At 46.5% G+C, this 71,788-nt stretch overlaps 2 long non-coding RNA genes across 2 annotated transcripts; one reads left to right on the top strand and one right to left on the bottom strand.

Moving 5' to 3' along the window:
* Nucleotides 1–29,532: 29,532 nt before the first annotated feature.
* Nucleotides 29,533–35,012, bottom strand: LOC143662497 (uncharacterized). Its single transcript, XR_013165351.1, has 3 exons — nucleotides 34,892–35,012; nucleotides 33,239–33,331; nucleotides 29,533–32,345 (listed from the first exon to the last, which is right to left on the bottom strand). It is a non-coding gene; the product is annotated as an uncharacterized LOC143662497 (long non-coding RNA).
* A 28-nt stretch (nucleotides 35,013–35,040) lies between these two features.
* LOC143662498 (uncharacterized) lies at nucleotides 35,041–60,410 on the top strand. Its single transcript, XR_013165352.1, has 4 exons — nucleotides 35,041–35,205; nucleotides 36,873–37,060; nucleotides 38,954–39,081; nucleotides 60,222–60,410. It is a non-coding gene; the product is annotated as an uncharacterized LOC143662498 (long non-coding RNA).
* The last annotated feature ends 11,378 nt before the right edge of the window (nucleotides 60,411–71,788 follow it).

Raw genomic sequence — 71,788 nt, 5'->3', positions numbered from 1 at the left:
GCTGGTCGCCCAAAGGCCTTGCTTTGTTTGCTTGGTTTTGATTTTTAAATACAGAGACTTCGGAAAGATGGCAGAATAGGAAAGGCAGAACTCACTCCCCCATAAAACCACCAGCGAACAGGCAGAAAATGGCCAAATCGCAGTTCCAGAGCCCCGGCAACTAGAAGGGCCTCTGTAGCACGTAAGCATGACCTGGACGGAAAAGCAGAGAAACCAGGACTGAGAAAGTGGGGTGAGTCCATCGCAACCATGTCTAAGGTCCACCACCACACAATGGATTAAAAATATATATGATCCATCTATATGCTGTTTACAAGAAACTCACTTTAGACCCAAAGATACAAATAGTTTTGACTGAATTGATGGAAAAATATATTCCATGCAATTATTAACCAAAGTAAAAAAACAACAGAAGTAGCTATACCAGTATCAGATAGAACAGATGTTAAATGCAAAGATGCTATGAGAGACAAGGAAGGACACTATGTATTAACAAATGGATAATCTATTAAGAATAACAATCATAAATGTCTATGCACCCAATCAAGGTACTACAAAGTACATGAGGCAAATACTGGCAAAACTGAAGGGAGCAATAGATGTTTTTATATTAATAATGGGAGATTTCAACACACCATTCTCTTTAATAGATAGAACAATTAGAAAGAGGATCAACAAAGAAATAATGAACCTAAACAATATGATAAATGAGTTAGACATAATAGGCATATATAGATCATTGTACCTGAAAACACCAATATATATATTCTTCTTGAGTGCTTATGGAACATTTTCCAGAATAGATCATATGCTGGTGCACAAAACAGGTTTTAATAATTTAAAAAAGATTGAAATTATTCAAAGCACATTCTCCAATTGCAATAGAATGAAGTTAGAAATCAATAACCACCAAAGAACCAGAACGTTCCAAAATATATGGAGGTTAAACAACTCACCCTTAAACAATAAGTGGGTCAAAGAAGAAATTGCAAGAGAAATCAGTAAGTATCTGGAAATGAATGAAAACAATACAATATATCACAACTTACAGGATGCAGCAAAGGCAGTGATGAGAGGGAAATTTATAGCTGTAAGACTTATATTACAAAGGAAGAAAGAGCTAAAATCAAAGGCCTAACTGACCAACTGAAGAAACTAGAGAAACAGTAGAGAAAGAGCAGCAAATGAACCCTAAAGTAAGTAGAAGAAAGGGAAATAACTAATATTAAAGTGGAAATAAATGAATTGGAGAACAAAAAAAGACAAAAACAAAAACAGAGAATCAATGAAACCAAAAGTTATTTCTTTGAAAAGATTAACAACATTAACAATCTTTTAGCTAGATTGACAAAGTGAAAAAGAAAGAGATGCAAATAAATAAAATCAGAAATGAAAGGGAGATCCATACCATGGACCCAAAAGGAAATTTAAAAAAAGTTCATGAGAGCTATGAACCACTGTATGCCAATGTTTTGGTTTGCTAAAGCTACCAGAATAAAATATACCAGGAATGGACTGGTTTTTTTTTTTCTAATTCAATTGTTTTTAGATATATTCACACAGCATAGAAACCATCCAAAGTTTATAATCACCAGTTCACAGTATCATCACATAGATGTGTATACAGCCCCATGATCAAATTAGAACATTGTCATTACTCCAGAAAAGAAATAAAAATAAAAAAGAAAACCCTAATCCTCCCATATGCCATACCCCCCCATATTATTGACCCATAGTATGGTTGTGGTTCATTTGTTACTGTTGATCAAAGATCATTAAAATATTACTGTTAACTACAGTCCATAAGTAATGGCATTTTGTTGTTGTTGTTATTGTCTTAAACAATAGGAATTTATTAGCTTACAGTTTTGAGGTCAGGAAAATCTCCACATCGAGGCATCACCAAAGCAGTGCTTTCTTCTGAAGGCTGGCTGCCGGTGATCCCTGGCTCCTCTGCCACGTGCCAGGGCACATGGTGGCATCTGCTGGTCTCTCCCTTCTCTGCTGGGTTTCATTGATTTAAGCTTCTTGTCTCCATGGCTTTCTTTCTCTCTCTGTACTCTTTCTGTTTATAAAGGGCCCCAGTAACTGGGTTAGGGCCCATGGGTCACACCTTAACCGAAGCAGCCTCACCAAAAGGTCCAACTTCCAATTGGCTAATACACACAGGAATGGATTAAATTTAAGAACATGTTTTTCCGGAACACATACAGCTTCAACATCACAGCATAAAATAGAAACTCTAAGATTTGTTGAATGAACGAATGAATGAATAAATGAATTACCAGGAGGAGGGACAGATTTGGAAGGGTTAGATGATGAATCCAGTAAGACTTGCTGGGTTTGGGTGCATGCAAGACACAGAGTTTGAAATGTTTTGGAGGCATTTGAATATGTGGGTGTGGGACTTAGGAAGATTTGGGCTTCGGCCACTGACTGTCTGGCATCACTTCACGCTCGGATAGACCCTGAGCCCTTGAGGCTAGGATTATACAGAGTCATCTTTTGCCCTCATCTCCAATCACAGTTCTTAGAGGGGAACTTGAAAAATGGTTTAAATAAGCTCCATGAACTCAGAGGCTGCTTCTTTTTTTCTTATTCACTACCGTGTCCTTAGTGCCTGATACAGTGCTCAATATTCTTTCTCTTTTACTAGAGAAATTGTGGGTTTACAGAAAAATTATGCATAAAATACAGGATTCCCAAATACTGCCATTATTATTAACACCTTGCACTGGTGTGGTACATCTGTTACCACACCAATTGGTGAAATTTTTATCACTGTACTATTAACTACATCCCACAATTTAACGAAGTCTCACTGTATAGTGCAGTTTCATGGATTTAAAAAATTTTTTTTATCCTATTACCATATTGTGGTAGTTAGGTTCAGGTGTCAAGTTGGCCAGGTGAATATGCCCAGTGCTATGGCTATGGACAGGAGCCAATGGCATGTGAACCTCATCTGTTGCTCATTACATCTGCAGTCGGCTAGGAGGCATGTCTGCTACAATGGGTGATGGTTGATTTAATTGGCTGGTGCTTGAATGAGAGACTCAACGTAGCACAGCCCAAGCAGCTCAGCATCCCTCATCTCAGCAGTCGCAGCTCAGCCCAGGCCTTTGGAGATGCAGAAAGGAATCACCCCAGGGAAAGTTGTTGGAACCCAGAGGCCTGGAGAGAAGGCCAGCAGAGATCACCCTCAGCCTTCCCACATAAGAAAGAACCTCAGTTGAAAGTGAGCTGCCTTTCCTGTAAAGAATTATACGTTAACTAAATAAATCCCCTTTTATTAAAAGCCAATCTGTCTATGGTGTGTTGCATTCGGGCAGCTAGCAAACTAGAACACATATATACAATATAACATTTCTCCTTTTAACCACATTCAGATATATTTTTTCATGCTGTTATTATGTTCACCATGTCATGCCACCATTACCTTCATTCATTATTGAAACATCTCCATCATTCCAAATAAGAGCTCTGTATATTTTTTAAAGAAAATAAAAATAAAGGTAAGAACACCCAAAACATCCCATTGTATATAAATAAACAATAAAACATATTGTTTATGTGTATTTTGTCTTTTTCTTTCTTACTCATCTAAAAGTAGAAGGATAAAAGGAAAGTCATTCACAGGGTTTTCATAAACATATAGCCATACCTTAAAAGCTCTGTAGTTGTTCAATCATCTTCAAGTTAAGTTAAGAGAGTGTGCTACCGAAAACATAAATTTTGCACCAAATAAACATCTCTTCCTTTGGTCTCCTACAGAAGATGAAGTTTTAAAATACTGTCAATTTCATCCTTTACCTTTTAGTCTAATTTACCTTGGTCCTACCCAGATCAGCTTCATTCATATTCCTAATTGAGGTCTAATTACTTTTTCAGCTTTCTTAACAGGTGCTGTATGGGGTAACGCTGACTTTCATAGCTGCAGGACTCTAGCTCAGAGTCTCAGATGTCAAACAAATCCTTGATGTTCTAGGGAATGACCAGGTTATACACAAAGAGCTCAGCATTTCAGAATTTAGTCATCACAGTTACAACTCTGGAAGAGATGTAACTGGGTGAGAGCTTATAACCTAGGAAACTTTACAATAGGCCCCAACCTAATAATCTATGCTCTTGAATTTGATTCTCGGAGTTTGCAAATGTCAGTTAGTCCATATTAGTGTGGCGTTATAATAGTTGTATTTTTGTTTCTGGCTTATTTCACTCAACATACTATCCTCAAGTTTCATGCCTCATACCTTCATTCCTTCTTTCAGCAGTTCAGTAGTCCATTGTATCTATACACCAAAGTTTCCGCTTCCATTCTCAGTCGTTGTACCCTTAGGCCATCGTAAACACCAGTGTGCAAATGTCTGTTTCTTTCCGCACTCTCAGTTCCTCCAGGTACATACCTAACTGCAGGTTGCAGGGTCCTATCGCAACCCCACCCCTAGCCTTCTATGGAGTCACAACAGTGCCCTCCAGAGGGAATGAACTTCTCTACTTTCTACCTTCAGTGACTGGGAACATCTCTCCCTTTCCACATTTTCTCCAGCACTTGTATTTCTCTCTTCATTTTTAAACAGTTCTAGTCACACATCATACAATCTAACCTAAGTAAAAAATCAGTGGTTCCCGGTATAATCACAAAGCTCTGTCCTTACCACCACAACCTATATGAGGACAATTCCATTTCTTCCACAAATAAGCCCGTACCCCTCCCTCATATCCCCCCCTTATTGGCATTTAGCTTTGGCATATTGCCTTTGCCACATTCAATGGAAGCATATTACAATGTTACTGTTAACTATAGATACTAGTTTGCATTGATTGTATCTCCCATCCATCCCCCCTATATCCCATTTTCAACACCTTGCAATGCTGACATTAATTTGTTCTCCCTCATGCAAAACCATTCTTACATCTGTACAGTTAACCACCGTAACTGCTCTCATTCTAGGCACCACTAATTTGTACAGTCCCTGTGTCTCTCCTCTGTCTTTCCTGCTGGTGTCACAGATGCCCCCAGCCCTCTTTCGTCAGCCACACTCATACTCAAACTCATTCAGTGTACTTACAACACTGTGCTACATCAGATGATATTGTGCTGTCCATTTCTAAATATTTACAATCAGTCCTGTTGAACTTTCTGTACTCCTTCAGCATCAAATGCCCAATCTCTAGCCTCTTTCTCTCTTGTGTTAACCTGTGTTCTCAACTTTAACTCCCAAAGTTTACTCATTAATGTCAGTTCATATTAGTGAGCCCATAAGTATTTGTGCTTTTGTTTCTGGCTAATTTCACCCAGCATAATGTCCTCAAGATTTATCCATGTGTGTTATGTGCTTCATGACTTCATAATGTCTTACAGCTGCGTAATATATCAACATATGTATATACCACAGTTTATGTAGCCACTCATCCATTGATGGACCTTTGGGCTACCTCAGGGTGACTTTCCTGCCTTCTCTGGATTTATCTGTGCTCAGAGCTTATATTCAGCTGTCTAAATTTGTTACTTAAAATCACAATTATAGCTTTGTTAATCTACCTTCTCTTGCACATAATAGAGTCTGCTTCTTTTTCCCCACCAGGAAGTGTCTTTAGCAGCCTGCCTTGCCATTGAAGGAGGGCCGTCAGCCCCTGAGGTTTGGGACTTGACTCAGTTCTGTGGTGTGATCTCAGCCCTTCTACCCTCCAGACTGGTGTACGATGTATGTCTGGTCTCAGATATGCCCCAAACAATTGTTTCACACAGTTCCTGGATATATACTAGCTGAGCTAGAGGGAGGACTAACCAATTTCCACACCTCCCTACGCTACCATCTTGTTCCCTCTAGGTTGGCTTTTTCAAATGGGATTTATTAGAATACAAATTTACAGTTCTAAGGCCATGAAAATGTCTGAATTAAGTCATGAAGGAGGAGATGCCTTCTTTGAGGAAAGGCTGCTGGCATACAGGGTTCCTCTGTCTCATGGGAAGGCACGTGGCACCGTCTGCTGGTCCTTCTATCCTGGGCTCTGGTTTCAAAATAGCTCTCTCAGTTTCTGTGGGTCCTTCTTGCTTCTCCTGGGGCATTTACTTTCTCTGAGCTCGCTCCAAAATGTCTCTGCCTTTATCTCCTCAAAAAGGACTGTGGCAAGGGGATTAAGACCCACCTTGAATGGGCTGCATCACATCTCCATGGAAACAACCTAAGCAAGAAGTCCTCCCACAATAGATCTGCACCCCCAGTTATGGATTAAAAGAACATAGGCTTTTCTGGGGTACACAACAGAGTCAAACCAGCACACCAACAAACTAGACAACTTAGATAAAACGGACAATTTCTTAGAAGCACACGAACATCCTACACTGACTTGAGAAGAAATATAAGACCTCAACAAACCAATCTCAAGTAAAGAGATTCAGTCATCAAAACCTTCCTACAAAGAAATGCCCAGGGCCAGATGGCTTCCCAGGGGAATTATATCAAACATTCCAAGAAGAACTAACACCATTTCTGCTTAAACTCTTCCAAAAAATTGAGAAGGGAATACTACCTAACTCATTCTATGAAGCTAATATCACTCTAATACCAAAGCCTAATAAATATACTAAAGAAAGGAAAACTCAAGCCAATCTCCCTAATGAATATAGATGCTAATATTCTCAACAAAATACTTGCAAATCAAATCCAATGGCACATCAAAAGAATTATACATCATGACAAAGTGGGGTTTATTCCAGGCATTCAAGGATGGTTCAACAGAAGAAAATCAATGAATGTAATACCCCATACTAATGAATTGAAAGGGAAAAATCACATGAACATCTCTACTGATGCTGAAAAGGCATTTGATAAGATTCAACATCCTTTCTTGAAAAAAATACTTCAAAAGGTAGGAACTGAAGGAAATTTCCGCAACATGATAAAGGGAATATTTGAATAACCCATAGCCAACATTGTACTCAATGGAGAGAAACTGAAAGCCTTCCTTCTGATATCTGGAAAGTGACAAGGATACCCACTGTCACCACTGTTATTCAACATTGTGCTGGAGATTCTAGAGAGAGAAATTAACAAAAAAAAAAAAAAAGAGAAATAACAGTCATCCAAATAACAGTCATCCAAGTGAGAAAGGAAATAGTAAAACTCTCATTATTTATAGACAACATGATTATATATTTGGAAAATTCTGAGAAATATTCAAGAAAGCTACTTGAGCTAATAAACAAATTCATCAAAGTGATTGGATATAAGATCAATGTGCAAAAATCAGAAGTGTTTCTATACACTAAGAATGAGGTGATCAATGAGGCAATTTAGAAAAAAATTCCATACACAAGAGCAACTAAAAGAATGAAGTAACTAGGAATAAACTTAACCAAGGATGTAAAGGAACCATATTCAAAACATCGAAAACCACAAAACATTGTTCAATGAAATGAGAGAAGATGTAAATAAGTGGAAAGACATTCCCTATTCACGGATAGAAGGGCTAAATGTTGTTAAGATGTCAATTCTACCCAACTTGATCTATAGATTCAAGGTAGTACCAATCAAAATTCCAACAACCTACTTTGCAGAATTGGAAAAGTTAGTTATCGGATTTATTTGGAAGCAAAAGGGGTCACAATAGACAAAAGTATCCTGAAAAAGAAGAATGAAGTGGGAAGCCTTATACTTCCTGACTTTAAAGCTTAAAAAGCCAAAGTGGTGAAAACAGCATGGTACTGGCACAAAGACAAATACATTGATCAATGGAATTGAATTGAGAGTTAGTTGTAGAATAAATTTCAGAGCTTGGTATGGTTTACAATTCCACAATTTTAGGCTTTTCCTTCTAGCTGCTCCAAAACATTGGAGACTAAAATAAATATCAATATAAGATTCAGTAATCATACTCATTTGTTAAACCCTACCTTTACTTTGTAACTCTACCATTACCTTTGGTCTTTCTATCCCACTATTTAGGGGTATTTGGGTTATACCCACTCTTTCTCATGTAGGAAGGGGCTGTTGATAATATGGGGTAGGGAGATGGAACTAGCTGATGTTCTGGAGAGGTTTCAGGACTTATCTGGCCTAGGATCCATCTGGAGGTTGTAGGTTTCTGAAAAATTACCCTAGTGCATGGAATGTTTATAGACTCTTATATATTGCCCTAGGTGTTCTTTAGAGTTTGGGCCTTGTTTTAAATCCAGGAAGTAGTTGAACAGAAGTGAGGACACCAGACTCAACAGGAGTTCTGCACCCTGCCCACACACTGCTGGGTTGGAAGAGGTGGGAAGCCCAAGGCTGGGAGGGTTGGCTGTCCATGCTGGACATGTGAGATGAAGGTGGATAAAGGGGCTGGCGAACCACACGGAAGGAAATAGCCACAGGCAGTGGGAAATGTGGAATGGGTGTTCAGGAAAGGGATTAGTCAGTCAGCCAGTCAACTAATACTTATTGGGCACCGACCAGGATCAAGATGCTGTCCCAGATCCTGGGGCTAGGGACCATAAGTCCCTAGCCACCTATGTTCTTAAGAGGGGACAAAAAACAGCCAAGTCAACACATTCATCACTTAGCGATCAGAGAGAAACAAGTTAGGGTGAGACGACAGGGAGAAGTGAGTGGGGCAGACTCAGGTCAGGCGGAGGGGGAGTTCCATCTGAGGGGGTGGCATTTGAGCAGGGACCCGAGGAGGGGCACATGTCCCGGTGCAGGCCACATGTATTCCTAAGGAGGGCAGGCAGGCGGGGGGCTGGGGTCTGGTTGCAGGAGGGGAAGTGTCAGGACACAGGGTCAGAGGGCAGAGGTGAGGTCAGCAGGCCTCGAAGGCCACTCTAGGGCTTTGGGCACTATTCTAAGCCAGTGGGGAGCCCGTGGGCAAAGGTTGAAGAGTTCAGCACCTGGACACAATAGCAGCACCCCAGGTGCCAAGGACGTGGCCATGCCAAGGTGGCAGACAGTGGAGAAGACAAGAGGAGGCAGAGGGCCAAGCTGGGGCCTGGCACAGGGCAGGACAGTAGCGGGGTCTGTCCCGGCAAGGCGGCTGCCCTCCCTTGGACCCTCCTGCCAGCCGGACCACAGAAGTAAGCTCTGAACATAAACTCAGTGTTCCCGTCCTACTTAAAGAAATAGTTATAAAATATTCCGTCACATTCTGGAAATAGCGGGGATATCTGTCCAATCTTGTGAGCTTACTAAAAACCAATGAACGGCGCACTTTAAAATGGTGAATTGCATGGTATGTGAATCACGCCTCAATAAAAAAAAAAAAAATGGAAAGTAATCCATCGAAAATGTGTAAAACAATTCAGAAATGTACATTTAAAAATTAAAATCTCTTGATTCCCTTCACTGGCCTACACATTTCTCCTTCCCACTTCCCAAGTAAATTTTCTGAGACTATAAAAGCACATCAGTACATATCTTCTCCTTTTTTACAAAAACAGGGTCACATAGAAGTGGTGCCCGGCAGTGGGCTTTTCCGCAGCCGTCCGACTTGCTGACACACACAAGTCCCCCCGGTTCGCAGACACAGGGCACTGCTCTCCCTGAACATTTCACAGCCCCCAACGGTGGCCACCAGAGCCTGCGCTGAAAACGCTCACACGTGTGTCTCAAGCTTCGCAAGGATGGCCGTAGGATGGATCCTAGGAGCAAAATCGGCCGAAGGACACAAAAGACATCCGTGCTTTAAATTTTCATAGAAATTATCAAATTGCTTCCCCCAAACTTTCCTAACTTACCCGCCTCCCCCAGCCATGCATGGTCATGCACTACCCCACACATTAATGCGTTTAAATCTCTGTCCTCTCAAAGACATGGCAAGGAGCTCTCGATGGGGGCCAGAGGGTAGAGAGGGCACGGGGAGGTGAGCCGGCAGCCCGTCACCCCCGCGCGGGGGCAGCTCCTACTGAGAGAAGGAAGAAGGAAGTCGGGGGGCAGCCACTCATTTAGGTGGCACGGGAGCCACCTCCCACCTTCCCGCAGCCTCCTCTGACCCTGCTGTAACCCCGAATCTACTTTCTGTCTCTATGAAGTTGCCTATTCTGGATATTTCGAATAAGTGGAGTCATACAATATTTGTCCTTTTATGTTTCACTTCTTACACTTAGCATAATGTTTTCAAGGTTCATGCATGTTGTCACACGTATCAAAATGTTATTCTCTTTTATGGAATAATATCTGGTTGTGTGGATGTGCCACATTGTGTGGTCCACTCTTCTGTTGATGGACATGGGTTATTTCTGACTTTTTGTTCTCGGACAAAGGCTGTGCATTCTTTTGCCTGACATGCTCAATAACCAATTCCTGAGACATGGGGTTTCAAAGACAGAAAGTGTTTATTCCTAGGCGTGTAGTAGGAGAGCAGATGGCCTAGTGGCCCAAATCTGTCCCTGCAAACTGCAGTGACTCTGATACTTTTATTAGAGGAGAGATGGCGAGTTGAGGATAATGAATGCAGTGCCCCAGATGTGATTGGAGGTGATCTGATTATTGGGCGCATGCAGACTGATCACACACTTAGTCACAGAGCGCGTGCAAGAAAATGGCGGAATGAGATAGAGACGCTTGTAGGTTAAAGTCTGAGCTACCGCGCATGCCAGGTGGGCCCACTTTGGTTAGATCCAGTCTCGATCATCAAGATAACTTTGGCCTTGGGGTGGGCTAGCTCTGGGCTAACCCAAGATCTTTTGTTAATAAACATTAGGAGCTGTCTTTAGTTATTACAAGACTCTAAAAGTTGAAAAACTGGATAACTGGGTACAAATGAAGGTGAGTCACGAGGTTTTTACAATCACGGGGACAGAAGATAAGGGCTAGACAATCATGATCAGAGATCAAGGCCGCTAGATTAAGATATAGAAATTTCAGGAATGCCCTTCTGTCTACTCTAATGCACTCAAAAGCAAAAAGGAATAGATGATGATTCAGTCATCAAAATCTTCCCTTAAATTCTGATTTCGCGGTTGCATTTTGGCTGTCGGGAATAATGTGTGATGGACTTTGGTGCCCAAGTATCTGTTTGAATCTCTGTTTTCAGTTCTTTCCAGTATATGCCTTCAAGCGGGATTTCTGGGTCAGGTAGTAATTCTATGTTTAACTTTTTGAGGACCTGCCGATTTCCCACAGTGGCAGTACCATTTGGCCTGCCCTAGCAATGCATGAGGGTTGCAATGCATGAGGGTTCCGATGCAGAGAAGATTGTCCTTGCTGTTTAAAGGCATGGAGGGGTGAGCTCAGCAGAAGAAAGGGTTGAGTGGGGAGAAATAAAAATGTGATCTACAGGGGCTGGGCGATGGAGTGAGGGGATGAGAAGGGAGCTGGCCGTTAGGGCAGGGCTTCCATCGCCGACAGCGTCTGCCTCCTGCTGCCCAGGCACCTAGGGAGGATTTGGTGTGAGTCAGGCCCCCGGAGCGAAGGGTCCATGCGGCAGCGGCGAGCACCTGACTGCCCTTCGCATTGAGCACGGGGACCCGGTCCACACACCTTCGTGGCACCGCCTGAAGGCGAGCATCACCCTAAAGCTGGAGCAGAGAGGACTGCAGGGGCCTTGGGGGTTGGGGATGTGGACTCCCAGAGCTCAGGGCTGCACCCCCACACCAGCGGGGCCCCAACAACACGTGCTGAATGAATGATTTCTGAATGAAGTGGCTCAGAATTCGTGGTTGCCATGGTAAAAGCAGAGGAAAGTCGAGAAGCAGTGCTTTCGCAGGCTGCGTGCAGGCATTCCGGCGACCGGAGGCAGGATGAGGGCTGCAGGAGGTGATGGGCACCACGGAGAGGGGTTTATGTCTGGAGGTCCTCGTGGGGAAGGGTCAGGGGATTCACCCGGGGTAGGGTGCACTGTGGCGTGAGGGCGAGGACAAGGGTTAATGCCCCGTGGAGAAGAAGGTGCCTCGACGTCACTAAGCCCAGGTCTGGGACAAGATCTACGTTTCTAAGTCAAAAGCAAAGACATTTTATTTCCCTCCTGAAGGTCTTCGAGTCCCTTGCTCGCTCACAACAGTTGGGGCTTTGTGCTTCAACCTGAAATAAAACTTTTATCTTAAAAAAAGAAAATGTATCCAACGAGTGTGTCATAACCCCGGAAGGCAGCCCTTCCCCGGCTCGCGGGGGTGAGGAAGTCATGGTCACTGGGACACAGAGGGGAATGTCCGCGACCATGTTTCTTAGTCTTTGTTCCCTTCCGGATTTGTTATAAGTTAAGAAGACACACAGGAAGTTTAATTCCAACACTTTGCCTTGATTTCTGTCCCACCTAATCCTTCCAATGTGTAGAAAGATCTGACCACGCGGCCAGAGAAAGCAAAACCCGGACCAAGCACCCAAGTGTGTAGCGACAGAGTGACAGGGAACCGCAAGCTTGTCACGACGCAACACAATGGCCAGTGTGGCACGAGGTGTGCCCTGTGCGGCCGGACGTGGGTCAGCCTGACTCACACCGCTGAGCTGGGTGTCCTCGGGCACAGCCAGGAAAAGGCTCGCTCGGCTTTCCCTGGGCCTCTGAGGTGGGGGGTGGGGAGTGGGGGGTGGGGGGGTGGAGTGGGGGGTTCCTGCTGCAGAGCATTCTCTGAGTGGGTGAGTCTTCAGGCTGCCGGGACCCTCTCAGCTCGCTCCGCAGGTCTGTCCAAGTTCTCTGGACTCGCCTTGTCGGACCCAGGCAGCAGCCCATGGATATTCATGCAAACATGGCAGGGAGGGTTTAAAGCCACTCTGTTTCTGCGCATAGCGGTGGAAGAGATATTCCTCTTGCATGACGCTAAATAGGAAGAATGAACTTTCATGCATTGCTGGTGGGATGGAAAAACTGTAGCCACTGTGGAAAATAGTTTGGCGATTCCTCAGAAAGTTAAATATAGAATTACCACATGACACACCAATCCCTTTCTTAGATTTATAAGCGAAGAATTGAAGGCAGGGACTTAAGCAGATTTTTGCACACCAGTGGTCACAGCAGTGTTATTCACAACTGCCAAAAGATGGGAGCAACCCAAGCAGCCAACAAAAGATGTATGGATCAACAAAATGTGAAGCATCCATCCAATGGAATATTACTCAGCCATAAAAGGGAATAAAGTTCTGATACGTGCCCACAACTGGGCCTTGAAGACATTATGTGGAATGAAAGAAGGCAGAGACAAAAGGACAGGAAGTGCATGATTCCACTTACACCGAAATATCTAGACTCGGCAAATCCACAGAGACAGAAAGCAGATAAGGGGGTGCCCAAATGGGGAGTTCCTTCTTAACCGGGACAGAGTCTCTGTCTGGAATGATGAAAAGGTCCTGGTAATGGATGATGGTGATGGTAGCACATTTTAAAGATAATTAATGCCACCGAATTACACACTGAAAAATGGCTAAAATGGCAAATTTTATGTTTTACCTGTTACCACAATAAACAGAAAATGGCACGATAGCTCTACAAATGTTTTTAATACTTGAAACTTGAGTGTGGCCTGTGCTAGAAGAAATATGGCGTTTTCTGAACTAAAACCGCAACCACCTCCGCGTTCTGCCCCGCGCCGCGTCCCTCCCCGGCTTTCCCGGCCTCACTGGTGATGGGGGGCTTGAGAGGAAGCGCTGTTAAAGGAAGAAGGGCCCGCATTAGGGCTCGGGGCCTCGGGCTGCGCTCCCCAGAACCGCAGAGGCCTCAGGCTCGGAAAGGACCTGCCCTGCCCGGCGCGCGACGGCGAGGTCTGCACCACCCCCGGGGACCGCGCCGGTTGGGAGAGAAGCCGGCTTGGGGCGGAAGATGGAAACCTTCTTAGCCCAGCTGACGCTCCCCACACCTTCCTGGGGCAGGAGACAGCGTCCGAAGCCGCGGCCTCTGCCCCGCGTGGGGGCTTCGGTTTGGGCAGGTGGGCGGCTGCGTGGGGGCCTGCCGAATTGCACGGTTGTTCCCCACCGCCACCGCCGCAGCTCCTTGGCCGGGACTTCGGAGGGCTCCCCGCGGCTGCCCTGCGCCCCCCAACACCAGGCAGCGGGCTCCTGCCCTTTGTCCGGGCCTTCGGTTCCGGGGCGCGCCTTCAGCCTTGTTTATCCACTTCGGGGAGCTCTCCTGGGCCTCCGTGGGGACGCCCGGACCCGGGCCGGGCAGCGCTGCTCGGACTGAACGAGGCGCGTCGAGGGGAGCGCATTTACCTGCCCGGGCAGGGGCTCTGGCAGCTGAGAGGCGGGGCTCGGTCTGCAGACCCGGAGAAACTACGTCCGAGGACCTCGACTTCCTCCTACCATTTTTCAGCAGGGAGAGAAAGCATGCGGCTGCGCCCACAAAAGCTTTAGAAAATGGACGCATTTAACTGTTCCAGAAGATACTATTCAAACTGCAAGCTCTTGGCAACCTGAAGGCCTTTTCGATCTATATGCAAAAAGCTTTGCTCGAGATTAAACGCAGGTGTAGAAACACGAGGTCTCAGTGCATCCTCACATTTGCAAACTGGTGCAAACGGGGGACGCGGCCCCTCCCCGCCTTTGCGCAAACACGGGCTTGCCCTGGGCGCCGCGACTGAGATCCTGGGAACTCTGTTGTCGCGCTGGCCAAGTGAAGTCCGGACACACAGAGCGGATGTTTCCAGTCGGCGTGTGTCAGGGAAAGCGACTCCCTCTCGGCTCGGGTCGTCTCCGGAAGGGGGCTTCGGGCCCAGGCCCTCTGCCGCCTGGCGGTCGCAAGAAGGGGCGTCTGGCTCCCCGCCATCTCCTCTCTGCAGCCCCTGGGAGGGGTGGAGACGCAGCTCATTGGAGGTGCTTAATAATTAAATACCCCGCGCTCAGCGGTTCTGCGGAAGGGAGTGTCTGCAGTGCACTGGGCTTGCTCGGGGCGATCAATGATGGACTCATTTTAAATATACACACACATAAGCGAAGTCATATTGGCCAGCCCGAATCCACTGGCTCAACACAACGTCCGCAGAAGCAATTTGCTTCTGAACTCAAAGCAGGAGATTTTAAAATAATTGCTGGCTGCTCTTGGGTAGCTAGCAAATAAATATCTTCAGGTACAAGACAATAATCCTTTGAAATATAGATTTCCCTATTTGAAAGAGAAATGCAGCCAGGTACCACTTCTGTGTGGGCAAGGCACATTATTTCTCTTTTCCAATTTGAAATTTCTGTGCCTTTCCTTTAAACTGTTGGATGGTAAACACCTGATTCCCTGGTGATTGGAATTGGTGGAGAATTCCCACCTCCACCCTGCTGCTTGGGGAACAAAAGAGTAACCTCTGCTTACAAATAAGGTCTTCGTTTAATGATTTAATTATATGATAAGTTAAAAACATTAATACGAAGACCTGACCCTGCCTAGGATTTGATGTGTATGTGTTTCTCTTGCCCAGGTTCCATTTCTGAGTTTGTTCCCCAAAGGCTTAAAAAAAAAAAAAAGTTTCCCTCTGAAGAACGGGTCCTCTGGGTTTGAAACAAGCGAATGATGCAATCTGATGTCAAATTAGTGGGTGGCAGAAAAGAGCCTGTCCCATGATATAGTCGTTTTCTATTCATACAATAGCCTTTATTCTTTAATAAAAATATTCTGACTAAAGGCTATGAGTATTCCATTTCATTCTCCTGCTCCCTAAGATTGAAACAGTCTCCCGGGAATTTCAAAGCTTAGTAAACTTTTCAGCCGAAGATTTCAGAAGAAAATGCTGTGAATCCCTGAAATGAAAGTGAGTTAGATTCATTACAAATGAATCATGTTTGATGCAAGTAAAATGCGCTAATTCATTAATCCTATAAATAAATATTTATCAAAAGTCTGTTTTGTATAAGGGGTGCTGCATTCTAAAAGGCCAAGATTCCTCAGATGAATTTGCCTTGAGACAACCACGTGTCAAATACGGTATATTTAAAATGCACTCGGACAGTTCCTACGTGATCATTGTACCACTAGGCACCGGATCCAAGAATTGTAAGGGGTTTCTGTCTCTGACTCCAATAGCTTGTTTACTCTGAATTGTAATAGTGAACCCAGAGCTATGAAAAATGAGTTAGTGGTTGTGAACAGATGATATGGTGTCTTGTTTGCTTGGAAAGAATGATGGAAATGTGCTTGTCCCTTTTCACTTCTAGTGCTTGCAGTTTCCCAATAATCAAGGTCGCCAGTTCATTAAGGAAAGTTCTCTCCCCTCCCCCCTCTGTGCCCTCATTCCTTTAATGTAAACAGCTGCTAATAGCTCCTATTTCTCTTTGTTCGAACAAACAATAGCCTCTGTCACTAAGAAGAAAATTAGCATCAGGTGAAGCTCATTTTAGGGTGCGTAAAGCTTTCTCTCTCTTTTTTGTTTTCCAGGATAAAGTGCAACCTAATCTCAAGAAGGGGAATTCACATTTAAAAGTCTGGAAAACAACTGAATGAAGGTCTGTCTTGATGCATTGACACACTTGTGATTGAATTTTAAATATTTTTCTTTTTTTTTTAAAGAAAGACAGAGAAGGAAGGAAGGATAGAAGGAAGGAAGGGAAACATCTTTAAACATTTTTCTTATTTTATTATATTTTGTTTGTTTGTTTGTTTGTTACATGGGCTGGGGCCGGGAATCGAACCGGGGTCCTCCGGCATGGCAGGCAAGCACTCTTGCCCGCTGAGCCACCGCGGCCCGCCCTAAATATTTTTCTTTGCTTCCCTTTTGCTTCCTAACTAAAGTAGTCGGAGCTTGGGGAAAGAGGGTGATCCAAGGTCTTCAGAGTCAGAAAATCCCCCCTGGCTTTAAGGCCTGACCTGCCTGCTTTGTTAATCTCTGGCAGGTTTAGCATTGCTGGAGCTGTTTGCTCGGAAAATTAGTGGATTGAATTCACCGCTGTCTAAGCAGCGCTTCGAAATGAAAGATGAACCAACATATGCTCTGGGCACTTACCTCCTTGACCATAAATACTTAAAAAGCACCGTCTGATTTGAAATTTCCATCACCAGCAGATGTAACGTGGCTTTTGTGGACATTCTATATTATTCTATGAAAAAAACTCAATTCAGAGCTAGATCTCAAGGAATAATCTGGTAAACCTGTAAAACTGTTGCACTTTAATGCAGTTTACTTTTTAACAGTTACTATTACCAAAGTTCCTGGTAAAGAGATGAATGCACTAACCCTTTGCGATTGGTGTTTCCAGGGGCTGAAAAATCATTACACTTTAATACACTGTTCCCAGCACTGTGATGTAACTTTTCTTGTTGCTTGTGGTGCAAGTTGGCTTTTCTTATTTTCTATTCTAATCCACTGTTCTAGTAATAAGTTGCTAGTTTACAGTTCTAAGGGCAAGAAAATATCCCAATTAAAACAAGTCTAATTATCAGAGAGATGTCCAACCTAAGGTATCCAGGGAAAGATACCTTGATTCAGGAAGGTCAATGAGGTTCAGTTTCTCTCAAGTGAGAAGGTATATGGTGAACCCAGTCATGGTTTCTCTCTCATCTGGAAAGGCATGTGGCGAACATGGCATCATCTGCTAGCTTTCTCTCCTGGCTTCCTATTTCATGAAATTCCTCAGGAGGCGTTTTCTTTCTTCATCTCCAAAGGTTGCTGGCTGATGGACTCTCTGCTTTGTGGTACTGCAGCATTCTCGGTCTTCTCTGAATCTCTCTCATTCTCCAAAATGTTTCCTCTTTTATAGGACTTCAGAAACTAATCAAGACCCACCCAAATGGGTGGAGACATGCCTCTACCTAATCCAGTTTAACAATCACTCTTGATTAAATCACATCTCCAGGGAGATGATCTAATTACAGTGTCAAACATACAATATTGAATAGGGATTAGAAGAAACGGCTGCCTTTACAAAATGGGATTAGGATTAAAACATGGCTTTTCTAGGGTCCATAGATCCTTTCAAACCAGCACATACAGCAAGAAAAATATTAGTAGTGACAACTTTGCCTCAAATTAGCCTTTAATATTTGGAGTTTTATAGATAACCAATTATCCTTCATTTCTTAAAGGCTCAGAAATTGAGGCTGGGTTAGAGAGAATTCTTTTATTTCTTTTAATGGAAACTTTGGCCAAGTGAGAAGTGGACTGGCAAACCGTATAAATGCTGTGGATCCACTTTGAGGGCAGAGCGGCCCTGAATGAAAAGGAGGCCGGGTGGGAGGGAAGGAGCGCGTCCCTGGCTCAGGGACTTGGTATCTCAGGATCATCCTTTGAACAGAACGGAGCTGGGGCTGAGCACTTATGCTGAGGCTGGTTTAGCATGTATTTAGTTTGGGCTGCACCTTTTTGTGGCCATTCTCATTTACAGGGCCTGGATGTGCGATCCCAAGACATTCCCCATGAGGCTTCCAGAAGCTGCAGGCGGCACCAGGCAGGGACCACCCATCCCTGCGGATAAAATGCATTAACTTTGTTGGGGAGGTGGAAAGAGACAAAGAACACTAAATGGAGTAAGGGACTTGGAGAGGTTCAGGGGGATCAACCCCTCTGGGCGTGGTGGGGACGTCTGCAAAGGGACAGGACTGTTGGTTCCCATTAGCCTCTGGGACCAAGGTGGGCCTTGGAGATGGGGCCTTGCAGCATCCGAGGCCCGGTAATAATGAAAAGGAAACAACTGGGGAAGGAGAACTGGGAGAAACAGTTTTCTTTTTCAGCGGGCCATGGTGTCGCTGCCCACGAGGTTTTGCCACTGAGCAGTGACTTGAGCCACCTTGTGTGGGCTTGGCACAGCACTGTGTCCAGCTGGGGGCTTCGCCTAAAGGACGGAGGCGTGTAGAGCTGCGGCCTCTGCCCAAGACCGCAGGCATGATGCCGGGTAGGCAGGAGAGCAGTTCTCTTGCTGGAACTTCCATCCAAGTCAGTGGTTCTCAACGGGTATTCCCTGGGCAGGCACCATCAGCATCACCTGGGTGCTTCTTGGAAATGCACATTCTTGGACCTCGCCCCACGCTTATTGAATCCAAAATTCTGTGGGTGGAGCCCAGCAATCTAGGCTTCAACAATCCCTCCAGGTAATTCTGGTGCATGTTAAAGTTTAAAAAAATCATCCCCAGAGGGAGTGATTAAATTGGTCTGCAGTGCAGACTGGGCATTGGGATTTTAAAAGTCTCCCAGGTAACTGATAAGCAGCCAAGGTTCACGAGCCTTGTTCTAGAGCAGCACATCCAGCACAACTTTCTGAGAGAGGTCCTGTCACTGTGCTCGCCAATGTGGTACTGGCCAGTTCAACTGATGAATTCAATTTATTTTTAATTTTTAAAAATTGTTATCAGAGAAGTTGTAGGTTTAAAGAAAAATCGTGCAGAAAATACAGAGAACCCATATACCTCTCCCCTCACACTCTCAGTTTTTCCTATTATTAAGACTGCATTAGTGTGTAACTTTCTTACGATTAATAAAGCAGGATTATTATAATTATATTATTAACTATAGTTCATTGTTTACATTAGAGTTCATTTTTTTGTGGTACAGTCCTATGTTTTTAAAATTTATATCCTAGTAGCATATATGTAAACTGTAGTTTCCCCTTTTAACTACATTGAAATATACAGTTCAGTTGTGTTATCACATTTATAATGCTGTGCTGCCATCACCACCATCCATTACTAAAACTCTTCCATCACCCCAAATAAAAACTCTCTACAACTAAGCATTAATTTCCCACTCCCTACCTCCACCCCAGACCGATAACTGCATTCTAGTTTCTGAACCTATAAATTTTGTTTAAGTTACTTCTGTCATTGAGAGCATAAAACATTAACCCTTTTGTATCTGGCTTATTTCACTCAGTACAATGTTGTCAGGGTTCATCCCCATGGTCATAAGTATCAGAACATTCCTTTTTATGCCTGAATAGTAGTCCACTGTATTATATACCACATTTGTTTATCCATTCGTCTGTTGATGGGCACTTGGATTGCTTCCATTTTTTGGCATTTGTGAATAATGCCACTATGAACATCAGTGTGCAAACATCTGTTTGAGCTCCTGCTTTCAGATTTTTGGGGTATATACCCAGAAAAAGTGGGCTTGCAAGGTCATATAGTAATTCTATACTTACATTTCTGAGGAAGTGCCAAACTGTTTTCCATAATAGCTCCAGCATTTAACATTCCCACTAACAATGAAGGAATGCTCCTATTTCTCTACATCCTCTCCAACATTTTTTATTTTCTGTTTATTTAGTAGTAGATAGTCTAGTGGGTGTCAAATGCTACCTCATTGTGGTTTTGATTTTCATTTCCCTAATGACTAATGATATTGAGCATCTTTTCATGTGTTTATTGGCAATTGATATATCTGTTTGGGAGAAATGTCTATTCAAGTATTGGGCTTTTTTTGCATGGCCAGGTGCTGGGAATGGAACCCAGGTCTCTAGCATGGCAGGTGAGAACTTTGCCATGTGCTACCATCACCTGCCCTGGGCCATTTTTTAATTGGGTTGTTTGTCTTTTTGTTGTGGAGTTGTAGCTGTACAAATTCTGGATAGTAAACCCTTAAATATGTGGTTTCCAAATATTTTTCCCATTCTGTTAATTTGTTTTGATTTTCATAGATGATGTCCTTGATGCACAAAAGTTTTGAATTTTGATCAAGTCCCATTGATCTATTTTTTCTTTTGTTATTCATGCTTTTGGTATAAAGTCTAAGAAAGCATCGCTGAACCCAGGTCCTGAAGATGTTTCCCACATGTTTTTTTCTATGAATTTTCTACTTTTGGTTCTTATATTTAGGTCTTAGATCCATTTTGAGTTAATTTTTGTATTTGGTGAGAGGTTTCTTTCTTTCACATATGGATGTCCAGTATTCCCAGCACCATTTGTTGAAGAGGCTGTGCCTTCCCATTAGGTGGACTTGGCACCCTTGTGAAAGAATCAATTGGCTGTAGATGTGAGGGTTTATTTCTGAACTTGAGTCTGCCCTTGTGCCGGTACATGTTGTTTTGACCACTGTAACTTTGCAATAAGTTTTAAAATTGTGAAGTGTGAAGCCTCCAACTTTGTTCTTTTTCAAGATGCATTTGCCTATTCAGGGCCTCTTACTATTCAGTATGAATCTGATGTTTGGCGTCACCATTTCTGCAAAGAAGGCTGTTGGAATTTTGATGGGGATTGCGTTGAATCTATAAATCACTTTGGTTAGTATTGACATCTTAACAATTTTTAGTTTTCCAATTCATGAACATGGCCTGTCCTTCTATTTCTTGAGGTCTTCTTTAATATTTTTAGTTTGGTTTTGTCCTTTTTCATGTATAAGTCCTTTAAGTCCATGGTTAAATTTATTTGTAGATGTTTATTCTTTTAGTTGCTTTGTAAAGGGAATTTTTTTCTGATTTCCTCTTTAGATTGTTCATTGTTATGTACAGAAACACTAATGCTTTTTGCATGTTGATCTTGTACTCTGCTACTTTGCTGAATTTGTTTATTATCTCTAGGAGCTTTATTATAGATTTTCAGGATTTTCTATATCTAGGATCATTTCATCTGCAAATAGAGTAAGTTTTGCTTCTTCCTCTCTGATTTGGATGCCGTTTATTCCTTTTTCTTGCCTAATTGCTATGAATGGAACTTGCAGCACAATGTTGAATAACAAAGGTGACAGTGGGCATCCCTGTCTCGTTCATGATCCTAGAGGGAAAGCTTTCAGTCTCTTACCACTGAGTGTGATGTTAGCAGTGGGTTTTTCATATATGCTCTTTATCATGATGAGAAACTTTCCTTTTATTCCTAGTTTTCCAAGTGTTTTTATCAAGAAGTGGTGCCAGGTTTTTTTTTAATGCTTTTTCTGCATCAGTTGAGATTATTATTTTCCTCCTTTGTTCTATTAATATGGTTATTGCATTAACTGATTTTCTTATGTTGAACCACCCTCACATACCTATGAAAAATCCCACATGAATATAATTTGTAATTCTTTTAAGGTGTTATTGGATTTTGTTGCTAGTATTTCCTTCAGGATTCTTGCATCCATAGTCATAAAGATTATTAGTCTGTAATTTTCTTATCTTCATCTGGCTTTGGTATGGGGGTGATGTTGGCCTCATAGAATGGGTTAGGAAGTGTTTCTTCATTTCAGTTTGCTGGAAGGTTCTGAGCAGGATTGGTGTTAATTCTTGGAATGTTTTATAAAATTCACCTGTGAAGCCATCTGAGCCTAGGCTTTTCTTTGTTCAGAGGTTTTAATTACTAATTCAATCTCTTTACCTCTGATAGTCTATTGATATCTTCTATTTCTTCTTGAGGCAGTATAGGGAGTTTGTGTGTTTTTAGGAATTTGTCCATTTCACATAGGTTATCTAATTTGTTGGCATACAGTTTTTTATAGTATCCTCTTATCATACCTTTTATTTCAGTGAATCGGTAGTAATGAGCCCATTTGTAATCAGCCAAGAGGAGTGTCTTCTGCAATGAGTGATGCTTAATCTAATCATTGGAAGCATTTTAAGGAGGATTCAGAAGAGACAGGCTCTATTCCTGCTTTGGCTGGTGAGCCGCTCCTGTGGAGTTCGTCCAGACCCTCCATCAGCATCGTTGGCTTCACAGCCTGCCCTGTGGATTTTGTGCTCTGCGTTCCCATGGTTATGTGAGACACTTTCATAAATTTTATATTTATGAATATTTCCTGTTGATTCTTTTTCTCTAGAGAACCCTAACTAATACGCATCCTGTCTCTGTTTTTCTTTGCCAATCTATCTAAAGGTTTGTTAATTTTATTGATCCTATCAAAGAAATAACTTTTGGTTTTGTTGATTCTTTTTATTATTTTTTTTATTCTCTATTTCACTTATCTCTACCATATCCTTGCTATTTCTTTCCTTCTGCTCACTTAGGGTTTCATTCCCTCTTCCTTTTCTAGATCCTTCAGTTGTGAGCTTCGGTCTCTGTTCTGAGATATTTCTCCTTTTTTAAGATAAGCATTTGGAGCTATAAATTTCTCTGTCAGCACTGCCTTTATTGTGTCCTATTAGTTTTGATATATTGTTTTTATATTTTCATTTGCCTGAAGATATTTCCTAAATGCCCTGTGATTTCTTCTTTGAACCAGTTGTTAGGCTGTGCTGTTTGATATCTTCATCTTTTTAAATTTTCCAGTTTTCTCTCTGTTATTGATTTCTAATTTTATTCCATTGTTGTTGGAGAAAAGATATTATGTGGTTTCAAGATTTTTTAATTTATTGAGACTTGTTTTGTGACCTAACACATAATCTATCCTGGACAGTGATCCAAGTGCTCTCTATATGTCTGCTAAGTTTAGCTGGTTTAGGAACTAAATTTAAAATTTTATTTAATTATAGTTCATTTAAATTTATACAGCCACGTGTGACTATTGGCTACCATATTGGGTAGTACAACTCTAAAGCCATAGAGGAGTTCAGTATCTTCCCATTACTTGAAATGAAGATGAAAGGCCTCATGGCATTAAATATTTAAGGAGATGAAAAAGAGAACTCCAGCATCTTCGGGGGTTATTTTTAAATGCACATCTGGATATAGATAGTGCATGTGGCATGCTAGATGGCAGACAGGCCTCCTAATTTCTTCCCGTGAGAGTTCAGCTCCACAATTGTACCTGTCATAGCAGAAAAGCTCTGAAGGAGCATGTGGCCCAGCCGTCCTTGAAGGTCAGTGCACGTGAGACTCACAGGGGAAGTGATTCTAAAACCAGATTCCTGGATTTTGCCCCAGACTTTCATGTTCGTCGTTCCCATCAGGGCCCTGGAAATGGCATTTTTTGTCAAGCGCTCAGCTGATTCTGAAGCAAAAATTTCGAGGAGCATGCTGTAAGAAATCACTGAACTAGTCTCATTGTGTCATTTTACAAATTCAGAAACTAAAAGTGATTCAGAGTCCATTTGTCCATCTGGAAATAGGCATTACCACACTTGTGTGGAATGAACCTTGATTTTGGAAACATCTTTATTATTCTTTCATGAATTCAGCAAACTTTACCAATTGTACTACTTGCCGGGCATGGGGAGGAAATGGCTCAGCAGCTCCAGTGCCTGCCTCTACCTGATGAGGCCCAGACACTTCATGTGCTTTATGTCAGTGTTCACAGCTGCCGAAGGGGCCGTTCTCCACAGGGACCTGGGGGAAAGCCCCATCACCGAGGACTTATTGTCCTTTCCGTGCTCCATAAACGCGAAGTGTCCTTTTGAGCCAGTGTCTGTGCTGGTAACTGTTTGTGCTCTGTCTCTGTGTGTCCCCATCACCGACCACTGCTGCTTTTAAAACTTGAAATTTACTTAGGGCCTCCAGTGCTTCAGGCAGTTCACGCACTTTCTACATAAGGGGACTGTGACACTCATTGTTCAAACTGGGACACTCTGGGAGTACAGAGAGACAACAGTAAAAGTATATCTGTCTGGGGAGCCTGGGATGAACCCTCTCCCTAGAGAGATGTCCCAGCTGCCAGGGCAGTTAGGAAGATGCAGCCACATTCCAGGTGTGTGTAAACCCAAAGGCCAGTCTCTCCTCCACCTGTAGTAGGGAGGGTGTGGGCACTGGAGCTGCTGCCCTGAACTGAAGCCCCAGCCCTGGCTTTTACTTGGTGTATGAACTCTGGTGACTTCCTTACATGTACGTAGTTACTTTGCACATTTTACAAGGAGAATGATGATCGTTTCACTTACCCCGTAGGTTGTGATGTTTAAAAAGAAAATTCCTCTAAAATTTCACATTGCTGTTATTCGCTTTGACTTCATTGCACGTTTATTTTACCTGGAAACTGCTGATAAAAAGTTGGAGAAAACATAGTTTTTAGGAGTGAAATTGAGACATTCACCTTCCAACTCCTGCATCTCTGAACATGACCTCGTTTGGAAATAGGGTCTTTGAAGATGTTATGTGTTGAGACGAGGCCCCCATCCAATATGACTAGTGTCCTTATAGGAGGAGGACATTTGGATACAGAGACACAGACACTGGAGAGAGGCTGCAGGAAGAAAAGAGGCAGAGATTGTAGAGAAGTGTCCACAAGCCAAAGAGCACCGGGATTGTAGACCAACACCAGGAGGAAGAGAGGCAAAGGAGGGGCCTCCCCTGCAGGTTTTGCAGGCAGCACAGCCCTGCTGACACCTTGGCTTCAGGTTTCTGGCTTCCAGAACTGCTGAGAATACATTTCTCTTGTTTTAAACCACCCAGTTTGTGGAACTTTGTAACTGCAATTCTAAGGAACTAAAGCAATAGTCTTGTACAATCCAGTGATCACATTCCTATGTATTTACCCAAATGAGTTGCAAATTTATGTCTGTACAAAATCCTGCACATGAAAGCTTATAGAACTTTATTCATGATTGCCCAAAATTAGAACCAACCAAATTGTCCTTCATTACATGAATGGATAAACAAACTGTGGTACATCCATACCATGGAGTATTATACAGCAGTGAAAAGGAAAAAGCTATCAAGCCACAAAAATACATGGAGGAAACTTAAATGCATATTGCGAAGTGAAAGAAGCAGCTCTGAAGAGGCCACTTACTGTGGATTCCAATTACATGACATTCTGGAAAGGATAAAACTATAGAGATGGTAAAAACATCAGTGCTGCCAGGGGTGCTGGGGAGGTGGGAGGGGTGAAGGGGTGGAGCCTGGGGGATTTTCAGGGCAGTGAAACTTTTCTGGATGATCAGCTGATAACGCAATGGTTTATACTTGACATTGCACATTTGTCAGAATCCAGAGGACACGGAGTGAACATTAATGGAAATCATGGATTTTAGTTAATGTGCTGGATTGAAACTCTTATGTACTGAGAAAAGCCATGTTCTTTTAATCCTGATCCAATCTTGTAGGGCAGGCCTGTTGTTTGGGTGGGGCCTTTTGATTATGTTCCTTGCATGGAGAAGTGACCCATCTCATTGTAGGTGGGACCTTTGATTAGACGCAGATGTGGCCCCACGCCTTCAAGGTGGGCTCTTAATCCTTTTACTAGAGCCCTGTATGAAGAGAATAAAAGGCAGAAAATGCTCAGAGGCAACACAGAGAGCAGATGGGCACAGATGCTTGGAGATGCTGGGAGAGCTGTTTGAAACTAGAAGCCAGGAGAGCAGACACCACCATGTGCCTTACCATGCGATAGAGAAATCCCAGACTCCATCGGCCTTTCTTGAATGAAAGCAGTCCTCTCGTTGGTCCCTTAATTTGGAAGTTTTCATGCCTTAGAACTGTGAATTTGTAACCTAATAAATCCTCTTTGTAAAAGCCAATTGGTTTCTGGTATATTGCATTCTGGCAGCATTAGAAAATCAAACCAGTTACTAACAATATATCAATGTTGATTCATCAGTTGTAACAAAAGCATCACACCAAGGCAAGGTGTTCCTTTAAGGAAACTAGTGCAGGGAGGAGAGAGAGGAAGGACACTGAAACTCTGTACTGTATGCTCAGCTTTCCTGTAAACCTAAACTGCTCTAAATATAAAATCTATTAATTTTTTAAAATGTTGGATAAAGCATAATCCTTACTTCCAAGGAATTTATAGTCTTTGAAAGGAATAGACAATTTAGTGAATATTGTAATGATCATATGGTGAAAATCTGCCATTTAATGCTGACCCACCTCCCACTACCAACAGGGAGAGAGAGCCCCCAGTCCCCTGCCCCGTCTGCGCCCAGGCAGGGAGGGCTGGACATGGTTCCTGGCCTCGGCCAAGTGGACACACCCACCAGGACTGTGAACCTGGAGAAAGTGAGGCCGCAACAAAGGAACGGTTAGAACACATTCTGCAGATGCTGCAGTGACAGCTGTCCTGCTGGGGTCTGGGGCAGGTCAGGCGCCTTTCTCTTGCCCTTCCAGGACAGCACTGGCTCCTTCCAACATGCCCGTCTAGTCCTCCAGCCTGCTGTGAGCCCCAGTTATCCTTTTAGCTCATCCATTTCCTTTTTTAATATTGCCGGACCATTTTCATTGCTTGCATTTGACAAGGACAATTGTACAAATATTGCAACAAATGCAGCGAGTTTGCAATTTAGAATTCTATAACCTACCTAGAGCAGAGGGCAGTGAAAGGCCAGTTAATGACCCCAGGTGGAAAGCTGGCAGCTCTTAGCACCCAGTGGTAAAACTACTAATTAGATTAACACTTATGTGAAATGTGAGCAAAAATGGTGAAGTAAGAGTTCCTGAAAATTATCCCAACCATAAAAACAGTAAGAAACCTGGCAAAAATGTTGGAATCACTTTTTTCCAGAACTCTGGAAATTAACCAAAAACCTGCATCAATTTAAGGAGTATTTACTCAAGAAAAACATCTCAGTCTCGGTAAGAACGTCAACCTTTGTGGTGTATTAATTTTTCCTTGTCACATTCCCTCCACCCCCATCACCATGGTAGCCTTGAAATCTAACAGTTTGCATTTGAGGTGAAAACCAACAGCCTAGAAGTCTCTGTAAAGGACAGAATGGCGTTGGCATTTCTCCAAAGCCCCGTTCCCAGAGAACTGACATCATTTGAGCTCTCTGGTGATTCCCTGAAAGACCCTCTTGCAAGACTACCTGTATTTGACCTGACTTGGCACTCATCCAGTGCAAAAAACCTTTTCCCTGGAGGTATTTATTGAAAATAATATTAAGCAATTGTTTAATTTTGCAGGTGCCTGAAGTAGCAGCTAATAGTTTTATTGTGAAAACAATAAACCAAAAATCTTAAAAGGGAAGCTGGTTACTGAGATGTCTATTTGACAAAATCCAACATCCTTTTATGATAATATATGCGACAAACTAGAAATGGAAGTTCAGAAACTTCCTCAACCTGCAGAAGTCACTCTGTGAAAAACCCTCAGTTAACATCCTACTTGGTGGGGAAACATGGAAAGCTTTCTCCTAAGACCAGTAAAGACAAGAATGTCCAAAACCTACTATGGTCTACAGTAATAAAAAGTGTAGTTCTAGCATAAGGATAGAAAAATAGACCAAGGGCATAGAAATGAGAGTTCAGAAATACACCCACACATCTATGGTCAATTGATTTTCAACAGGGGGTGCCATAGTCAACTCAATGAGGAAAGAATAATTTCTTCCAACAAATAGTACTGAAAAAAAAAAAAAAGCAAAAGAATGTAATTGGACCCCTAACCCACACCATGTGCAAGAAATAACTCAAAATGTATCCAAGACCTAAATACAAGGGCTAAAACCATAAAACTCTTAGAATAAACATAAAGTAAGATATTCAGGGCCTTATATCAGGCAATGGATTCTTAAATATGGCACCAAAATCACAATCAAGAAAATAAAATAGATAAATTATATTTCCTCAAAAGTAAAAACTTTTGTGCATTAAAGGACATATCAAGAAAGTGAAAAACTACAGAATGATAGATGATATTTGGAAACTATGTATCTGATAATGGCTTTATAACCAGCATATATAAAGAATCCTCACATGTTTTCTGTTAGAAATGGAAAATGATTAGCCATTTTGGAAAAGTTTGGAAGTTCCTCAAAAAATTAAACATAGAGTTCCCATATGACTCAGCTAATCCAATACTACAGAACTGAAGAAAACACGTCCACCTGAAGACTTATAAATGAGTGTTTATGGTACCATTCCCATAAGTAGAAACAATCCATATCTCTAGCAACTCATGAAAAGATAAACACATTGTGGTATTTCCATATGGTGGAATCTCATTCCGCCTGACAAACGGATGAAATACTAAAACATGTTACAACATGGATAAACCTTGAAGACGCTGTGCTAAGATCAAGAAGCCAGACACAAAGGCCACATGTTATATGATTCTGTTTATGTGAAATGTCCAGAATGGACAGAGCCATAGTGTTAGAAAGTGGTTTAGTGGTTGCTGGGAGCTTGGAGAAAGGAGTCAGAAAATAACTGCTAGTGGGTTTCTTTTCGGGGTGATAAAAACGTTATGGCATTTATAATGGTGATGGTTGCACAACACTGTGAATATACTGAAATCCGCTGCACTGTATTCTTTAAAACAGTGAATTTGATGGTTATGAATGGTCTCTGAATAGAAAAGAATTACCGCTTGTGGTTTCCTACAGTCAGTAGAACTTTGAGACAAGATCCTTGGAACCCTCCGTGGCTGCTTCCTTAGAACTGTGAGGAGGACGTCAGGTATTCAAGGATGGAGGTAAGCTGGCTGCTCCCAAAGGCACTGGGCACTTTGAAAAATGATCACGAGCATCTCAGGGTGTGGTGTGAAACAGGAACTTCTAGGACTGTGCCAGAAGATTCCTTTTTGTCTTTAAGATTCCTGGGTAAAGACATCTACAGTCCAAATACTAAGATCAATCTTAATGATTGACAAACTGCAGCCCTGGTTTACTTTGCAGCCTCACTGAATCTCTAATACGAACCTAAAGACATTGATCAGGAAAGAGTGAGGATTGGGCAGTGGGATCCCCACCCCAGCCCACCGCCAGGTCCCTCTCTTGACAGTATCACTCCTTTCTTGCCTAAGGGATATTCTCCTCCTAACTCCCACACTACCTTTCAAGAGTTCCTAGATCGGGCAGGCCACGGTGGCTCAGCAGGTAAGAGTGCTTGCTTGCCATGCCCGAGGACCCAGGTTCGATTCCCGGTGCCTGCCCATATAAATAAATAAATAAATAAATAAAAGAGCTCCTAGATCTATAACCCAAATCTGAGTTCAGCATACTTCAGAGAGTCAAGATGGTCAATTTCAGAAGGAAATAACCTTTCACATCAAAAGAATTACAGGAAGTAATTAATGCATGGAAGCAAATATGCAAGGGACACATATGCACTGTGATACCTGTACAGTGCCTGGTCTCCCCATTCCTGGCTCCCAGAAGCAGCTGGTCTGAGCAGCTGGTGGACGGCCTGTGGGAGGGGCAGGCAGGTACTGTACCGGAAAGGTGGTAGGGCTGGCCTGCCTGGTGTGGCAGCATCTGGGAAGCCACAGGCCTGGCACCGAAGGCGTGGGCGTGGAGCGGCTTTTCTCACAATTAGACCCAACAAGCCAGTAGCAGTCAGGTTCACCCTGAGAAGCAGAACCAGGAGGAGGTTTTATATAGACAGAGGCATTCGTTTCCAGCTTACATGAGTCCGGAATCCATCAGGCTGGAGGTCGAGGTGGGCTGGAGGGTGTCTTCTCACTCACAGGGGAAACTCAGTCAGCTTTTAAGGTCGCCCATTCCCCCTCCCCCCAGCTTACCCAGGGCCACCATCCTGTCCTGTGGTTCATCCAGGAGGGGCTTGGGTGGCATCTGCGGATGCCTGCTCTGCAGCCCCTGGGCGGGTGGTGGGCAGGTCTCTGGGGATGGTGGCCCAGCCAGGCGGACTCACCCAGAGACCATCACAGAGCCAGCCATAGCTTATTTACTTTTAAAATTGGGTTTTTCTTTCCATTCCTGAAGCCCTGCACGCTGATGTGTAGAGATTAGTCCCTGGCCACATCAGTGGTTCCCTGACCTGGAAACAAAGGTTTCCAGCTGGCCATCTCAGGTTTCTAATGTCACTGAGTGAAACGGTGAGGAAGGAAGAGATGCTGTTGGTTGGGGCAATTGACAAGGGAGATGGAATCATGGACCGAGTGAGGATGGGTGGGGGTAGGGCGGACCTGGGAGTCTCTACTGTGTCTCCCTGAACGACCAAGTCCAGGGGTACCCTCTGATGAAAGACTAACATGATTCAAAAGCTCACAGGGCCAAAAGCTCACAGACCCACCCCCCAAAGAGTGAACATGTAGGGTGCCCTAGTGTGTAAGAACCTCAGACCACTTGGGGTACTGGCGGGAGGCAAAGCAGCATGGAGAAGAACCATGGTGAGCCGCTCTGGCTCACCAGCAGCTGCAGAAACCAAGGCTGTCACTTCTACAGATATTTCCTTCCGTGCTGTGCTTTATACATATTTATGAGTTAATTAACTTTGCTTTCCATCCCACTCTCTTCTCTCGCCCATTATTATATTTAGGGTGCCTTGGTAGTTACCTATAATTTAGTTCACGGGTTTCAGGATGGTGAGACCACAGCCCAGATGGAGCCAGAGGGCGGGGGCGCTTCCCAGCGGGCATGGTGGCACTAGTGTTGAGGCTTTGGATCAGGAGGACGTGTTGTGATTGAAAGAGTGGCGGTGCATTAAACAGAATCCATTTGTTGTGTCATTGTTGGAAATGATGTAAGAGGAGAAAGTGTGTGTTTTGATCTAGAGAGGGCAAAGGAACAGTTGTTAGTGGACATTCGTCATTTCATTGCATTTTGCCAGAATCCCCAACATGTGCTGTGCCCGTGGGACACCATGCTCAGCCGTCTACCACCAACACAGCAATGCAAGTCAAGCTTCCTTCTCCCTGCAGCGTGGTGGCCTGAGCTTGAGCATGGACTGATGCCCACCCACTGGGCACTCCCACTCAGGCCCTGAATGAATCATTGATGGCAAATCCCTAGGGTCCATTCAAGAAACGGAATCCTGGGCAGACTTCCGTGCAGAGACAGCTGTGCTGATCCCTGCTCCTTCCCCTTCCCATCCCAGACCTTCCAGAAGTACTTGAGGTCCCAGTGGCCTTCTGTGACCCTCCCCTGTCCCACATCAGACCAAGAATTTCTTTTACTGAAGTTAGCCAGAGGTAGATCTCTGGCTTACAATGAGAAAACTGACTAGTACAACCACATGCGCTAGAGGCTGTGGGCTTCCTAAGGCAGGAAGCAGCAGCTCTCTGGGACAAATGTTGAGTTGGTCAGAGGAGGCTGCCTGGTCAAGGAGCACGTGCTCTCTGGAAATGATCTGGCTGCTCTCACTTCCTAGTAAACAACGAGAAGGTTTGTGTTGGCCCATTTTACGGGAGGGCAAAGAGTTAGAGGAAGGGTTTTGGTCTGCCAGGGCTGCTGGGACAAGTCCACTCGTACTTGTTGGCTTTCACGGAGGAGTTTACGGTCTCACAGTTCTGGAGGCTGGAAGTTCGACATCCATCTACCACAAGGCCATGCCTTCTGCTGGAGGCGTAGCGCTCTGGTGCTGGTGGGCGGCAGTCCTCGGGGTTCCTCAGCTTCCTTCTCTGCCTTCTTTTCATGCAATGTGTCTTCTTGGTCTCCTCCTGTGGCTTTCTCTGACTTTAGGTTTCTACTAACTCACTGAGTCCAAAGGTCCTTTGCTTATATATGGATGTATGGACTAAGGCTCACCCTGATTCAACTTGGCCTCTTCTAAGTAGGCTTGAAGATCCTCTGCACGAGCGAGTGTGCGCCTTACCCAGTAACAACACCTCTGGGTGTCCTGTTTGCACAGGGTTCACACCACAGGAATGCAAACTGTGACTTCAACATGGCTTCAGGGGGCATGATTCAGTTCCCAATGGGGAGATGAAGGCGTTTTCCAGCATGTTCTGTATGAAGACATCCTAACGCAAGGCCCCTTTCGGTAATGATCTGGGAAGGCTATACCGTCTTGTTTGCTTCCATCTGCACAGATGAGTTTCTGCTGCCTCAGATCATCTTCTTACCCTTCAGAAGCTGTGGGGTGGTAATAGATTGACAATTAATGGAGTTTATATACATTTATGCTTTATATAAATATATAGATTAATTAACACTAATAGAGTTTTTACTAGAAGAATTGAAAGAGTGTGATAAAAAGAGCACATTCAAAGGAAAAAAACAAAAGCCTCTCTATCCAGTGAATTTTGCTAGAATTAGATCAATGTCTGTTTTGCATACAAATCTCAATATTTGTTACTGAATCTAATACAGGAATTTTACCTGTTCACCAGGATATCTAAACATATTGTTCCACAATGGAGAAGGGGTTTATATTGTAAGTAGTTTAGGTTAGAGATTACAGATTTAGACTAAAATAGCAGTCTCTAGCCTCTCAAATCAGGGCTGTTTGCATTACAAAGGGACTTCAGACTGCACCCAGCATCTGCTCTCCACAGCCGAGTGCCAGTGGGGAGTAGAAATGAGAGGTGGCCTGATTTGGGGGGCTGGCCACTCACCTGCTCATCGGGGCCTCACTCTAAGGTGCTGGGGATCCTAAGTGCTTTGTGATTGTAAATGAATGTCTTTAGCTGCCTCTGCCCCACTCCTTTCTGTAAATCAGAGGGGAGGGGAACTGTGGGACACTTTCTTTCTAATCTTGCCTTGTTTTTGTTCAGGGAAATCAAATGAAGACAAAAGTGAAAACAGATCACTTACTTTCCTCTATTTTGTGTTGGAAATCTAAAAAAATCCTCATCATCCTCCTGGTTCACAACTGCTTTTTAAAGATGGAAACTCCCATATCTGAGGATGCATCTGCTGGTCTTACTCTTACTACGGAGTTACTGGGTTTAGAATCCTCCGTGCTCCCACTTGCACACCAGCAGAGAGCATGTCCTCCGACCCCACGAAGCCCTCGGCAAACTCACCTCCTTGGTGTGGCAAGGGCTCAGGACACTCCAGGGAAGACGGTGGGAAAACTGAGGCTCACAGAGAGGAGCACCAACAGCACGTGGCCATCACTGTTGTCCAAAAATGCGAAAGAAAATATTAGAAAGTGTGCATGAGCTACAAGGAGTCCTGTGCTGGTCTGAAAGAATGTACGTACCCTAGAAAGGCCATGTTATAATCCTAATCCCATTTTGTAAAGGCAGCCGTTTCTTCTAATCCCTATTCAGTATTGAATGTTTGAAACTGTAATTAGATCATCTCCTTGGAGATGTGATTTAATCAAGAGTGGTTGTTAAACTGGATTAGGTAGAGACGTGCCTCCACCCATTTGGGTGGGTCTTGATTGGTTTATTGGAGTCCTATAAAAGAGGAAACATTTTGGAGAAAGAAAGAGATTCAGAGAGAGCAGAGCAGAACGACATAACCATGAGAAGCAGAGCCCACCAGCCAATGACTTTTGGAGATGAAGAAGGAAAATGCCTCCCGGGGAGCTTCATGAGACAGGAAGCCAGGAGAAGGTAGCTGATGACGGCATGCTCACCATGTGCCCTTCCAGAGGAGAGAGGAATCCTGACCATGCTCACCGTGTGCCTTTCCAGACGAGAGAGGAACTCTGACTGTGTTTACCATCTGCCCTTCCACTTGAGAGAGAAACCCTGAACTTTGTCAGCCTGTCTTGAACCAAGGTATCTTTCCCTGGATGCCTTTGATTGGATATTTCTATAGACTTGTTTTAACTGGGACGTTTTCTTGGCCTTGGAAGTATCAACTGACATCTGATTAAATTCCCCTATTTAAAAGAAATTCCGTTTCCGGCATATTGCATTCCGGCAGCTAGCAAACTAACAAGTCCCATTACAAACACCCCACACCACGCCCTCAGCTCCAGCTCTAGAACATTCTACCTGCTTTCCTTTCCTCTCCCTTCCTCCAGAGGGGACCCCGAGCCTCATTTTGTGTTCATTAGTCACTTAAGTTCCTTTATAAGGTCCCCACATAATTGTATGCCCTTAACCATATATTGCTTAGTCTTGTATATTTTTGAAAATTCTATAACTGCTGTAACACTGTAGGTATTCTGTTTCTTTGTTGAAGCTTTTGTTGGGATGCCTTCCATAGATCTTGAGGCAGCTCAATGTCTTTCATTCTCACTGTGATAGAGAATACTCCATGATTTATTTACTCATAGCACTTTATTTTTCTCTTTTTTTATAGACATATACATATGGACATATACATAGTTGTTTTGTTTTGATATTATTTATACATACATAGAAATTGTTATACACTATTATTTATGAGTTGTAAACATTCTCTGAATACAGGTTTCAATATATAAAAGACAGAACTGCAAATAGGTTCATTTTCTAGTTTCTTTGGAAACGAGAGATTTGAGAGCTGGGGTTATTGCTGGTCTTCAGGTCCCATGAGGCCGCCCTGTAAGATCAGTGACCTCATGTTTCTCAAACAACCCTTCCTTCCAGCTGTGACACCAACTTGATGTCAAAGCTTCGATGATATCAAATGATACCATTTGACATCAAAACATCAGTTTGTCTCAAATATAATTTAACCTAGAGCTGTTACATTTATTAGAATGGGAATGCCATTTATTAATTTTTTTCTCTCACCTTCCCGATCCTGCTACAAAAACAACACCCACTCGAGAGCTCATTTGCCGAGTGCGGTCGCTGTTGGGGTTCGCTGCAAGGTGTAGCCTGTGAGGACAGCTTCGAAGCCCTTTGTGATGAACGGAACGTTCTATAAATGGGTATTGAGAGTAATCAACACATTCATGGCTCCGCACAGGCCGCTAAACACCATAGCAACAGAGGAAGCGTGATTGCTGCCCGCCGGGCAGTTTCCCCAGCGGTGCGCTCACGCCACGTCCTTGGAGACAGCCCGGACAGGTGTGGCCGCAGCCACCGTAAGGAGTCGGGGCCAGGTGGGGATGTGTGAGTGTGGGGGGCCCGTGCTCCCCAGCCGAGCTAGTCTCACCCCAGACACCCCCAGCTCAGGCTGGGCTAAACGAGAGGACGGGAACTGGCGTCCCCTCTCCCTGCAGACCAGAAGTCAAGGGCAGCCGCTGGGGTGGTGGCCCCTGCACCCTGTGGGGGTCTGTGAATGCTCCTGGGGAATCCACGAGTGCAGCAATTTCTGGAAATGAGTGCAAAGTAGCTGAGAACCAGCCCAGCTCTCCTAGGCCACCTGGTCGGAGGCAGGAAATCATCCCCAGCCTCAGTCGGGTTTGACAGTGACTGCAGGCACAGCTCCGGGTTAAAACCCCACGACCAGGGGGATGGGAGTAGCCCATCGGCTTCCAGGGACGTCCTGCGGCCTCACCCACCTGGGCCACGTGCTGGCCGTGGGGGGAGTCCTGGGTCCCAGGGGATGTGGGAGGGGAGCCGCTGGGAGCCACAGAGTCTCCCCCTCGCAGTCCTGGAATGGTCTGTTCCTTCTGGAAAGAGAGGAAAAGAGCGAGAGTGCATGGCGGGGGCGTGGCGGGGAACGGGCTGCTATTTCCCTGCAGTGACCAGGCCATCTGTAGGCTCACAGCCTCCCGGGAGAGGCCTCGGTTTGTGGTTTAATCCGCTTCAAGTCTGGATGTTTTTGAAGGAGTTCCTATGCTCCAGGTGATTTGGGAGCTTTTTTTTTTTTTTTTGCATCTTTGAAGGATAATCTGGATGCTAGAGGTTTGCTCTTGGCTTCTCAAACAGTTTGTTCCCATAGTTACAAAACACTTACACTCTTCCCTGTCCCCCGTCAGCATGCTGGCGGTCAGGATGGACTATCCCGCTTTCCAAATTTGCAGACCTTCTTACTAGATTGTTAGAAAGCTGGGGGACCACCTATTTGCAAGCTAGCTGGCAATCTTAATTTTGATTTAAGTATTTTGCAGGAAGCAAGAGAAAAGATATTTGCACTATCAATTGCAAATATCAAAGCACAATCCCCAAATACATGGCAATAAGCAGGGAAAGGGCTGGAATGCAGAGAGATCCAGCTGTCCCCACTGTGTCTGGGGCGTAGGGAGAGGGGTCTCCCCAACCCGGCCTCCCTCCCGCAGCCCAGCTCCTGGCTTTGAGAAAGGAGGCACCATCAGGGAGGTGAGAACTGCAAGGTCAAGGGCGAGGCAGCAGAGCTCAAAAGCTGGACTCAAATCCTTTTCTTACTTGCTGTGTTCTTTGGGTGATTTATTTTCTTTGAGCTGCAGTTCCCTTATCTGCAAAACCTGCACCTTTCACGGGTTTGTTGAGAGGATAAAATGAGCTCTTTTAGTGCGGTGCATATGACACACTCAATAAATGACCGTCTCTTCCACTGGCGCCGTTGTTCCAAAAGGTCGTCAAAGGATGCTGAGCTATAGATGTGTGTGGTGGATATGCAGAGTTCCTTCATGCATCAAAGACGACGATGAAACAACGAAAGTATAAAAAATGTACAGAGCCCCTGATGTAAATTAGGTTGCATTTGTGCCACTCAGTGAGCGAGGCCCAATGTATACTGGTTACGAGTGATGGTTCTGGAGCCAGAGCACGGAATTCAAATCGCGGCATTGCCCAGGGATGGATGAGCCATCTGGGGTAATTCACCCAACCTTTATGTGCCCAGGTTCCTTGTCGGTGAAGTGGAGATGGCAGCAGTGACTGTCCTCACTGGGCAGGGAAGAAGACGCATGCACTGGCAGATGCCCCGGGCTGACCTGGTGGGCACGCAGCGCCGTGTGGAATGAGTGGGACCCGCTGGGCCGGAAGCAGAGGACAACCTTACAATGAAGATGTCCAGTCCCACATGATAAAGTACTGAGCTTCACTTAAAGAGTCTCTCTCTCCTAGTTTACGCCGGCTTAACAGTGGGTTTATAGCCTTTGTTAGAAGGTTGATGATTGACAAGAATAACAAAATTGATTTTCCATTTCCTCTTGGGATAGACCACAGGTCTTGAACCTGGCGTGGAGTTGGTGCCCATTGGGCTTCACTGAAACTGAGATAAAGACTCTCATTTTTAACACTGTTACATATGCAACAAATACCAGCATTGTAATTATCCAAATATGTTGTGCTTAAATGGAAACTTCGGAGTTTCTTCCTCATCATCAGGTGTTGAATCTAGCAAGGCATGTGGAGATACTAATTTTCACCTACCATAATCACCCACACCCTTTCTGATATGGGGTTGCCAGAATTAGCAAATAATTCTGCTAATTAACTGGACATCTAGTTAAATTTGAGTTTCAAGTAAACAACAAAACACTTTTAGTTTAAGTATGTCCAATGCAGTATTTGGATACACTTATACTAAATATTTTTACTAAAAAATTATTCATTATTTATCTGAAATTTAAATGTGACTAGAAGTCTTCCATTTTATCTGGCAACCATATTCCAAATAACTCTTTTATCTGAGGAGGTTTGTATTTTTTTTTTAATTAGAGAAGTTGTAGGTTTACCAAAAGATCATGTAGAAAATACAAAGTTCCCATATATCTGCCCCCATTTTTCGCATTTTGCATTACTGTGGTAGCTTTGTTACAACTGATGATTGTAGTATTAACAACAGTTCATATTTTACTTTAGGGTTCACTGCTATCTACACTCCTATTTTTATTCTACCAACATAAACACAATCTAATATTTCTTCTTTTAAATACGTTCAGATATATGATTTATGGTGTAAATTATGTTCACAAGGTTAAATTACAATCACTGCTATACATTACCAAAAGTTTTCCATCACCCCAACAGAAACTCTGCATGAATTGAGTATAAACTGCCCGCTCTTACCCCCATCTCCATCCCAAACCTGGGAACACGTGTTCTAGTTTCTGACTCGATGAATTTGCTTACTCTAATTATTTCCTACCAGTGAGATACACATTCGTCCTTTTGTGTCTGACTTATTTCAATTCAGCACGATGTCTTCAAGGCTCATTCACATTGTCGCATGTCCTTTCATAGCTGAGTAATAGTCCATTGTGTACGTATATCACATTTTGTTTATCCGTTCATGCATTAATGGATGCTTGGGTTGCTTTCATCTTTTAACAATAGTGAATAATGCTGTTATGAACATTGTACAAATATCTGTTTGAGGTCCTGCTTTTCATTCTTTTGGGTAGATACCTAGAAGAGGGATGGTCTGGCCATAGGTAATTCCATGCTTAACTTTCTGAGGAACTGCCAAACTGTCTTCAGTCAGGTCAGGATCAGATGACTGTTTTTTGCTTTTTGTTTTTCATTCAATTGTGATTTTCCAAGTTCTTGTTATGGTGGCTGTTCTTATATTGTATCCATGACATTTGGATTATTATCTGGGTTATATTTAAAGCTTCTTTTTATTGTAGTAACATATATACACCTTAAAGTTTCCCTTTATAACCACTTTCAAGGATACAATTCAGTTTTATTAATTAAAGTCATGAGATTGCAATATTATCCCCTATATCCAGTCTCCAACTTTTTCATCACCTCAAACAGGAACCCGGCACCCATTAGTGGTAATTCCCTCTTCCCACCCCACTCCTGGCCCCTGGTAACTAGAATCAACTATTTGTCACTAGATCTTTGCTTCTTCTAGGTATTTCAAATATGTGAGATCATACAATAGTTGTCTTTGGCTTTTTAACTCAACCTGAGGTCTCCAAGGTACATCCATGCTGTAGCATGCATCAGTAATTCATTCTTTTTTTGCAGCTGGATAATATTCTTTTGTGTGCATACCAAGAAGTGGGATTGCTGAGTCATACGGTGATTCTATGTTCAACCTCCTGAGGCACCGCCAGACTGATTTCCAGAGTGGCTGCACCATTTCACATGAATGTGTAAGGTTCCAATTTCTCCACATCCCCACCAACATTTAATTTCGATGATATTAATTATAGCCATCGTAGTGGGTATGAGGTGGTATTCTTACTGTGGCTTTAGTTTGCTTTTCTCTGATGACCAATGATGTTGAGCATGTTTTCATGCTCTTATTGGCCATTTATATATCTTCTTTGGAGAAATGTCTGTTCATGTCTGTGGTAGTGAGGTTCAGATGTCAGCTTGGCCAGGTGAAGGTGCCTAATTGTATTGCCGTGGACAGGAGCCAATGGCATGTGAACCTCATCTGTTGCTGATTACATCTGCAGTCAGCTAGGAGGTGTGCCTGCTGCAATGAATGATGTTTGACTTCATTGGCTGGTGCTTAAATGAGAGAGCTCAATGTAGCACAGCCCAAGGAGCTCAGCAAACCTCATTCTGGCACTCAGAGCTCAGTCCAGGCCTTTGGAGAAAGGAATCACCCCAGGGAAAGTTGTTGGAACCCAGAGGCCTGGAGAGAAGGCCAGCAGAGATTACCCTGTGCCTTCCCATGTAAGAAAGAACCTCAGTTGAAAGTTAGCTGCCTTTCCTCTGAAGAACTATCCACTTTTAACTAAATAAATCCCCTTTTATTAAAAGCCAGTCCATCTCTGGTGTGTTGCATTCCAGCAGCTAGTAAACTAGAATAATGTTTAGTTTTTAAATTATCCATTTTTGTCCATTTTTAAATTATCTTTGCTATTTGTCGTTTTATCATTGAGATGTAACAATATTTATATATTCTGTACATTAAGCCCTTACTGGTACATAGTTAGCAATTATTTATTTTCTTCCATTCTGTAGGTTTTTTCATTTTCTTGATAGTGACCTTTGACATAAAAAATTTTAATTTGGTGAAATCCAATTTATCTCTCTTTCCTTTTGCTGCCTGTGCCTTTGTGTCATATCTCAGAAATCACTACCAAATCGAAGCTTATGGATGTTTCCCACCCTCCATGTTTTCTTCTAGGAGTTTTATGGCTTTAATGCTCATGTTTAGGATGTTGATCCATTTAATTTTTGCAAATGTATATCCAGTTTTCCCACCACTATTTATAGAAGGGCCTGTTCTTTCTCCAGTGAATATACTTTGTACCCTTGTCAAAAATCAGTTGGCCATTGATGTTTGGGTTTATTTCTGAACTCTCAATTTTATTGTATCAGTCTATTTGTCTATCTTTACACCAGTACCATATTGTTTTGCTTACTGTGATTTTATGGTAAGTTTTTAAATCGTAAAGTTTGAAACTCCAGCTCTGTTCTTTCTTTGCAATATTCAATTGGCTAGTAGTAGCACCTTGTGATTCCATATGAATTTGAGGATTGGCTTTTCCATTTCTGCAAAAAAAAAAAAAAGGCTGCTGGGATTTTGATAGGCATTACATCAAAACTGTAGCTTGATTTGAGTCATCGTGATATCTTAATAACATGAAGCCTTCTGGTCCATGAATTCAAGGTGTCTTGCCATTTATTTAGGTCTTCTTTAATTTCTTTCAGCTGTGTTTTGTAGTTTGAGGCATCCAGGTCCTTTCCCTCTTGGTTGAATTTATTCTGAGTATTTTATTATTTTAGGAGGTATTGTGAATGGAATTTTTTAAATTTCCATTTCACAATGCTCTGTGCTCGTGTATAGAAACAACTGACTTTTGCATGCTAATCTCGCAGCTTGCAACTTTCAAAATTTATTTACTAATTCTACTGGTTTTCGTATGAATTCTTTAGGAATTTCTATATAAAGTATATCACCTATGAATAGAGATAGTTTTACTTCTTCCTTTCCAGTATGAATGCCTTTTATTTCTTTTTTCTATCTTTCTTTTTTTTCCCCCTAATTTTTGTTCTGGCAAGAACTTCCAATGCAATAACAGTGTGGGAATAGCAGTTATAACACTACTGAATAACACTAGTGAAAGTGGGCATCCTTGTCTTGTTTTGACCCTAGAGGGAAAGCTTTCAGTCTTTCACTGTTAAGTATGATGTCAGCTGTGGGTTTCTCATATATGTCCTTTATCATGATGAGGAAGTAACCTTTGACTTTCATTTTTCTGTGTATTTTATCCTTAAAGGGTGTTCTGTTTTGCTCAATACCTTTTCTGCATCATGCAAGGGTGATTCAACATAAGAAATTCAGTCAATGTAATATACCTGCATCATGAAAATGAAGGCACTTACATTTATTTTTTTTAGTAAGCAGTCACCCTGCTTAGTTTTTTACAAGCAGGTCCTAGCTTAATTTTGTGTACTGTGGTTGCAATGACAATTTAATGTTCTAAAACTTCACAGTGGTGTTTGGGTTCATTTATTTAGTGGTGTCTTGGAGCTTCCACTGGTCATTGTTAGTGCTGCTTTAGGAGACAGGAGCAGCTTCTGAGACCAGGCTGCCCGGTGGTTGTCGGTGGGGAAAAAACTGTCCAGCCTGAGAGGACAAAGAGGCTTCCTGGGTCAGCTGCCAAGTGCCTCTTTGCCAAGTCCCTATTGCTTGTGTCCTAGCTGTCCAGTGACTCTGGGGAGGGGAAGGGAGTCCCAGGGCTGACGGGAAAGAAGGTGCTTCCTCTGGTCATTTATTGCCAGGGGGGTTTCTGATTGACCCCTCTTACCAGTGCTGTTGCTGCTGGTGGTGGTGCTGGTGGTGGTGGTGGTGATGGTGGTGGTGGTAGTGACGGTGATGCTGGTGGTGGTGGTGCTGGTGGTGCTGGTGGTGGTGCTGGTGATGCTGATAGGGTGGTGGTGGGGTGGTGCTGATGAGGTGGTGGTGGTGCTGGTGACGGTGGTGGTGATGCTGGTGGTGGTGGTGGTGCTGGTGGTGGTGGTGGTGGTGCTGGTGGTGGTGGTGCTGGTGGTGGTGGTGCTGGTGGTGGTGGTGGTGCTGGTGCTGGTGGTGATGGTGCTGGTGGTGCTGGTGGTGGTGGTGGTGATGGTGGTGGTGGTGGTGGTGCTGGTGACGGTGGTGGTGGTGCTGGTGCTGGTGGTGGTGGTGATGGTGGTGGTGGTGGTGGTGGTGGTGCTGGTAGTGCTGGTGGTGGTGCTGGTGACGGTGGTGGTGGTGGTGGTGGTGGTGGTGGTGGTGGTGCTGGTGACGGTGGTGGTGGTGGTGGTGGTGCTGGTGCTGGTGGTGGTGGTGGTGGTGGTGGTGATGGTGGTGGTGGTGCTGGTGATGGTGGTGGTGATGCTGGTGGTGCTGGTGGTGGTGCTGGTGATGCTGATAGGGTGGTGGTGGGGTGGTGCTGATGAGGTGGTGGTGATGGTGGTGTGGTGGTGGTGCTGCTGGTGGTGGTGGTGATGGTGGTGGTGGTGGAGGTGGTGGTGGTGGTGGTGGTGCTGGTGATGGTGGTGGTGATGATGGTGGTGGTGGTGGTGGTGCTAGTGGTGGTGCTGGTGGTGGAGGTGGAGGTGGTGGTGATGATGGTGGTGGTGCTGGTGGTGGTGCTGGTGGTGGAGGTGCTGGTGGTGCTGGTGATGCTGGTGGTGCTGGTGGTGGAGGTGGAGGTGGTGGAGGTGGTGGTGGTGGTGCTGGTGGTGCTGGTGATGCTGGTGGTGGTGGTGGTGCTGGTGGTGGTGCTGGTGATGCTGATAGGGTGGTGGGGGGGTGGTGCTGATGAGGTGGTGGTGATGGTGGTGGTGCTGATGGGGTGGTGGGGGGGGTGGTGCTGATGAGGTGGTGGTGATGGTGGTGATGACAGTGGTGGTGGTGATGACAGTGGTGGTGGTGATGATGGTGGTGGTGGTGGTAGTAATGTCCCTTCAAGCTAGGGGAGCAATGAGCCTATTGGGCACCTTCTGTTCCTAAGCTGGGGTCGGCAAATCCAGGCCTGGGTGGCTTCTTCTGTTGTAGGAAGGTTTGTGAAATGCCCTATCTACTGCTGCGGTGTCATTCGCCCAATCCTGGGGTCCCTAACCAGCTCACCTTCCTCTTTCTACCTTTTAAAGTTGTCCTTTGGTTACCCCTTGCATTATTTTCAGAGCTTATATAGTCGTACTTAGAGGAGGAGCAGAGAGAAATGAGTCTATGCCATCTTGTCAGGACAGGAAGTCCTCCTTGTGCTCCTTCTTACAAAGAGTGAACAATTTTCCAAAAGCCAGCCAGCAGACTTTCCCTTCAATATCACTGGCCACCATTGCGTGGACTGTATACCTGAAGCAACAGCAGAAAGAGGAGTAGGAGTACCATGCCTGGCTTATGAAAATTAACTTTCCCTAGCGGGTGTCCAGTACCTCCACAGAAGCAAGGTTCCACTAGTGAAGAAGAAACTGGAGAGTCAAACAAAAGTTCCTCCCACAGAGTATATTATTGTGCTAGGATGGTGCAGACACAACTCGACATTTACCCTAATAATGATTATTGATGCAGAATCTGGGACAGAGGGGCGACTCTGCTGCCTGTGGATAGAATTTTAGTAGAAGAGAGCACAGAGTGACTTCTGTTCATACCTGGCAGACAGCATTCCAAAAAGTGACACTAACTATCTGAATTAGTTTGCTAAATGCTTCCAGAATGCAATATACTAGAAATGGAACAGCTTCTATAAAGTGAATTTATTACGTTGCAAATTTATAGTTGTAAGGCCATGAAAATGCCCAAATTAAGACACCAACAAGAGGTTACCTTCACTCAAGAAAGGCTGATGCCATCTGGAGCACCTCTGGAGCTGGGAAGGCACATGGCTGGCATCTGCTTGTCCCTTGCTCCTGTGCTCCTTTGCTTTCAGCCTCTGTTTCCTGTGGGAATTTCTCTCTAAGCATCTTGGGCCTTCACTTGGCTCCTCTGGGACACACCTCTGGGTTCTGGCTGGCTTAGCATCTCATAGGAAGACATATGGTGACACGGCTGGGTTCTGCCCATGTCTAGGCATCTGCTCTCTCTCTTGGCACTCCAGGCATCTCCAGTCATCCATGTCTCTGTCAGCTCTGAAACAACTGCTCTCTAAGCATCTGCATCTGAGGTTTTTCCAAAATGTTCCCTCTTTTAAAGGACTCTAGTAAACTAATCAAGACCCACCTTGAATGGATGAGTCACATCTCCATCTAATCAAAGGCCACACACATATATCTCCATGGAAACAATCCAGTCAAAGTTTCCCACCCTAGACAATAGGTCTGGAGTCACAAGATTGGATCAGGATTAAAATATGGCTTTTCTAGGGTACATGATAGTTTCAAAACGGCACACTATCCAGGACTTCCCTTAGGGAGACACACCTACATCCCATCCACACATTTGTTTTGCCAGACCCTGCCCACAACACCTGTGTAAAATCACTCGCAGGTAAGTGCTGGTATTCATGCCAAATGATGAAACACTATTTCAGACACCAGCATGTTGCTTCAGCCCCAAATCTATTGGATAAATTTTTAAAATTGCTTTTTGAAGCACAACGGAGTGTTAGTTGTCTGGTGGTGTCCAGCAGGAAAGAGTCAAACACTGTGAATATCTGGGTAATCAAGGCCAGTGGTTACAGTTCTAAGGGGTTTTGGTACTTTATCTCAATCCTCACTGCTTTTACTTAAATAATGAACTATGCTCAAAAATACATGGAAAAAGAAACCAAGTTATAGCAACAAGATCTACAATTCCACCATGTATTAATGCTAATTATATTAATTAATTAATGCTAATTCTTCTTCTGAATATAATGGATTTTTAAAAATTCCACTGGGAAATATAAGCTGCTTTCCCTCATCCGCTTACTTACAATCTGTTTTTCAAAGCAACAGCTTATTTCAGTTAGAAAGTGAAATATTAACTTCCAAAGTGTGAACATGCCCAACTACTGAAACATTTACACCAGGGGCATTTTCTTGGTGACTGAATTATTTTTAGGACTACTGAGGCAGAAAGAAGCCAACGACTCGCGTGAAGCCACACGGCCCTGGGCGCTGGGCTGGGATCTGGCACGGCGCTGGTCTTGCTCACCTGTCCAGGCCCTCCGCAGCCCTGCCAAGCAAGGCCAGTACTGGCAGACAAGTCCCAGTGTAAACGGAGTGAGATCAGTCTGAGTATCTTGACTAAAATGTGGAATAAGTTTAAGGTTCAGTACTCCCTTATCAACAGGACATAAATACCTGTTTTTCAAAAAAGAAAAAAAAATAGATATCTTTTGAAACATCCCTTGTGAGCATATGCAACTTAGACTGTGTTTCCTGTAATGACAAACATTTGGTACATGACTGGAAGCAGAAATCTGCCTACTTTATGGATGGGTTCGGGCCTGTCCCACTTCCCTGAAAGAAGGCAGCCCGTTCCTGCCACTCCTGACAATAGATAAGCAACGATTATCTCATCTTGTGTTCCTTTCTCCCCTTGCTAGTGTGAAAAACATCCAGTTCTCGCTTTTTACACTACGCAAATGATATCCCAACAACATTATAACCACTCAGGACACAAAATAAATATAAGACAATCATATAGATGGCCAACTTGTATAAACAACAATCGCTCTTCTAAATTTGCTCCAAATTTAAGTAGTACAAGCATTTAATTTTTTTTATTCCAGAAGATGAAGAGCCTTTCTCTGACTTCCCTTTCTTTCAATATCTCTAGAACTTTCTGCCTAAATTCAGCAGCCTCTTACTGCCCTGGCTGGAGGCTGCACTGCTTTATTCTGAGGCCAGCGCTCTGGGTCTCCATCCCCTCTGCACTTTCACACATTTACTCTCTACTACCTTTAAATGGGCTCAAGGGATGAGATGACGAACTTCTGGCTCATGGGAAACAGAACGAGGGAAACTCAGAAACCAAAGCTTATGAGAAGCATGGAGGAAACAAGAAATGATAATCTCTCTGCACGATCATTTTGAGAGTGCGAAGTACTTAAGAAATGTAAATCATGGCACAGTATTTAATTAACCCCTTCAGAGAAAGGACAGACAGAGGAGGGAAAGATGGACATTCGGGCAGCTCGGACTACAGACAAACCAAGTTTGTTTGGTTTGATCAGCCTTCTCCCTGCTCCCTGAAAAAAATGATAAATTTTAAACTTTGGGCAAAAAATGCCATTTATTATAGAGAAATCATCCCTTTGTTCTTTCTTTTCTTTTTCTTGCTTCCCCTTCTGCTGGTAGCTTCCTGGATAATTTGCCAATCATAAAAAATTTCTTCCAGTTAAGGAGAAATTCAGTACTTTCCCAGCGGGGCTGAAATCCTGTTCATTCTCACACGGCATCCGGCAAGGTCTGCCCCAGTGTGGCCCCTCTCCCCAGAAGCTAAACAGTGCTAAGGTAGAAGAGATTCCACTTGGGCCTCGTGGTGATGGAGTCTCCCTGTAGATATCACCCAAGGGAGAGGTAGGTGGAATGTCTTTGGTCAACTCACCACAGCTTTCGTTTACGTCAGGTTATAATGGGACATTTAACTCCCACTGCATTCTGGGAAAAGAATCCAGCTGACCACAGACCACCAAGTCGCTTTTTGGACTACACTGGAGAGAATGTCCCCTTTCACAGTGTTGGAGGGACCAAATAGGACAGTTACTGCAGCTCAGCTGATTCTGGACAGGGGAGACTTTTGGATAAATAGCTCAGAGGGAGATGATTTAGAGGAATCACTCACAAAATAATCAGATGCAAGAATGAAAGGGAAGAGAAAAAGGGAAATCAGAAGAAAAAAAAAACTCTTGAAAAGGAAACATATGTTCTAGTTAACATGGTAGGTTGACCAGATGCATTTATCTCCTCTTTCACCCAACACCCTGCTAAAATGAGGGCAAAGGATTTTAGAGGCATTGCTCACAGTATCGGAGCAGGATGAGAGGAAAGACAGCGGCAGATGAGGTGTTTCTACAGGCGTGTGGGAGTTGGGGGCAGAGGGAGACGCGGCAATGACTTTGTAGAGCAGAGAGAGGACTTTCGAGGGAGACAGTGATGGGAAGAGAAGGAATTTGTCTCAGGGAGCCCCTCCCGGTTCTGAGCAGGAGGTGAGGACCACTGCCCCCCACCTCTCCATCTCTCAGGAGACAGAAGGTTTATTAAAGGGAGCAGTCCTGCCTTGCAGGACGTGGCGTTCCATGAGCTGCCATGGGAAGTGGGCTCCGGCAGGAGATGCTGGAGACCCCTCGTTGCTCCGGACCCCCCACAGACTCCCTGATGGGCAGAAACCAGGTGGCGGGTGCAGCCCCGCCCCCAGCGGGGGAAAGCAATGGCTCGGCGGAGAGACCCCCGCAAGCCCCCCAGACCGCCCTAGAGCGACACTCAGCAGCCCACAACCATCATCCACGTGTACAAATAAGACTCAGTCATAAATAGGAAAGCACAGTCAAGCATCACCAAAAATTTAATGAAAAAAAATAACTCAGAGGAAATAGTCAATGAAGATTGAAAAAAAAATCCATATTAATATCCTTAGAGAAAAAAGTGCTGAATTCATGAAACAAGAATAGAATGAGTATATATATAAAAAAATAAATAAAAGCACTTGGAGTTTGTAAATATGGTAGTTAGAATAAAACAAAATTTCCATAAAATGTCTGAAGAATAAAGTCAAGAAAAAGTTCTCAGAACTAAAAGATAAATGCCTCCAAATGTAAAAGGCCTTTGAGTACCAGCAGCATGAAAAAATAATAATAATGAATGACTACATCAAAGTAAACTACTATGAAATTTCAAGAGAGTTGTCCCTAAATATCCTGAATGGAAGACAGGGTTGTCTGTGAGCTGATAATGGGTGAAACTGAGTGGTGGGGTGAGTTACATGGGAGCCTATTAAACTATTTTGTCTATTTTTGTTTATATTTGGACAAAGCAATAATGAAAGAAAGTGGGTGAATCAGGAGTTATGAATATACACTCTGATTTACAAACCCGGGCAGTGGCTGAAGGAGTGGCTAGCTGAGAGGCCCCAGTGGCAAGGGGATAGCCCTGGGACCGGGGCTCCGAGGCTGTCCGTTGTTGTCTGTTCGATGTCTTAAGTTAGGTATCCGCTTCCCTTGAAAATAGAAGAACTAGAGAACTCCTGAGTGGAAACTTACATTTAACCTATAATTTTATACCCAACCAACCCATGAATAGAAAGGTAGGAGGAGAACATTTGGGGCATGCCAGGAACGAAAACCTCTGCTCCATAGGCACCTTTTTAGGATGCCACTGAAGGATGTGCTAGCTCCTAGAGAAGCAATCCAAGAAGGAGAAAGCTATGGAATCTAAGAAATGGGGGTCCTAACTAAGTGAGCAGCAGAGAGAGATCCCGGGGCTGTCTGCTACCTAAGAACAGCCTGCCCAGGTGCTCTGTCACTGCAGACCCCACCCCTGCCTGCCCCGCCACCCTTCTCCCCACCAGGCTTGAGGGAACAGGTAAGGAGAAGCCGGGGGACACAGACGGGGTTTGGGCACTGACTGCCTGGCACGGCATCCACTCCGGATAAGGCATCTTCCCCCAAGCCCTGGCCAATGGGTCCCTGGCCAATGGGTCCCTAGCCTTCGGGGGACTCACAGCCATTGGAGTTGCTTTCAGGGAAGAGACAGAGGTCTCAGCCCCTGGCTGTATGTCTGCCCTCGAGCAGACTTGCCCAAGCGCCAGTGTGATCACGGAGAGACAGAATGGAGAGAGGGCAGGCGGAGTGTCTCTGGAGCAGCTGCCTCCCTGCGCTGGCCCTGAGGGGGCTGCTGCACTTCCCGAGGCCCACGGGCCTCCAGGAAACATAGCTGAGATTGAACCTGCAGATCAGTGCCACGGGCAAAGGAGGCTCTGGGCTGCTGGAGGCGGGGGTGAGTGTGGCCTCGGGCAGCAGGTCCAGCATCCTGCAGGAACTGGGGGTGGATTAGGGACAGGCCAGGCTGGAGTCAGCTTTCCCTTTAGGGAAGTGGGCAGTATGACCCCTGTGCTTAGACCCCTGTAGGGGGGATAAGCTGTGTTGGCACAGTGAGCGGCAGGCCCAACCCAGTATTAGACTTTAGACTCGCGTCTCGTAAAATCATGATCAAGCCAGGGCTTTGGTGAAGGTCGTGGTTTCCCCAACTAAGGAGACTCCACAGCAAAGGAGAAACCAGAAGCATTACATCCACGAAGGAAAGGTAAAGGAAAGCCCTTCCCCCAAAGAGGAAAGTAAAAAAGACAACATGCATATTTTGTACTGTTTGACCTCATTATTTTTGCAGGAGGAAATCTTTTGTAAATACAAAACCTGAACAAGCTGGGAAGTGCAAGATGGAAAGGCAAATTGATGTAGGAAACGCACAGTGGGACATCCTGGGAAAAGGTGCGCATGCTTCAGGTGAGTGTGATGTTGTGTGCGCCACAGGGCTGAGGAGACCCAGAGGACAGTAGAGTCCCAAGGATTTTTAAAGGAAACACTGTTTAAAAGAGATGACCAGGACCTAAGTAGACTGTCCATCTTGAAATCAATACCTGTACTGGAACAAATCACCAAGCAATCCATTGGCAATCAACTAGGAAGGCCGAAGATACCAGGAAGAAGGCAGCAATGGGCTGGCCTAGCTCAAGCGCCCATCCTGCCCTAGGAACAAGCAGTGCAAGGGGCCCCAAGGATGTGCTTGTGGTCACAAGAAAATGTTGCTCATGTAAAAAGGAGCTATTAGAGTATTATCATATATCCCTCAAGTTCTTATAAAGAGTGTATATAGACATGGAATCTATTTCAGCAAATCCTTCCAAATGTGGAAGATGGAACAAAACACATAGATAATAGATATGGAATTTAAAGAGCAAAACCCAAGCAAGACTACACTTGAACAGCTGGAGGCAAAGAGGATTCTAATACCAGATAGGAGGTCACCAGAGCTCCCAGTCATTCCACCGCTTGTTTTCTACCCAAATCTGGCGACATCTACAAACACGCCTCTAACCATTGCACTCTGGGGAAGAGAAGGCAAGGCCCGAAGAGAACGTCTGAGAAAAACTGCCCTTGTAGCATTTTTGTTATTCTGTTTAATAACAACCACAAGAAAAACAATGGCTAAAATTATGTGACCCTGTTATCTGCCAAGAACTGTTCTAGGCACTTTAATTAGCTTGCATAATCTGCAAACAACCCTATGAAGGTGAGACTTTTTTATGATCTCTAGTTTACAAATTAGGAAAATGAGGTCCTGAGAAGTGAAGTAGCTGGACTGAGACCACATAGCTAATAAATAACAGCTAGGAACATAGTTTGCCAAAGAGAAGCCATGGAACTTCCTGTTCTTTAAAGCAACATTTCTCAAATTTTTGTTCACATGGCATGATGAATTGTTAAGGTGTCCAACCAAACATGATTAAATGAAACATTTGTTCTAAGTCACATCATACACTTGCTTTTACTAATTTCTGCTATTACAAGTGGCCAGTAAATGAAGAGGAATTCAGAAGACTTTTTATGGGAGAAAGACAAAATGTAAAGCCTTTTAGACTCTTACCTGTTTTTCTCTACACATGGGCACAATCAGGCCAACTCGCATTTCAGCAGGAAGATATACTGCCCAAACATGGGCAGTAGCATTGTGACCTGGAAGCAGAGCCTAAAAACAAGGCTTTTAAAATCTGGATTTGGAGAGAGAGACTAATAATGTCTCTGCAACTCGTAACCTCTCCTAATAAAGGAGCTGAAGGCCTCTGGTAGAAAATACAGAGGCAGATTCTAGAAAGAGGAAACACAAGAGCAGGCGAAGCCCAACCTCAGGCCAGGCCTGAAGTGCTTCCCTTGTGGACTCTGGCTTGGGGATCCCCTCAGATTCTGTGTCTCACTGTGTGCGTCTAGTCATGCTTCAGTTTCTAAGTGCCTGGGTGGCTAGGCCACCCCCGGAGGGTCTTCCAACTCCTGGCCGGTGCTTTACTTGTCTGCATGATGGCTTACAGTAAAGCAAACCCGCAGGCACTATTACAAAGGGGAGAGAGAAGTCATGGGTGGACACATTCATCTCAGCCTGTGTTCTGAGGCCCAGAGTGGGGAGACAGGGTCTGAACAGGACTTTTTCTCCTTTGAGTTTCTCATGTCACATGAGAACTTGATGTAAAATGAATACAGTTCTCAACTTAGTCAATGTCTGCCAACTTGAGGCCCTGGGCACAAAGGAAGGCTCCTGGAAAATGCAGAGCCCTGAGCATTAGATGACGGTAGATGACCCCTGGCTTCTCCTGCTCTAACATCTTCACCAGGAAACCTGCCTAGAACTTCTAGGTCTCAGGTGCTGATGACTGGGATGTAGCCAGGTGCAGGAAGAGCAGCCTGTAGGACTTTGAGTATAGGTTCCTAACACAAATCATTGTTCCTCAGGCATAATTATCAGTGCTCCTTTTTTTCCCTATTGTTGAAATGAACGTATTATGTTAAAATCAACATAAGGAAAAGTATTGAGCGGTGTGATAATAGATAACAGTTACCAATTTCTGGGAACCTATGAGGCAGGTATGGTGCATTGCTGTGAACGTTTGGTGACTAAGTTAGGAGGTATTGTACCCATTTCACAGATGAAGCAACTGGGACTCCATAAGGTTCCAGAATTTACTCTGGATGCTCTAGCTAGTCACTCATATTGTTACATGCAGATAGGAACTGGTCTAGCTCCCAATCTTATATTCATTCCAGTAACTTCTGTTGTAAGATATTGTCAAATAAGAGTTGCTAAATTCTGAAAAAATAGGAATACATGGAAAACTACTTTTTCTGGAGTTGAAGAAAATGATATATTTTTGATGGACTTGAAGAAAATGATGTTATAAAACAGTAGGCTGTCTGATTTGAGGCTTAGATGAAATGGACACAGTTCTCCCTCTTTCTCCTGCTAATCACAGCAAAATTCCCTGGAAGTTTTATACAGAACAAACATGAGAAGTCTCTGAAAGGTGGAGAGAAAAGGGCTGGCTGGCCAGACATGGCTGTGTGTTCCCTGAATTTTCTTATGCCTCACATTTCTGGAGCTGGATACTAGAGAAGTAGGCAACCCAGAAAAGACAACCATCCTGACAAAAAAAGTCTCAAGAGATACCTGTGCTCTCTATCCAAAGGACCAGGAAAGGGGCAGCTTAGGAGGAGAGAAAACTTACGCAGTAACTGCCCACCTCATCCAGTCACCATAAAAAGCACCACAAAGGCTGGGTTGGGGGCCTACACTTGCACCCTTGCCCAGCTGTGATGAGGTGCCCTCAGGACTTTCATTCCACCTGGCAGTGATAAGGTGCCCTCCAGAGTCCAGGGGAGTCATGTGGGCTCCTGGACTACTTCCATCCCCCCAAGCAGGTACATGGGCACACGCCTCTCCCTTGTGTGAGGGAAGGCTGAGAGGAACCACAACTTCCTTCACTGCTGGTTGTAACAAGGCCTCCCTCTGCTCCCCAGCCAGAGGGGTGTTGGGGGGCCTGGTGCAGAGACTGAATATCCACCCCTTCCAAGCAGTAAGGAGCTCCCCCATCCATTCATTGGATGCCAACAGAGGCAAAGTATGGGCACCAGACCTTTGCCCCCACCAGGTGGAAGGGGGTATTGCCCTCCTTCCTCTGCCACAAGGCACAAAGGAAGCCTGATCAGACAGAAGCTAAATGAGACCCAGAGTCTCAAACATAATGCTAAAAATGGCCACATTATAATTTTTAAAAATCACTCCTCACACCAAGAAACAAGAACATCACAACTTGAATGAGAAAAGACCATCAACAGATGTCAATACCATGAAGACACAGATGTTGGAATTTTCTGACAAAGGATTATAAATTAGCCATCATAAAAAAAGATGTTCATTGAGCAATTTTTAACAAACCTCACTGAAAAATAGAAAGTTGCAGTGAGGAAATAGAAGATGCAAAGACCCAAATGGAAATTTTAGAACTGAAAAAATACAATCATTGAAATAAAGAACTCAGTGAAAAGATGCAATAGTGAAATGGAGATGACAGAGAAATAATCAGTAAACTTGAAGATAGAACAATAGTAATTATACTATCCGAACCACAGTGGGAAAGTAGTCTGAAAAAAAAAAAAAGAGCCTGAAGGACTTGTGGCGCCATTACAAAAGATCTAATATTCGTGTTACCAGAGTTCCAGAAAAAGGGGAGGGTTGAGAAAATATTTAAATAAATAATGGATAAAAAGTTCCCACATGTAATGAAAGGCATAATTTACAAGTTCAAGAAATTGAGCTAACCTCCAAACAGTATAAACCCAAATAAATCCACATCAAGACACATCATAATAAATTTCTAGAAGCTAAAGACAAAGAAAAAAATCTTAAAATTGGCAAAGGAGAAATAACATTAAAGAGGAAAAACTATTTGAACAACAGTGTATTTCTGATAAAAAACCATAGAGGCCAGAAAGAAGTGTCACAACATTTCTCAAGTGCTGAAAGAAAAGAACAGTCAATACAGAATTTTATATCTGGTGAAATTTTCTTCAGAGTGAAGGTAAAATAAAGATGTTCTCAAAAGAAGAAGAACAAAGAAAAGTTGTTACCTGTAGACCTTCACTAAAAGGATAGCAAAAGGAAATTCTTGAAACAGGGAGGAAATGATAAAGGAACATTAGGAAGGAAAAATATGAGTAAAGAATAAATATGAATAAAATAAAAATAGTCTCCTCCTCTTGTCTAAACTATGTTTGATAATTGAAGCAAAAAGTATAACGTTATGTGATAGAGATCTTAGTTATATAAAGGGTATAGTTAAGAAGATAATATTATAAACACGAGAGGATAAAAAGACATAATCCAAGTTAAGATTTCTCCACATCACTCAAACTGTTGATACCAGTAGGTTGTGTTGTTATGTATATATAATGTAATACCTAGACCAACCACTAAATAATCAAAACAAAGAGATTAACTCAAAAGCTTAATAGATAAATCAAAATAGAATTCTAAAAGATGTTCAAGTATCTTGCAAGAAGGCAGAAAAAAGAAATAAATCAAAAACAAAGAAAACAAAAAATAGAAAGGCAGATTTAAGCCCTAGCATATAAATAATGACATTAAATGTAAATGGCCAAAATGTACCAATTAAAAAGTAGAGACTGGCAGAAAGAATTTTATTAAAAAAAGATGCCACCTATATATAAGGGCATTATGCTGACTGAAATAGAAGCTGACTTCTGTGACTCCATTTACAGAACATTCTTGAAATGACAACGGTACAGAGATGGAAAGCAGATTGCTGATTGTCAGGCATTAGGGATGCTGGAGAAGAGGAGGGAGGTGGGAGCAACTTTAAAGGGTAGCACAACTGAGATCTTTGTGGTGATAGAATAGTTCTCTATCTTGGTTGTTGTAATGGTTAAATGAATTTACACACATTAAAATGACAGAACTCTATACCAACACATTGCACCAATGTCAAATTCCTGGTTTTGATAATGCACTACAGTTAAGTAATCCGTAACCACTGGCAGAAGTGGATAAAGGATATACAGGATCTCCCTGTATTAATTTTGCAATTCCTTATGAATCTATATTTGAAAATAAAAAGTTAAAAAAAAAACCAATAGTGTTCTCACTAGGAAAAGGCACAGAACAGTCAATTAAAAGAAAAAATAAACATACTGACAAGATTAGGTTCTCCTGGTTGAGTATAAAGAAGACATAGAGTTACCACAGAAACAGTAGCTGACAAAACTGAACACAAGCAAACATTGTAGTTTAGCTATAAAAACAATCTACCATGATCTGAGAGTATTTTATAAAAAGTCTGACAAGCAAAGGATGCAGAGAAATGATTGTTTTCTTCTGCATTATTCAGACTTTTTAAAAAAAATACTGTGTACTTGTTTTGATAGAATTCTTGATTATTTCTTTAAATAAATAATGATTTTATAAAAAAGGAGTACTGATTGCTTTCCATGTACAATGGGAAGCAATTAAAATAAGAATTTAGGATATGTCTTCATAAAATTATCATTTGGCATTGCAACCTTGCACAATATAATGCAGTTCCATAACTTTCAAGCATTCAGACATTACCAGGAACCTCCTGCTTCCGTATTCAGATGAAATCATTAACCCGAAAGTCCCAGGCTTACCTGTACTTGCCCACCCCACCCCCACCGCCCCATGGGCTTCTAGCTCTTCACTAGAAGAAATGCCTAATGATGCTCACATAGCCCTCTGCTGGCCCCAGCCACCACGTGCTTCTGAGGCTGGGCCCGGAAGCTGCTTCCCGAGCCCCCCATGCCGATGAGCCTGAGACCACCAGGCTGCTGGGTTTCATGCAGATGGAGGGAAAAGGGCCTCCATGGGGTCATGCCTTGTCCCCTGGCACTGAAGCAGTCCTACTCATTTATTAAATCCTATCTTCTCTGTTATACTACTACTCCTCTTTTTTTTTTCTTTTTTGTGAAAAATAACATATATACAAAAAAGCAATAAATTTCAAAGCAGCAATTAATTGTAGAACAGATTTCAGAGTTTGGTATGGGTTACAGTTCCACAATTTTAGATTTTTAGTTCTAGCTGCTCTAACATACTGGAAACTAAAAGAAATATCAGTATAATGATTCAGCAATCATACTCATTTGTTAGAACCTACCTTCTCTGTATAGCTCCACCATCACCTTTGATCTTTCTCCTGCTCTTTAGGGGTATTTGGGCTATTCCCATTCTAACTTTTTCATGTTGGATGGGCTCTCAATAATATGGGGTAGGGAGATGGAACTAGCTGATGTTCTGAAGAGGCTGGGCCCTCTAGGTTTCAGGACTTAACCTGGTCTAGGGTCCATCTGGAGGTTATAAGGTTCCGGAAAGTTGCCCTAGTGCATGGAACCTTTGTGGAAACTTATATATTGCCCTAGGTGTTCTTTAGGATTGGCAGGAATGGTCCTGGTTAGGGGTTGGCAGGTTATGATAGGCAGCAAGGGCTAACTGAAGCTTGTGTAAGAGCAACCTCCAGAGTAGCCTTTCGACTCTATTTGAACTCTGTCTGCCACTGCTACTTTATTAGTTATACTTCTTTTCCCCCTTTTGGTCAGAATGGAATTTTTGGTCCCACAGTGCCAGGGCCAGACTCATCCTGAGTGTCACCTCCCATGCCACCAAGGAGACTTTCACCCCTGGATGTCATGTCCCACGTAGGGGGAGGGCAATGATTCCACTTGCAGAGTTGGGCTTAGAGAGACTGAGGCCACATCTGAGCAACAAAAGAGTCCTCCAGAAGTAACTCTTAGATGTACCTATAGGTAGGCTAAGCTTCTCCACTACATACATGAGCTTTACAAAAGCAAGCCTCAGCATTGAGGGCTTGGCCTATTGATTTGGGTGTCCCTAATGTTTGACATAGCATTAGGGGTTTAAACTCTAATACTTCATATTTTTTATCCCATCCCTCAAGGGACTTTGCCAATACTTTTTGATTATCTACTTAATATATTCTAGGATGTATCCAGGCATTGCATTAAGCTATACAGGATTAAAGGCCCTCATTCTTATTCTGGGTTCCCTGTATTTTAGTTGTTCAAATGAGCTATACAGACAGGTTGAGTTAGATGATGTGCTACAGAAAATTTGGGTTCCAGACAAAATAAACCTTCTTCCTTTGGTCTCAAAGAGTAGGTGTGGTTCTAAAATACAGACAATGTCTTCCTTACCCCTGTGTTCTGAATTACCTTAATTCCGACCTGATTGGTTTCGTTCTTATCTCTAAATGCCAGGTTATAAATATATAAAACAGCCTCTCAAAATCCAGAAATAATAATTACCACTCTGGACTTCACGGGTCTGCTGTAAGAGTTTACAGTCTAGGCCCCTGTTTTCTTATAAGCATTTCCTAAAAGAGACCATACAGTAATTGTTCTTTCGCTTCTGACTGATTTCGCCTCACCAAACGTCCCACAGGCTCACGCACATCGTCGCGTGCCTTCTTCTTTAATACAAGTGTTGGTTGTGATGATAAAAAATGAAATGTCTACTTGCAAAAAACAGGATAAAAAGGATAAAAGGTACTCAGAGTCCCACAAACCTAGGACTTTGTTCCATTTTGCCTCGTATCGTCACCACTGCCCCTGCCTCCCCTTCCCAGAGCACCACAACTGTGCCGGCTGTGGGGAGCAGGTGACAGGCAGATCCAGAGATGCTCTGGGGGACCTCCCAGCCCACCCGGGCCAGCCGTAGGGCACTCAGGACCCCCCACCGGGTGGGGTCGGCCTTGTCCAAGGAGACTATAGGGGCCAGCGGGGGAGGGCAGGGACTTCACCCTAAACCAGGCAGAGCAGGGAGGCAGAGCGGTTTACCCAGAGTCAGAGGCCATTGAGAGCTTAAGACCCCGGGCATTTTCTTTTATTTATTTATTATCCTCCTCCCATCCGTCACCTCCGATGTGCCCTGGGCTGAAAAGTCAGGCACAGGGCTGAGGCCTGTCCTCAGGGGGGCTCGTCCTCAGGTGGGCCGTCCTCAGGTAGGCCGTCCTCAGGTGGGTTCGTCCTCAGGTGAGTCGTCCTCAGGTGGGCCATCCTCAGGTGGGCCATCCTCAGGTGGGCTCATCCTCAGGTGGGTTCGTCCTCAGGTGAGTCGTCCTCAGGTGGGCTCATCCTCAGGTGGGCTCATCCTCAGGTGGGCTCGTCCTCAGGTGGGCCGTCCTCAGGTGGGCTCGTCCTCAGGGGGGCTCGTCCTCAGATGGGCTTGTCCTCAGGTGAGTCGTCCTCAGGTGGGCCATCCTCAGGGGGGCTCATCCTCAGGGGGGCTCGTCCTCAGGTGGGCTCATCCTCAGATGGGCCGTCCTCAGGTGGGCTCGTCCTCAGGTGGGCTCATCCTCAGGTGGGCCGTCCTCAGGTGGGCTGTCCTCAGGTGGGTTCGTCCTCAGGTGAGTCATCCTCAGGTGGGCTCATCCTCAGGTGGTTTCGTCCTCAGGTGGGCTGTCCTCAGGTGAGTCGTCCTCAGGTGGGCCATCCTCGGGAGGGCTTGTCCTCAGGTGGGCTTGTCCTCAGGTGGGCTCGTCCTCAGGTGGGCCGTCCTCAGGTGGGCTCATCCTCAGGTGGGCCGTCCTCAGGTGGGCCGTCCTCAGGTGGGTTCATCCTCAGGTGGGCTCATCCTCAGGTGGGCTCGTCCTCAGGTGGGTTCGTCCTCAGGTGAGTCATCCTCAGGTGGGCTCATCCTCAGGTGGGCCGTCCTCAGGTGGGCTTGTCCTCAGGTGGGCCGTCCTCAGGTGGGTTCGTCCTCAGGTGAGTCGTCCTCAGGTGGGCCGTCCTCAGGTGGGCTCGTCCTCAGGTGGGCCATCCTCAGGTGGGCTCATCCTCAGGTGGGCCGTCCTCAGGTGGGCTTATCCTCAGGTGAGTCGTCCTCAGGTGGGCTCATCCTCAGGTGGGCTCATCCTCAGGTGGGTTCGTCCTCAGGTGAGTCATCCTCAGGTGGGCTCATCCTCAGGTGGGCTCATCCTCAGGTGGGTTCGTCCTCAGGTGAGTCATCCTCAGGTGGGCTCGTCCTCAGGTGGGCTCATCCTCAGGTGGGCTCATCCTCAGGTGGGCTTGTCCTCAGGTGGGCCATCCTCAGGTGGGCTTGTCCTCAGGTGGGCCGTCCTCAGGTGGGTTTGTCCTCAGGTGAGTCGTCCTCAGGTGGGCTCATCCTCAGGTGGGCTCGTCCTCAGGTGGGTTCGTCCTCAGGTGGGCTCGTCCTCAGGTGAGTCGTCCTCAGGTGGGCCATCCTCAGGTGGGCTCGTCCTCAGGTGAGTCATCCTTAGGTGAGTCATCCTCAGGTGGGCTCATCCTCAGGTGGGCCATCCTCAGGTGGGCTCGTCCTCAGGTGGGCTCGTCCTCAGGTGGGCTCATCCTCAGGTGGGCTCATCCTCAGGTGGGCCATCCTCAGGTGGGCTCGTCCTCAGGTGGGCGCAGAGCGGGGGCCCATGGCTCCATTCTCCATGAAAATCCCGACATGAATGCACGATTGTTGTCGTATTGAACTCACCCTCTCCGAGCTGTCCTCAAACCACCCCTTGGCTGTGGCTCAGGCTCCAAGAATGCACTTGCCAGTGGGTCTCCTGGTTGGGGGAGCTGTCACCCGCCTTCCTAGGGCCTCTGCCGCCCGTGGCTGCCACCCGCGGTGCTGGATTAGCCACCGCCTCAGCCCCCAATGCCTTCCTCGAGGCTTTCCCAGTTCCTTCTGCTCCCTTTTCCAGAGCAGACTTCGGCATGCGTAGAAAGGTCGGACGACCCCACAAAACCTTGCCCACTGGTCTGCCCAGAATTCTCCTTAGTCCTCGGGCTTCGCAGTTCTCAATCATTTTAAACTCCTGAAACGCAGCACTGGAAGGCAGTGTGGGCTGGGGATGACTTGGTAAGGACTGCCAGGTAAAGTGCTCCGGGGGGGGGGGGGCTGTAGATGTGAGGGGCCGTGAGAGTCTGCAGCAGCAGCGCTGAAGGGGGGCAGCTGCTCGACCACATGGGATGTCAGGGCCTGAGGGGGCAGGTCCTCCAGAGGGTGTCACCTGCCTGTGCAGGGTGCTGGCACAAAGTACCTTCTCCTGACAATACCCGGGAGCACTCCTACCCAGGCCAGGGCAGGGAGAGAGCACGGAAACGAGAGTGCAGGTGGGTGTCCCCAGCACTACCTGGGAACACTCCCACCCAGCCCAGGGCAGCAGGGCATGGGGATTACCTCTCTGGGGCTGGTCCCTGACAGCTTGCTGAGCTGGGTGGGACCCCTGGGCTGCTGGGCTCTCTGCCGACCCTGGCAAGCGGTAGAGTAGCCTCTCGTTCATGGGGGACTTCAGGCTACAGGAACGTAACTGACAATTTCTTCTGAGTGGCGAGGAGCAGACCAGTTTTGCCTAAAGAATGACATGCCCACAGCAGCAGGATGATGTTCCAAAACCAGAAGGATCCTGGAGGCCAAATGCCCGGGGCCTGGACAGGGGGCAGGGAGGACAGGACGGGGGCAGGGAGGACGGGACGGGGGCAGAGAGGATGGGACGGGGGGCAGGGAGGACAGGACGGGGGCAGGGAGGACAGGATGGGGGGCAGGGAGGACAGGACAAGGTCACATTTGGAGTAGGACTGCCAATCTAGGGCACATTTATACTAAAGAAGTATTTGTTCATCTGAAATTCAATTGTAAGTGGGTAGCTTGTATTTTTATTTGCTAAATATGGCAATTTTAACCCAGAGTCACTTCTCTTTGTTTTTTTAAACCAGGTTTTCAAAGTGGTGTCTTCTTTATTAAGAGAACAGCTGAAAGCCAGGCCGGGCCACGTGGCCAGCAAAAACTCAGAGCCTTTTCATTTTTCCCTCAGCCGGAGCACGAGCGTCCAGGGCTGGCAGCCCCATGGAGCCCATCCTCAGCAGTGCTCCCTGAAGATGTGGCTCATCGCAAGAATGCTTCTGGGTGGCACCGTCGAGCTAAGTTGGGTCTGGCATTGGGCCTTGGAACTGCGTGGAGCAGCATGGAGCAGTGTGAGGTGGCACGGTGCAGGGTGGAGCGGAGTGGCGTGACATGGAGCGGAGTGGAAGGGCGTGGGGTGGTGTATGGCATGTGGGGCAGTGTGCAGCTGAGTGGAGCGGAGTGGGGCTGTGTGGGGCGGAGTGGGGCAGTGCGGAGTGGAGTGGGGCGGTGTGGGGTGGAGTGGGGCGCTGTGGGGCGGAGTGGGGCGGTGTGGGGCAGAGTGGGGCAGTGTGGAGTGGAGTGGGGCTGTGTGGAGTGGAGTAGGGCGGTGTGGAGTGGAGTGGGGCGCTGTGGGGCGGAGTGGGGCGGTGTGGAGTGGAGTGGGGCTGTGTGGAGTGGAGTAGGGCGGTGTGGAGTGGAGTGGGGCGGTGTGGAGTGGAGTGGGGCTGTGTGGAGTGGAGTGGGGCTGTGTGGAGTGGAGTAGGGCGGTGTGGAGTGGAGTGGGGCGCTGTGGGGCGGAGTGGGGCGGTGTGGAGTGGAGTGGGGCTGTGTGGAGTGGAGTAGGGCGGTGTGGAGTGGAGTGGGGCGCTGTGGGGCGGAGTGGGGTGGTGTGGAGTGGAGTGGGGCACTGTGGGGCGGAGTGGGGCGGTGTGGAGTGGAGTGGGGCTGTGTGGAGTGGAGTAGGGCGGTGTGGAGTGGAGTGGGGCGCTGTGGGGCGGAGTGGGGCGGTGTGGAGTGGAGTGGGGCTGTGTGGAGTGGAGTAGGGCGGTGTGGAGTGGAGTGGGGCGCTGTGGGGCGGAGTGGGGCGGTGTGGAGTGGAGTGGGGCTGTGTGGAGTGGAGTGGGGCGCTGTGGGGCGGAGTGGGGCGGTGTGGAGTGGAGTGGGGCTGTGTGGAGTGGAGTGGGGCTGTGTGGAGTGGAGTAGGGCGGTGTGGAGTGGAGTGGGGCGCTGTGGGGCGGAGTGGGGTGGTGTGGAGTGGAGTGGGGCGCTGTGGGGCGGAGTGGGGCGGTGTGGGGCGGAGTGGTGTGGGGCGGAGTGGGGCGGTGTGGAGTGGAGTGGGGCTGTGTGGAGTGGAGTGGGGTGGTGTGGGGTGGAGTGGGGCTGTGTGGAGTGGAGTGGGGCGCTGTGGGGCGGAGTGGGGTGGTGTGGAGTGGAGTGGGGCGCTGTGGGGCGGAGTGGGGCGGTGTGGAGTGGAGTGGGGCTGTGTGGAGTGGAGTGGGGTGGTGTGGGGTGGAGTGGGGCTGTGTGGAGTGGAGTGGGGCGCTGTGGGGCGGAGTGGGGTGGTGTGGAGTGGAGTGGGGCGCTGTGGGGTGGAGTGGGGCGGTGTGGAGTGGAGTGGGGCGCTGTGGGGCGGAGTGGGGTGGTGTGGGGTGGAGTGGGGCTGTGTGGAGCGAAGTGGGGAGGTGTGGAGTGGAGTGGGGCTGTGTGGAGTGGAGTGGGGCGGTGTGGAGTGGAGTGGGGCGGTGTGGGGTGGAGTGGGGCTGTGTGGAGTGGAGTGGGGCGCTGTGGGGCGGAGTGGGGTGGTGTGGAGTGGAGTGGGGCGCTGTGGGGCGGAGTGGGGCGGTGTGGAGTGGAGTGGGGCGCTGTGGGGCGGAGTGGGGCAGTGTGGAGTGGAGTGGGGCTGTGTGGGGCAGCGTGGGGCGGAGTGGGGCAGTGTGGAGTGGAGTGGGGCTGTGTGGGGCAGCGTGGAGTGGAGTGGGGCAGTGTGGAGTGGAGTGGGGCGGTGTGGAGTGGAGTGGGGCGGTGTGGGGTGGAGTGGGGCAGTGTGGAGTGGAGTGGGGCTGTGTGGGGCAGCGTGGGGCGGAGTGGGGCAGTGTGGAGTGGAGTGGGGCTGTGTGGGGCAGCGTGGAGTGGAGTGGGGCAGTGTGGAGTGGAGTGGGGCGGTGTGGAGTGGAGTGGGGCGGTGTGGGGTGGAGTGGGGCAGTGTGGAGTGGAGTGGGGCTGTGTGGGGCAGCGTGGGGCGGAGTGGGGCAGTGTGGAGTGGAGTGGGGCTGTGAGGAGCGGTGTGGAGTGGAGTGGGGCTGTGTGGAGCGGAGTGGGGCTGTGTGGGGCAGCGTGGGGCGGTGTGGGGCTGTGTGGAGTGGAGTGGGGCTGTGTGGAGCGGAGCAGGGCTGTGTGGAGTGGATGGGGCTGTGTGGAAGTGCATGGAGCAGTGTGAGGCGGTGTGGGGCAGCATGGAGTGGTGTGGAGCTGCGTGGAGTGGAGTGGGGTGGTGGGGAGTGGTGTGAGGCAGTGTGGAGTGGTGTGGAGCTGCGTGGAGTGACATGGAATGGGATTTTTGGTCAGCATTGGTCAGCATGAGGCAGCGTGGGGCGGTGTAGGAAGGCATGGGATGGCGTGGGTGGCATGGAGTGGCGTGAGTGGTGTGGAGCAGTGTGGCGTGGCAAAAGCTGGGCTCTTCTGAAATGCCAGGGCTTGGGGTGGAGCATTGCCCACAAGCTTTATGGGGCAATGGTAGCTGGACTGCTTTCTCCCAATCCAAGGTGTCATCCAGTGCCTGAGGAAGGGTCACTGCAGAGCTGCAAGGAGAGCCCCAGAGCAGGCTCTGCCCAGACCTGCCTCCCGGGGCCCTCCTCCCTCCTGCTCCCCCATCCATTACCTGGAGCCTTTCCCTGCTGTCCTCTGCTTAGAATACTCCTCCCTGGCTCCTCTGGCCCCTCTGGGCCCAGCCAGCTTCATGTCGGGACCCCTGTCCACTGCCCTCTGGCTCCCTGGCCTGTCTCTGGACCGTCTTCCTTGCAGCCGAGTCCCCTGTACAGTCAGCCGTTCGCTGTCCACTGCCCGTCCCCCAGCTGGGCTCCGAGCTGCAGTGCTCTGTCCTACTGCCCATTTGGTGGGTGATCAGCACACGACCACCCAGCTGCCCGCTGCACGTCTCCTCCGCCAGCATTCCCTAGCCCTGCCCTAGGCGTGCGGCTTCTCCCTGCTCTCTGCGTCAGTGGGTTCCTCGGCATCCACGAGACGCCTTCAGGTCTTCCTAAGTCTTCTCTGTCTCACCTCCTGACCTTCAGTATGGCCAGTGCATTCTGCCTGGTGAATATGTCACACTACCCCTCTGGACTTCCTGTCGCCACTGGTAATACCCTAAGTTCCGCTTGCGACTTCATCGCAAGAAATCCCACTGAGAATCAGAAACTCGCACTACAGCCTCAGGTAGTTCCCTCGCTGTGTGGCCCGGGACCCCGCAAGCCTCTGTGAGCCCCTGAGAGCCCCCGAGAGCCCCCACAAACCTCCACGAGCCCCCGCGAGCCCCCACAAACCTCCACGAGCCCTCGCGAGCCCCCACGAGCCCCCGTGAGCCTCCACGAGCCCCCCGCGAGCCCCCGCGAGCCCCCACGAACCCCCACGAGCCCCCACGAGTCCCCGTGAGCCTCTGTGAGCCCCCGCAAGCCCCGGGCCCTCTCTGAGGTGCAGAGTGGAGCAGCTCCCCGGCCTGCCCCCCACCACAGCCCCTTCCCCTCTAATCCAGCTTTTGTCCAGCGGTGGCTGCATCTTCCTGACATCTAGCCTGAGCGGTGGCGCCGCAGGCCTCCTGGGCCCGGGCAGCTGGTGTGGCCCCTCCGGAGCCTGGAGCCACCTGTGCCCAGGCTGGGCCCGCGGCTGGCATCTCCAGGCTGCTTGTGCTGGTGCTTTCCGCCCTCTGCAATGCCACCCCAGCCTCCGCCCTGCCGCCACGGGGCCGCCCCTGGCCTTCCGCCTGCCTAGGCCCTCCCGTCCAGCCTGGCTCCCACGCCCTCGTCCCCGCTCAGCTCCCTTACGGAAGCTCAGGAGGCTGCAGGCCAAGGTGCCTCTTTTACAGCATGTTTTATGCACAGGAAGCACTACCTTTCCATGTAGATTTGGAGAAAAAGAAGTGAGATGTGAAACTCCAGCTCTGGGCAGCCCTGTAGCAGGGCACAAATAAGCAGCAGGGGCCTGAGAGGCTGTCATAGCGCCACAGCTGCGTGAAGCCGTTTCGCTTTCTGCCCGGGTGATGCCCCAGCTCCAAGTCTAGAGCTTGAGGCTCGAAATGGCTCTCCCGAGGGGCAAGAGCCTGGCACCTTAGCCTCCCGCCCCGTCCCTGCCACGGAACAGCTGAGAGACCCGGGGGCCCCGGAAGCTGCTGGGGAGAGTGGAGGAAGCCCGGGCCCCCCAGCCCTGTCGCTGATGAAGTTGGCTCTAAGTATTCAAATGACATCTTAGGAAAGGAGGACGAATACCCTGGTAAAGGAGAGGCTCGTCTCCCAACGCGCAGACCTGCGGATTGATTTCTAGAATGTGAAAACTGCTCTGGCTGAGGCCCGGGAAGGGGCAGGAAAGGGCCTCCCGAGGGGGACTGGCGGGGCTGCAGCCACAGGGCAGGGCGCTCCCTTGGGCAGTTCCGGGCCCTCTGCGTAGCCCCTGTCCCCTCAGGGGCCACTCGCGGGCTTGTGCTCACAGTTCTGCGTGACAGTCTTGACCAGCGTCAGAGTCTGCACGGGAGACAAGAGGAGACCCGTTCGGGAAGCGCCGGCCCCCTGGCCCAGCTGAGTGCCAGCGGGAGGCGGGCTGCCCTCGCGGTGCTCCAGAGAAACCCTCGGCCTCCCCGGGCTCCGAGCCCCGCCGCCCCGGGCCTTCCTGCCCCGGAGGGGACGGACGTATCTGCCAGCCCTGCAGTTGGAGCCGGGCTTTGGGGTCAGCAGGCGCGTCCTGGTTCGGGGGGTCCCCTGCCTGCGCCTTGGTCGGGAAGGCTGACCGCTGCCGTCCCGGTTTCCTCTGCTCCAGCCCTGGTCCAGCAGATCTGCCCCAGAGGGCGGGCTGAGAATTCGGTCCAGGCCACGTCCACGTGGTGCTCAGCCACGGCCGCGGCAGCACACGGACGCCGTATTAGCCCCGCTCAGTCGCCATTCCGGGGGAAAACGCAGCGCTGGGCCACCCGTACATCACTGCATGCAGCCATTAAACATTGCGTTTACACTTCATGTTTACAAAACGGTTAATGCTTGAGAAAATTTTTATGCTACGTTAAATTTTTAAGTTTCCAAAATAGCATAGGGTTTCAGTTATGCTTTTAACAAATTGTCATAGAGGCCTGGGAGGAGATATGCTAACAGGAAATCTATGGGCATGTCTGTGTAATGAGACCATGAGTAAATGTTTCTCTCCTGCTTTAGACCTTAATACTTTCCAAAAAGCAGATAATTAACTCTATATTTATAAATATAGTAAACCCGAAAACAAACACCTTCCTCAAGGTTTATTTCATTTTAGGCTGTCCATGGCCTTAGCTGCACATGAGACCACCTGGGAGCATTTTAAGAGCCAGTGTCCAGGCTCAGGCCCGGCCAGGTTCCCCCACAGCCTGTGCAGGAAGGAGGGAGGTCCCAGGGCAGTGGGTTTCAGGGGCTTCAGGTGCTCGCAGGTGCCATCCGGAGGCAAACAGGGACATGGTAACTTTAAAGCCACAGAAGCAAAGCTCATCCCCAAGGAAATCGTGGGCTGGCCGTGAGGCAATCGTACGTTGGTTGGGCATCTTATCGACGTGAGATATCAGGACCTGGAGCAGAGGAATCGGAATAGCTGTGTCTCTGCCCGGGCAACCCCATGATCTCAGCTTTTTAACCTCATTCACCGCTTCTCTTCACTGCTCAATCCTAGTTCTTTCTAAGAAGCCAGGAAGGCTTAGAACCTCCAAGGAAAGAGCTAAGTCCCCTGCCCCGCTCAGGGCCCCGGGGAAGGGCTGGAGCCAGAAGGCTAGAGAGGGAAGGACTGGTGTGGCCCTTTCTAGCTCTGCCTCCCTGTGACCCTGCAAAGAGCCATGGGCCTCCTCGAGCTGTCCCTACCCAGGGAGGCCACCAGCACCACGGCTCCCTTTGGGTTTACCCCAAGCAGCTCTCGGCCCTGTTTCCCGGCCTCCCCTTCCTTCCCAGCCAGCACCCACTATGTGGGACTGATGTGGGGACAGGACACGCAAAGTTACACATGGTCCCTGTCCCTCTCAGGCCAGTCTCCGGGCTCACTGCAGGCCACACCCCTGCACCCATCCTCCTTGCAGAAGGCTGCGCAGTGCCCCTGCCCGGCTGCCCTCCAGGCAGTGCAGAGCTCAGCCTGGCACCTTGGGCAGGGACATGACAGGGCTGCTTGCAGGAGGAGCCACAGGCCACCTGCTGGGGACTGGCTGCAGTGGGGCTGGGGGGCGTAGATTTAATAAGAGGCGCTGTGCCTGGGGCGGGGGGGAGGTGCGGGGAGGGGTGGATCTGAGCTCATCCCCCAGGCAGGTCCCCCTCCTCCTCTTGGCAGCCCCCCAGACCAGCCCCTGTGGGCAGGAGGCCCCGTGGCAGGTACCCCCGGCTGGCAGCTGGTCACAGGGCTTCCTCCCAGTTGCTGAAGGCCCTCAGATATGCCCACCCTCTGCGACCCCAGCTCCCCTCCCCCACACAGCCAGGCCCAGCTCCATTTCTGCTTCCTTCCTGGGCCCTGCGGGTGGCTGTGGCTCCTCCTGTCCCCTGCTGCTCACCTGTGAGTCTTGTCCCCCAGGTTGAAGGGTTGACTGAAGGCAACCTGAGGCCACATGTCCACATTGTCCACAGTACTTGGCTCCAGATGGATCAGACTTGGTGCCTCATAAATCACCTGTGTGTCGGCTAAACGAAGTGATTTCCAAGGTTCCTGTGCAGTGCTACAGTGTATGAGTCTTCTATTTCCCTCCAGGAATACCAGGTGCTCTGCAGGTTCAATGTGACTCCCTCCAGCCCCTGAGAGGTCAGGGCCAGGCATTCCAAACCACATGGCTCTGTAGAGGAGAGGGCCCAGCTGGGGGTCATCCATGCCGGGCTCCACTCCTCGCTGCTCTGAGCTGGTGTGGAAGGAGAAGGGAAGGACGAGCGCGTGTGCGTCCACTGCTAGGACCCCACCCACTGGTTCTTGGGCCCCAAAGGGCCAGCTGCAGGTTCTGCCGAGTCACTCTGGAGAGGCAGCGCTTGGTCTGCGACTGCTGGACGCTGATTCGCACCGCATCTGTTACTTCTTCAGAAGTTGTTCTTTTGGAAACAGTTCCCATGTGAGTAGACATGGACATGTGCCCAGCTGGCAGGTCGTTCTTTCTACAGGTCAGTGGTCTCCGGCTGGGACTGTCCCCAGCACTCCGAGTCAAGGGGCGTTAGCCAAGATGGCCTGTGGGCGCCTGGGCCCACGGCCCCCACCCCCAACCCCCTCCCCTGTGGACCTGCAGCGCTGTGATAAGCACACGCGTGGCGCCCCAGCTGCACATTGCTGGGGTCCTGCCTCTCGTTGCACGTATGGGCTGATGTCCCCAGGGGAGAAATCGTTCCCTGGACGTGCCTTTGGGCCTCTGATGTGCCATTGGGCCACAATGGCGGTCACCTTGGGTTTTCCAGGGCAGACCGAGTGCAAAGAATCCTACAACCAACTTCAGGCCTTGGAAGTCAATCTTTGATTGTTTTCTCTAGTTGAACTATGTATGAACTATGTTTCAAGCTATGTGTGGTCTTTCTGATATTAGAAAAGCTGTCGGTCAAGAAGGACAAGCATGCTCGGCAGGAAAGGGATGAGGTCGGACGCAACCGTGACGGGCACGCGCTCAGGGAAGGCAGCCAGGCGCGGATAAGAAAGCCGCAGAGTCAGAAACAAGATGGGGCTGGGGCTGGGCAGTTACTGCTCAGCCGCTTTCTGTTTGGGGTCACGAAAGGTCTTGGTAGTGATGGTGGCGACGGCAGCACACCCTGTCAGTGTGGGCAGTGCCAGGCATTGCCACTTAGACAAGGTTGCGATAGCGAGTTTTATGTTATGTGTGTTATCCTGACCTTTTAAAAAACAAAGAAACAGGAAAGAAAGAAGCGTGGCAGAAATCCTGGAACCTTTCTCTGCGTGCGTTTCGTCGCCCCAGGAAAGGGAGGGCTGCTCTGACCCGAGACCGAGCAAGGCTGTAGCCCCGGTCCGTGGCCCAGCCGTGCCGGCGGTGACACGGACGACAGGCAGACGTGGCCGCGTGGCATTGCCACCCAGCCAGGGTGTGAGAGCCGCGGAGCCGAGGCCCGGCCGTGTGGGGACGGGGAGGGGCCAGCCACCAGCTCACTGCCCGGGAGCCGGAACTGCACTCCCGGTTAACGCGTGTTCCTGGGGACGGGGGCGGGGGCAGGGTTGGGTTTTATTTCATTTCTGACGGGTCAGATAAAGGGGAAAAATAGGTTTTAGAGCTCAGATGACCCGGGGATGAGTTATTCCCTAGAAGAATATGCTGACCCCTGAGCATCTGGACAACTTTTCATCCTCTTGTTCTTTGGCCACCTCCGTGCTTGGCCGGCCCTGCCTCTCGCTGGCAGGTGACCAGTTAGAGGGCGTCCTGCTCTCACGACAGAGCCACTGAGCAGACCTCCGGCTTCTAGGAAAGACCAAGGTTTATGGGAAATGTGGGTGTTTCTTCCTTCCTTCTTTTCTACGCTGGCCCCTGGGTCAGTGGGCTGCAGGGGACCTGGCCGTGGTGGAGGGGGGGTCGGGACTGGCAGATTATTTTCCAAAAAGTGGACGCCACCTCCTGGGAACCTCTGAAACTGCATGGCCAGGAGCAGAGCAGGCCCTTATAACATTTGTTTGGTTTCTTCCTCTTCTCACTGTGCAGGTAGTTCCAGGCCACCACTGAGTAGGCTGGTCACACTGACCCAGATGCGGGGCTCGGGCTCGGGCACAGCAACCCCAGCTGCCACCCTCTTTTGGCCAACACCTCAGGTTTCTAGAGGAATTGACGTCAACACACCTTTGTCCTGATATCCCGTGACCATTGACTTAGAATGATGCAAATGTCACGGAGAGTGTCACTAAGCTGCTTTTAAGCCCAGGTTCTAGGGCAGGGTGACTGTGACTTCATTGTCCTAAAATAAAAAGGAAATGCCACTAAGTCTAGGAAAAGATCCTCTTAAAAACTTGAGTGCTGGTGGGATATAAAATTAATGTGCAAAAATCAGTAACGATTCTATGCACAAGCAATGACCTGAGTAGTCAGTTAAGGGAAAAAGTCCATTCAAAATAGGAACTAAAAGAACCAGATACCTAGGAATGAACCTAATTAGGGATGAAAGGGACTTGTACATAGAAAACTACATAACATTGCTAAAAGAAATCAAAGAAGATCTAAATAGGTGGAAAGACATTCCCTGCTCATGGATAGGTAGGTTAGATATAGTTAAAATGTTAATTCTACCCAAATTGATCTACAGATTCAATGCAGTACCAGTCAAAATTCCAACAACCTACTTTGAAGACTTGGAAAAGCTAACTATCAAATTCATCTGGAAGGGAAAGAGACCCCGAATGGCTAAAAATATCCTAAAAAAGAAGAATGAAGTGGGAGGATTAACACTTCCTGACTTTAAAACTTAAAGCGACAGTGGTCAACACAGCATAGTACTGGCACAAAGACAGAAGCATTGACCAATGGAATCGAATCGAGAGTGCAGAAAAAAGACCACCAAATCTATGGTCAACTGATTTTTGACAAGGTCCCCAAATCCTCTGAACTGGGACAAAATAGTTTTTTTTTCAATAAATGGGTGTGGGAGAACTGGATATCAATAGCCAAAAGAGTGAAAGAGGACACTTACCTCAACACTCTATACAAAAACTAACTCAGAGTGGATCAAGCACCTAAATATAAGAACTAGTACCACAAAGCTTCTAGAAGAAAATTTAGGGAAACATCTTCAAGACCAAGTAATAGGACGTAGCTTCCTAAACTTTACAGCCAAAGCACAAGCAAATGAAGAAAAAACAGATAAGTGGAAACTCCTCAAAATCAAATGCTTCTGTACCTCAAAAGTCTTTGTCAAAAAGGTGAAGGGGCACCCAACTCAATGGGAGAAAATATTTGGAAATCACACATCAGACAAAGGTTTGATATCACACATACATAAAGAAATCATACACCTCAAAAACCAAAAACAACACCCCAATTATAAAATGGGCTAAAGATATGAATAGGAGTTTTTCTGAAGAGCAAATACAGATGGCTCAAAAGCACATGAACAGATGCTCATTTTCATTAGCTATAAGGGAAATGCAGATCAAGACTACAATGAGATACCACTTTAAACCTGTAAGAATGGCTGCTATTAAACAAACAGGAAACTGTAAACGTTGGAGAGGATGTGGAGAAACTGGGATACTTATGCACTACTGGTGGGAATGTATAATGGGGCAACCATAATTGGCAGTTCCTTAGGAAACTAAATATCGTGTTGCCCTATGATCCACAGTAGCACTACTCAGTATATACCAAGAAGAACTGAAAGCAGTGACACAAACAGACATTTGCACACCGATGTTCATAGCAGCATTATTCATAATCGCCAAAAGATGGAAGCAATGCAAGTGCCCATCTACAGACGAGTGGATCCACAAAATGTGGTGTATACATATGATGGAATATCATGCAGCAGTAAGATGAAATGACGTCCTAAAGCACATGACAAAATGGATGACCCCTGAGGACCTAATGCTGAGTGAAATAAGGTAGACACAAAAGAATAGATATTGTGTGGCTCCACTTTTATGACCATGGTGAAGGTAAAATCAAAGGCTTATACTACAGAATATAGGGGACTTAGAGATACGTAGACGCTAGAGGTGGGTGAACAGTTAGCTAATGAGGTTGAAGAAAAATGTAAGGAAATAGATAGGAGTGAAGGTGGTTCTCTAGTGGATCTGTAATATTACCACGTTGAAGATAAATGTGTTTGAAAGGGGTTGTATAAACTTCTATGTCCCACTGATTAACATTACAAATATAAATAAGTTCTTGCATGAACTACTCCAAAGATATGATTCTTATATGAAGAGTGTTTAAGTCCAGGGTACGAGGGAAATCACTTTTGCACGCTATGAGTTGTGTTTAACAGGAAAACAAGTATACCACAGCAACAGCAGAGGTAAAGTAATGGAGGGAGGGACAAGAGTTAAGGGGAGGTTTAGATGTCTTATTTGTTGAGAGTGTGTTTATTGGTTATCTTTTTCTTGGGAACAATGAAATTATCTAAAATTGAGAGTGTTGTTGGACTGTGGACTTTGGACATTATACGTGATGCCTAACGAATGGAGGTGGTTGAAGGACACACTGACTGAGAAGTAGATTGGTGAATGATGGTGTATACATTTGATCAAATATTGTGCTGCTACAAAAAGGAGACTACTCTGGAGGTCACTTTTATGCAAGCTTCAGTTAGATATTGCTACCTGTCATAACTTGGCAAACCCCAACCAAAACCATTCCAGCCAATCCTAAAGAACACCTAGGGTAATGTATAAGATTCTACAATGGTTCCATGCACTAGAGTAACTTTCTAGAAACCTACAACTTCCAAATGGGTCCCTGGACCAGATAAGTCCTGAAACCTAGAGGGCCCAGCCTCTCCAGAAGATCAGACAGTTCCATCACCCTACCCCATATTACTGACAGATCCTTCCAACATGAAAAAGTTAGAATGGTTGTAGCCCAAATACCCCTAAAGA

The sequence above is a fragment of the Tamandua tetradactyla genome, chromosome 18 (genome assembly GCF_023851605.1).
Source record: "Tamandua tetradactyla isolate mTamTet1 chromosome 18, mTamTet1.pri, whole genome shotgun sequence".
In the NCBI taxonomy this organism is placed as follows: domain Eukaryota; kingdom Metazoa; phylum Chordata; class Mammalia; order Pilosa; family Myrmecophagidae; genus Tamandua; species Tamandua tetradactyla.
This window is presented reverse-complemented; position numbering and strand designations above follow the sequence as displayed.